The sequence below is a fragment of the Phragmites australis genome, chromosome 1 (genome assembly GCF_958298935.1).
Source record: "Phragmites australis chromosome 1, lpPhrAust1.1, whole genome shotgun sequence".
NCBI classification, from domain to species: domain Eukaryota; kingdom Viridiplantae; phylum Streptophyta; class Magnoliopsida; order Poales; family Poaceae; genus Phragmites; species Phragmites australis.
In genome coordinates, this window is record NC_084921.1 from 713439 (window position 1) to 785147 (window position 71709).

General features: G+C 43.5%; 3 protein-coding genes, 1 long non-coding RNA gene and 3 pseudogenes across 4 annotated transcripts; 5 read left to right on the forward strand and 2 right to left on the reverse strand.

The window, feature by feature from the left end:
• Positions 1 to 4334: 4334 nt before the first annotated feature.
• LOC133927088 (uncharacterized) lies at positions 4335 to 10268 on the reverse strand (annotated as a pseudogene).
• Positions 10269 to 18594: 8326 nt separating this feature from the next.
• LOC133883689 (transcription factor NIGTH1-like) lies at positions 18595 to 21255 on the forward strand. Its single transcript, XM_062323386.1, has 4 exons — positions 18595 to 19275; positions 19379 to 20002; positions 20144 to 20220; positions 20357 to 21255. The coding sequence occupies exons 1-4, from the start codon at positions 19032 to 19034 to the stop codon at positions 20852 to 20854; spliced, it is 1443 nt and encodes a 480-aa protein (XP_062179370.1). The 5' UTR covers positions 18595 to 19031; the 3' UTR covers positions 20855 to 21255.
• Positions 21256 to 26442: 5187 nt separating this feature from the next.
• LOC133927437 (uncharacterized) lies at positions 26443 to 36548 on the forward strand (annotated as a pseudogene).
• A 287-nt stretch (positions 36549 to 36835) lies between these two features.
• LOC133928017 (protein BZR1 homolog 4-like) lies at positions 36836 to 39714 on the reverse strand. Its single transcript, XM_062374315.1, has 2 exons — positions 39370 to 39714; positions 36836 to 37006 (listed from the first exon to the last, which is right to left on the reverse strand). Exons 1-2 carry the CDS (start codon positions 39712 to 39714, stop codon positions 36836 to 36838), a joined length of 516 nt encoding a protein of 171 aa, XP_062230299.1.
• Positions 39715 to 51501: 11787 nt separating this feature from the next.
• LOC133884545 (ubiquitin carboxyl-terminal hydrolase 14-like) lies at positions 51502 to 60707 on the forward strand. The gene is made up of 19 exons (XM_062324371.1): positions 51502 to 51827; positions 51927 to 52104; positions 52736 to 52848; positions 52924 to 53260; positions 54026 to 54120; positions 54695 to 54828; positions 54917 to 54973; positions 55072 to 55149; positions 55993 to 56047; positions 56854 to 56934; positions 57017 to 57215; positions 57293 to 57350; positions 57428 to 57550; positions 58285 to 58373; positions 58651 to 58740; positions 58818 to 58991; positions 59124 to 59248; positions 59449 to 59575; positions 60122 to 60707. The coding sequence occupies exons 1-19, from the start codon at positions 51732 to 51734 to the stop codon at positions 60298 to 60300; spliced, it is 2388 nt and encodes a 795-aa protein (XP_062180355.1). The 5' UTR covers positions 51502 to 51731; the 3' UTR covers positions 60301 to 60707.
• Positions 60708 to 65622: 4915 nt separating this feature from the next.
• Positions 65623 to 66789, forward strand: LOC133928426 (AAA-ATPase At3g28540-like; annotated as a pseudogene).
• Positions 66790 to 68246: 1457 nt separating this feature from the next.
• On the forward strand, positions 68247 to 69957 carry LOC133886698 (uncharacterized). Its single transcript, XR_009903413.1, has 2 exons — positions 68247 to 68622; positions 69748 to 69957. It is a non-coding gene; the product is annotated as an uncharacterized LOC133886698 (long non-coding RNA).
• Positions 69958 to 71709: the final 1752 nt, after the last annotated feature.

Consider the following 71709-nt stretch of genomic DNA (forward strand, 5'->3'; position numbering starts at 1 on the left):
GGATCAAGGCCCGGGGACGCTTTCCCCGGTCTCCCGGTGCCAACTCCTCAACAACTTCAGTGGCGCCCTCCTCTCTGGCACGGCGGCTGCCACCTGTGGCGACCCCTTCGCCAGCCTGCGCCGAACTGCCAGCAACCTCATCGCCAAGTAGTTCCTCCAGCCCGGGGAGTTCGGAGGCCTCAGGACTCCGGCTTCTTGGCCGGTCCACGGGCCCCTGGGCATCGAACTCCGGCAGCCCCGCCATAATGGCCACCCGGCAGGGGTTGGCGCAGAGCGCCATCTCCGTCCACGGGAGCTCCGTCCGGCTCATGTCCTCCGTTCCGATGATCACTCGGGTCATCCCCCGCAGCTCCGCCTGCCCCAGATCCCAGCTCGCGCCAATCTGGGTCCTGGTGATGTCCTCCGGCCCGGTGTAGAACCAGCTTGGCCGGGCCCGCTCTCGCAGGGGCGCCAACCGACGGCGCAGAAAGTCCACAACCACCATGACCGAGGTCAGCCCGCCCTCGCGCAGTTCCAGGATGCGCTCCAGCACCGGCTTCAGTCTCGCATCTTCTGGTGGCGGCGCCTCCCACGTCGATCGCCGAGGTTCCACCGCCTTCTCTGGCAATTCGAGGCGCTCGTGGGGGTCGATGTCGACGAAGAACCAGTCCCGTCGCCATTCCTCCCACTTGCTGCGCAGCACCTGGGGAATGTAATGGTCCCCCAGGCCTTCCCGGAGCCGAAGGTTGCAGCACCCCGCGACGTCCGCCGTGGAGTGCCCCCTCTTCTTCCCCACCGGCCGAAGGACGAAGAAATGGCGAAGCAGCATCGCCGACGGCATCACCCCCACGAACATTTCGCAGAGATGCGCGAAGATCGCCAACGCCACGACGGAATTGGGGCTTAGGTGCACCATTTGAATGCCGTACGTCTCCAGCACTTGCAGGAAGAAGGCGGAGAACGGCGGCACTAACCCCGCCGCCACAAAGGAAGTGAATAAGACGGTCCGCCCAGGGACGATCGTCGCCGGTGTCAGAGTCGCCGGCCTCACCACCACGGCACCTTCCTGACCCTCCGGTACCAGCAGCTTCCTAATCTTATCCGCCGCCTCCTCGTTCCTCAGACAAGACTCCGGCAAGATGCTGTCCGAAGTCTTGTCCCGGCGACCTCCTCCAACCCTCGTCATCTCGTCAGGATGGAGGGTGTTTTTGGTGGTGAAGGGAGAGAGAAGGGAGAACGCTCTGGTCGCCTGGGAGTTTCCTGAGGGCTTCGGAGCAAAAAGAAGGCAGGAGCGCCAGTGCGAGAGAGCATAAAAAGGGGAACGGACCGATCCATTCCCCCTTTTATATCTCAAAGTTCAAAAACTGCCGCCCAAACGGTTCGCTCGGCGAAGCGTCGCCTCGATCGGCGCAACTGCCAGGCAAATCTCCCACCGATCACGCAATATTAGCGGCTGCCAGGCGTATTTTCCTCGATCTGCGCGGCGACCGCGCGTGCCGCCCGTATGGTCATCATACCCTTCGGAAGTTGTGTGGACACGCGTCCACTCATTTTCCCGTTGGAGCGTACTTGAGGTCTAGGTCCGCAAGGGCCACCTCTCGAAAGCTTGCCACATGGCGTCCGCGCCAGCCTTGGCCTCGGTCGCGACGAATGGCCCATTCGCAGTCTCCGTCCCGTCGGCTACCAATGGGCCCGGGGGCTACTGTCGGTGTATTCAGAACCAGGGGTCCCTAGGTCCCGAGACCAGGCCGGCCATCCGCCACATGTCACCACCCTGCAAGGTAAGAAGAAGCTAAGTCCCGGGAGAAGGTGCTCGGGGCCGCCGCCTCTGGTTCCCGAGCACCCCAGTTCCCCGATGATCCGCAGAGCCCAAATATCGGGAAGGAACTGCTCGGGAGAGAGTGCTCGGGGCTGCACGTGGCAGCCCCCGAGGACTCGGTTCCCCGAAGGTCTCACCCAAGTGCTCGGGAGAGAGTGCTCGGGGCTGCACGTGGCAGCCCCCGAGGACTCGGTGCCCCGAAGGTCCCTCCGAAGTGCTCGGGAGAGAGTGCTCGGGGCTGCACGTGGCAGCCCCCGAGGACTCGGTGCCCCGAAGGTCCCACCGAAGTGCTCGGGAGAGAGTGCTCGGGGCTGCACGTGGCAGCCCCCGAGGACTCGGTGCCCCGAAGGTCCCACCGAAGTGCTCGGGAGAGAGTGCTCGGGGCTGCACGTGGCAGCCCCCGAGGACTCGGTGCCCCGAAGGTCCCACCAAAGTGCTCGGGAGAGAGTGCTCGGGGCTGCACGTGGCAGCCCCCGAGGACTCGGTGCCCCGAAGGTCTCACTCAAGTGCTCGGGGGAGAGTGCTCGGGGCTGCACGTGGCAGCCCCCGAGGACTCGGTTCCCCGAAGGTTCGCGCATGATCATTCGACGACCCGAAGGGTCCCGTCGTCAGGGTGTCATCCAGTCAAAGGCCCAATGCCGCATTTAATAGGTACGCGCGGCCTGACATCCCGACATCCTGACATTCTCAGCTACCCACGCCCCAGTGTCAGACCCTGCCATGCACTGGCAGGGGGGGCGTGGGTCCATTAAATGCACGGGTCCCGTCCCGTTTCATCCGGGTGCCTCGGGATAACGTTGCCAGAATCGAAGCGCTCCGCCTGCCACCCTGCCCTGGCGGAAGAACAAGACAGGGTGGGCGCACCGGGCACCTCTGAGGCTGCCCGGTGGGCCCCCTTTATGGCGCCCGAGGGCTTCCACAGTGGCGGGTGGTCGGATGCGCGCCGCATTTCTCCACCGCCCCTGTCACTTCGCCAAGACGAAATGATTACGCCTTTCTCCGTGGCACCTTGGCATTCGCATCCCCTCTTTCCCATTCAGGATATGTTGAGGTCGGCGCGCCTATAAAAGGAAAGGATAGGGAACCAAAAAAAAGGATAAGACCAGAAGTGTGTGAAGAAGAGGACGCAGACGCTCGAACCAGCTCAAGCCAAGCTAGAACACGAGAGCCTCAAGCTCTTTGTAAACGGCTCTCCCCTTGGAACCAGATACATCCTTGAAGAATCCCTTCAAGGATAAATATAGCGCTCACACAGGAGTAGGGTGTTACGCCTCCGTGCGGCCCGAACCTGTCTAAACCCTGGTGCACCCATTTTTCTCGCATTAGGGCGATCATCTCCCACCAGCTATCGCATTTGTTTCCGTTCCCGCTTATTTCCCAAACAAGCTTTTCCAGGATCATCCCCCCGGCCGAATCTCTAAAAAGGGGTCTCTCGGGATCCCTGCGACAGGAGTTCACCCTCCGACAGCGTTCAAGGAGGAGATGAAGAGCAGGTTCCAGATGAGTGACTTGGGCTTGCTGTCGTACTTTCTCGGCATCGAAGTCAGCAAAGGGCCCGGCGGCATCTTCCTGTGCCAGTCCGCCTACGCCAACAAGCTGCTGGAGCGCTGCGGCATGGGCTCGTGCAATCCGAGCCTGGTGCCAATGGAGAGCCGCCTCAAGCTGAGAAAGCACAGCATCGCAGAGGCAGTGAACGCCACGGAGTACAGGAGCGTCATTGGCGCGCTCCGTTATCTGCTGCACACCCGGCCGGAACTCGCCTTCTCGGTCGGGTACCTGAGCCGGTTCATGGAGGAACCACGTGAAGATCACCTCGCGGCAGTAAAGCGCGTGCTAAGGTACGTGGCTGGAACGCGAGGACATGGGCTACACTACACCAGGCGCGAGGAAGGACAGCCAAAGCTGGTTGGCTACAGCGATGCTGATATGGCCGATGACATCGATACTCGGAAGAGCACCAGTGGCGTCGTCTTCTTCCTCGGCGGCAACCCCATCACCTGGCAGTCATCCAAGCAGAAGGTGGTGGCTCTGTCGTCGTGCGAGGCGGAGTACATCACGGCTACCACGGCGGCGTGTCAAGGCATCTGGCTAGCTCGGCTCTTAACCGACATGACCAGGATTGAGTCTGGAGCGCCAGAGATCAAGGTGGACAATCAGTCTGCTATCGCACTGAGTAAGAACCTTGTCTTCCATGACCGGAGCAAGCACATTGAAGTTCGTTATCATTTCATCCGGGAGTGTGTTGAAGGGAACAGAGTCGTCCTCACCTGTGTTGCCACTGAGCATCAGCTAGCGGATGTCCTCACAAAGGCGCTTGGGCGCGCGCGCCTCCAGGAGCTGCGTGCTAAGATCGGCGTCAAGGTTGCAGGTGATCGCGCTCAGGATTAGGGGGAGAAATGTTGAATATTCCATCGCGCTTTCATCTGTTCATTTGCTATGTATAGTTTCTTTCCTAAATTAGCTGCAATTTCCATTGTTAGTTGGAGCATGGCCACGTTCTAAGGCTGTGCGCAGTTGTAGTGAGCTTGACGCACGCTCAGTTCGTGCGGAGCGCGTCGCGTGGCATGACCCGTTCGTGGCGCATGCCGCGCATGGCGGCCGATCCGGCCGGCCACGATTTCCTTTCGATTGTCCATATATACCAAGGAATAAAACAGAAAACGCTGCCAAGTTTTAGGAGCACAAATCCACCTCTCCACCTTCGTGTTCGCGTGTGTCTTTCGAGAGCTCACCGGCGGCGAGATCGCGGTGAACTCCAACATGGACGCTGAATCCTCATAGCCATATCTGCTGCAGTCATCGTCGCCAGCCACCTTAGGCTTCCTGCCGATGCACTCCACACCTCTTCTCATTCCCAGGATCTTGGAAGGTGTGAGGCAGAGACCGGAAACCCCTAGCGCTGTCGGTCCTCGGTAACCAAATCTTCTCCCCCCCCCCCCCCCCCTCTCCTTAATGTCAAAGCTGTTTCTGCATCTTGCCGTGGCCTGGTCAGTAGCAATCTCGTCCGCGACCTCAACAATCTCATCTGAACATTCAGTTATTTCATTCCTGCAGCTCTCTTCGTCGATTCTGCTTTGCATTTGCTGCTCATCTGAAGCATTGTCCTGGTCATTGTTGTGTTCTTCTGGCGAATGGTATACAGCAGGACCTTCTTTTCGGTCATCCATGAGCATATGAAGCCACTTATCCACATTTCCTTTGCCAACATGGTTCATGTTTTCATCATCTTCAGATCTGCCGACACCACGGGAATGAAGTACTTCATTCTTTTGCAACGGCATTGACTGGTCTGTAGGATATCTATCAGTCCCATACACACCAATTGCTCTATAGGGTGGACTTGGGGGAAGTGACGAAGTCCTCGGCAGTGATACTCTCTCGCTGGCATGGTCGCTTTGCCCTTGTCACCTCTTGACCTCCAAGGTGTACCAATTCCCCTAGATGATATGGTCTCCTTTCTTTCTCTTCTCCTGCTACAATGTCATTCTTTGATCGCCAACTGTTCTAGCTTATCCCGCACTGATATCCTGCATCTTTCAGTATCAACTGTGTTTTCTTCAGTACAGAGAGACCTCCTTGGGAAACTTTTCACTTTGAATGGTTCGTTCCTAGCATTGCCCAATGTTGAGGTCCCTTCTCTAATTTCTTCCTCCCCTAGGGAAATGTATGCATCTGAGGTCCTCTGATCTTCCTCCAGGAAGACTTCACTGCGCCTCAATCTTCTTGCTGAAAGATACTTTGCACTCTCACTGCGCTTTCCTCAAGCAGCCCATCATCAACACGATACCTCTTCCGTGCTTGATCAGTGGAAGGCTTTATCTGTGTCTCCAAATCATCTCTGTTGGTACTTCTTCCGAAGCTCGGTTTCAGACGAGTCACACACAGCTCTCTGCGCCTCTAATCTGGCCATGAGAGTACTGGTTGCAGCTTGGTTCAGTCTAAGTTGTTCCTTGTATAAAACGCACCTGCATTTCATATCACAACATATGGTTAGCATCCTTATGATGAAAGACAAGTTCATGGTCCTTAATTTAAACAATCATGCTTAGTTGCTTACTGGTGCATGGCATCTCTTACCATCTTCTCCAGCACTGCCTTGTAGTTGGATTGAGCCTCCGCCAAGCGATGGCACTTATCAACTCGTCTCCTCCTCTTGATCAGGAGGACCTCCAAGCCCTGGATTGCTACCCGCTTCTCTCCATTCTTCTGCTTCAGCTCATTGGCCTCGTTCTCCAATTCGGTGAGCTCAACCTGCTTCTTCTTGGCCTCTTCTCGCTGTCTCAGCGAGTCCCTGGCCATAGCTATTATTCTCCTTCGTCGAATTAGGCCCGTGGCATGAGATTGCCAAATTGGCATTCTCATCCTTTTCACCCGTGAATTTCTTTGCAGCTATACAGATAACACTCAATTAGCATTCCACAGTTCGTATGAATACAGGCATAACAATAACAAACAAATGAAAGAATTTACCAATCAAGGGGTAATTAGGCCTCAGTGGTCGGTTTGCATCAAGAGACTTGAGGACCGAACCCCTAGCGAAAACAATTGCGGCAGGCGCGAATCCTACTTTCATCTTCATCTCGGAGAAATGCTGCGGCAATGCGTGCGCCTCCACCACCTGCAGAGAGCTAAGCTCCTCGCTGGCGCCATCGGCGAACAAGAACGCGAATGCTCTGTTCCTGCACATCTCAGAAGAAACCACCGGTACAATAAGGAGTCCATCTCCAACACCGGCCTTGATCTTTTCGACAGCAGCAGCCAGCAACAGCAAAGGTTCACCGTACCTGAAGTCGGCGTACTTGGATGCCAAGGTGGAGAGGAACTGTGTTATACCCGGTTTTCATGAAAATAAATCAGATATATTTCAGGTGTATATTAAAATTAAGATTTTATATATACAGTGACTTCATAAGTGATAACATAATAGTATTGTTAATTAACAATAATATTCATTATAAAAGGACCTACAGGTCTTAAAAAAACACTAAAATAGCTTTCAACGGTAGCAGGTCTTCTATCCATCTATGGACATTGTCCAGGGGAGCGCCAACCTATGTCCTGGTCTTCAGGTCGACGTCTTCCTTCGCTTAGAACTCAGCTCCATCATTCGGAAAGTCTTCGAAAATTTCATCTTCTGAGCAACATCAAGAAGTTAGGAGAAGGCAAGAGTGAGTATATAGAGTACGCAGCAAGTGTGAAAAAACATGACATGCAGCCTTTAAGACAAGGAAAAGCTTAACTCGAGCTGACTGCAACTATACTAAACTAATCTAGAACCCAAAAGACATACAACCTATTTTTACTAGGTAATGACTCCAACATTAAAGGAGACAACTCATCGGATTCCATCCGACTACCAGACTCATCAGATATCCCATATTCGGCTACCGACTCATCGGGGTTCCACCACCCGACTACCCAAAACCAATCATTCAAGATCCACACTAATTATAAAGAACTCCAAACTCGCTCTTAACTGTGAGTGTGACTGATCGATCAGTTTTACACTCTACAGAGTTTGCAAACTTTACCCATGATTCGTGATTCCCGTTTTGCTTTACACTTTCGGGGTGTAGAGCCAGGGTCTCACTACAAGGCCTTTACAAAACGCCTCCAAATCCGTATGCACCTACTAAGGTTTCACCGCTAACAGGGATTTCATCCACTTAATCGTCCACATGTGTGTACAGAATATGAACGCCATCTAATTATTTGGCCAGATCGTACCCATATAAGTCTCGTGGTTGCGCTGTTATGCCGGGTAACATGCTTCACAAACTGGTTCTTAGGATCCCCCACAGGAACAACTACAGACCTGCTATGCAGCACCACCTCAAACTAACCATCCAGTTGGGATTCCTATACCATGTTACTACAAGATTATCATATCCAAATTCTTGTTGTATAAACATTAGTGTAGATTAATCCTTACCCCTATCATAACAGCACTAGCATATCTACCCTTTATTTCCCATAACTCGTTAACGGCGATAAGGATACTCAAACAAAAGTTAGTAAAACTCTAACCATGGGATTCCATATTAGAAAAGCATACATCTAGAAAAATAAAAGCTACATTTTTCTATAATAGGGTCAAAGTGATCAAGGACACTTGCCTTCGAATGTGGGTTGATCAAATTACTCGAACGTCTAGTCCTGGAAGCTCACACACTGCTCGTCTCCTAAAGCAATCACGCACACCAGAAATAAACAAATACAGCATCTAAGAACAGTAAGCAAAACAGTAGCAATGCACTATAAAAATGTTACTAATGGGTGGAGCGCAAGAATCGCCTAAATCGGAGCTCGTATGAAAAAGTTATGATGGTTTTAATCTACAGGGACTTTTCTGAAAAAGTACAAGGGTAAATTGTAAAAAATAGAAAGTTCTAGGGACCTATTTGTAATTATACAAAAGTTTAGGGGCTAAAAGTAAAATACAGTACTACCAAGGGTATATTTGTGAAAAAAAAATTGGGGACCTAAATGTAAAATTACCTAATTTCAAAGGATAAGAGAATTATTTTTTAATTAAAAATCCTAATTATTGAGTCACGCTGACCTCATCCTGCTAACCGGGCTCGAGTGGCTGACGTGGCATTTTATGCGGCTGCTGATTTGGCTCAGGAGCTGACGTGGCGCCTACGGGACTGCTGACTGGGACGATGGACCGGCACCGTGGATTGGGTAAACTGGTCTATGGTAGACCGAAGGGGTATGGGTTTGGCCGATCTAGTCTGGGTCGTCGGTGGACGATCTAACGGCTCACGGCGGTTGGAGAGGGATTAACGGCCGGTGGCGACAGAGAAGCGGCGGCGCCGCCTTGGGTCTCACCGAAGCTTCACCGGAAGAACGCGACATCAAGCTACGGCCTACCAAATACTACGGGAGACGGCGCAATCAAACGAGAAGGAGGCGGGGAGTCTCACCGAGGGCTTCACTACAGCCGAAGAGGTCTCTGCGATGGTCGGCGACGGAGAGATGCGGCGGCGAAGGTCGGAGCTCGACGGGATCTCGGCTACAGCGGTGGAGGAATGAAATTGGCGGGCGAGGAAGCTTTCATAGGGTCCTGCGGTGCCGAAACGATGATCAATTGGCCATAGGATGCAGCGGTTAGGGCTATCGACGGTGAGGTGGCGACGGAGCTTACCGGCACTAGGCAGGAAGGCTCGTGAGGCGGCGGGATGGCGACGATAAGCGGCGAAATGGGGTCCCCGTTCTTCGATGAAGCTGATGGCGGTCTCGGGTGCATCGGGAGGGTTCGGACGCGACAAAATAGCGCTCGGCGACGGCAATGGCGGCTCGGTGACTGGTGAGGGAGTGCGAGAAGAGGGAGGTGCGGGGCTGCAAGCGCATCTAAGTAGGCAAGATGATGCGCGTGCCATTGCGGGGGAATGTGGGCGCGAGGGCCTGAACATGCGTCGATGAAATCGGGCGAGCGGCGTTGCGGTTGCGGATGCGAGCGCGGGCGCGATGTGGAAGAAGGTGCTGACAGGCGGGGCCTGGCTGTCAGAGAGAGATGGATTGGGCTGCGCTGGCTGGGAGCTAGGCCATGATGAGGTAGACTAGGCTTCGCGAGCTGAAGAAACGGACCGAACCAGCGCAAAAAAAATGGGACGTCACAAACTGGTTGACGACGCCTATCTGCAGATCCCACCATGGCATGAGGAACTCCAGCTTGATATGCTTTTCCCTGCACACCTGCCACTGCACGATCTGCAGATTGCTGGGCATCGTCTTCCCTCCCCCTACAAAAACCCGCATGCATCAAACAGATCGCAACGATTAGACCCGCATGTCAGAACCTTAAGAGTTAGAACTAACAAAAAGAAGTCGAAAATCTCATTAGATTGCAACGATCTCTTCTTACTCATGCATGGGAACCAGTGATTGATGTCCCACGCGAGGGGCGATGCCAAATCGACGTGCAGGTAGAGCACGTTCCCGTATGCATCCACCCAGAAAAGCGCAGGATCGAACCCCGCGTTCTTGCAATCAAGCACGGTGGGAAGGAAAATTCAGCCCAAGGCACGTGAAATTGCAGGTCCAAATCAACCATGACGACGGAACCAGCGTTGGAACCATTGGATTAGTTACGCAGCTGAGGTGGTCGAGCTGCTTCCAGAGGAGGTTGGCGAAGCCGTGGGGATTTGCGGTCGGTGGCGCCTCCGCATCGGTCACGGGAAACATCTCGTTCAGGTCCTCGGCTCGCAGCGCATGCACCGATCGACCAATCCCCCAAACGTGGACCACCAAAACCAAAACAATCAGTCGATCACACATGCCACAATAGGATCATGCGAGCATGCACACGTACCTCGTGCGGCTGGAGGATGTAGGGGAGGAAGGTGTGCGGCGGGCCGTGGCTGTAGGGCAGGCCAGCCGCGCCGCCGCAGCAAAGCCTGGCATAGGCCTTGGGGCATCCCAGCGCATCATCCACCGCCTTCTCCTCCTCCGTGAACTCCGCCATGGTCCGTTGCTGCCGGTACGTACGGTGGGCTGTGTATCGGGATTCGGGATCAGGAGCGAGAGTGAGGCGTGGGAGTGCGGGGTGATCAGCAGCTGGTTTCGCAGGGTGGGGGAGGAGAAGCGTTTCGTCTGATCGTCTCGTGCAACGAACGGTCGGAGGAGAGGAGGGATGGGGACGGGGAGAGGAGCCGTTGGGGGTTCAACTCGGCCGGTGAGGGCCACGTGGCCTTGCCTTGGGGCGTTTGGGAGGATGGCCTGTGGGGCCATAGTTCTTGAAGCATGTGAGATTTGGAATACCGTTGGAGTGAGTGATCAGTGGTGCATTTGGAAAAACCTCTTAACCGTTTTTATTTTTATAAAGTAAATTTAATAAAATTAGAGATATTTTGAAATCATAAAGCTACATATTTAAATAATAGTTTTACAAAACTACAAATTTAAAAATAATTTTACTCTAGCAAAAGTAGGAACACCTATCCGTAGAAACATGACTTCAAACATCGATCAGACATATAATTATTTTACTCTAGCAAAAATAATTCATACCATACGCAGATAGATCATGTAATAGTATAAGTCTCAACTGAAAAACAATCATTATATCGTAACTCGAGTATTCGACACAACATATAATCACACAAAATTTAGGGTTGGAGGCAACGCATGCGTATGAGCTTGAACGACATCGGTAGGTCAACAGTCAACTGGGATTGAGCCACTGGGGTCTAGGTGAAGTTTGGGATATGAGTGATGTTTGGGCTGATCGGATGGGCTTATCTTATGTGCTACATTATGGTTTGTGAAGTTTTGTCTCAATTAAAAAAAGGAAATTCCTGACTAAAAATATGATACTGACAATATAGTTGGGAAAACAGCAAAACCGTTTTTGTCTTGTTTTCGTATAAGTCCTAAAAATTCAAAAATAGCAAGAATATATATATATATAACGGATCGGAACGGGACAAAATTTACTCGTTTGTTTTCATCCCTAATTGTACCGCGCGTAGTGGATTGGATCAGGGATTAAAAATTCACTGAAATTTTAGTAAAATTTTATGATTTTTGGAAATTTCGGAGGAGAAAGAAATATTTAATTCCTGAATTTTCTTTCAATAAAATGTGGGATAAAATGGTAAAAAAAATCGATGAAAATTTTCGATCTTTTCGTGAGAAAAAAATTGTAAAACGAAATTGATCTGATAGGACAGTTTGGACGGACGGAGATCCTTTGTTTTAACTTGCCGGATCTGATATAGCTTTTGCCTTTTACGGATGGGCGATTGATTATGTCTCTCGGCAGGTGTAGGACGGCGGCCGTCGTCGAGCTACGCATGTCGTCTCGAGAGGGAACTCTGCACTTCACCGTGGCATCTTTCTTCTGCGCTTACACGCGATGCACGTAAGATCGCCCGAGACTAGGTGAAGATGGGCAGAAAGAAGAATCACCGGGGACACTGTTGTCTCTGTACCTCTGGTTTGCTCTGGCTCTACACTTTTTGAAAGTTTTCTTCTTCTTCCTTTTGAAATTGGCTTTTTTTTGGAGATTCTTTTTGGAATTCTTTTGAAATTGGTTGTAGCTGCACACTTCAAACCTGAATCCGCAGCTTGTTGAATTTGGGCTGGAATCCGGTTTGGGCGGACGCTGGACAGCCCCACCCACGGACATGGATTGAAATGTTAGGCGGCCCATGTGATTCGCATTCCAACTGGACAGCAATGTGGCTGGGCCGTGTAAAAGGCAACCTGGACAACAATGTGGCCGATGCGCTATTCATTTTCCCTCTCAAAATGATATGTTTTTTCGACAGCGATTTGGTTAAAATTCATTGATTAGAGTCGTCGATATATCACTGGTTAGTGGGCATTTACCCTGGTATACATTTACTTCTGCAGATTATGGATTTTTTTCTTGAGATCATAATTCTTTGCATTTTTGCAAAGTTCATTCTACCTCTTTGCAGGACTTGGTTCAGATAAGTTGTGGCTATTCTGCACAACATCGTTCAGTAAAGGGGATATGACAATGAGACACATTTTTTTCTCCATTTTCCTTGGCAATTTGCCATTGTCATTTGTCTGCAACACCACCAAGTACTCCCTGCCACCCACGGCCGACCGCACCTTAGCCTGACCTGATTGAAGCAGTGCTAGTAGTACTAGCTCCCAATGGCAGTATCACTTTCCAAGATTTGGATCAAAACCTCGCTCTCCCGCTACTAGCCCGAGAAAAGCCTTTTGCAGGGTACTTTACTTGACCACCTAAAGCCCCTTTGAAAGCAGATTTTGTATGCATGGATGGATTCCCTCCTTCCTTGCTCCTCCAAGATGCTCCTTTTCCTTTCTGTCTCTTTTCTCTTCTTTTCCCTGTCTTTGATTCCTGTAAGCACCTTCCCTTGGCCCTTAAACCCCTTTAAAGCCCAAGAGCATAGATCCCTCTCAAAATCACTCACACTCCCTAACCTTATCCCCCAATGTGTTATGCTTATCATCACCATTTTTCTTGAGCTTCCCTTTGGTCCCTTGTTCTTGTTTGCAACTGTGCAAGTATCTTCGCACGATTGTCTTTGGGAAACCCAACCCCCAAGAGGCAATGCAAGAGGTGACTGGTGGCTTCAGGTAAAGGTGGTCAGTAAGAATGTGAACTGAATTCACAAACCATAGGACTGTGCTGCTGGTGCCAGATGTTTCCCACCTCTATAAGACAAGAATTTGCAGCAAACGTGGGGGGTAAAGTGCCGAGCTACTGAATTCGATGCAGTGCACTCAGCTCTCAAGAAAAACCGCAGAGCACAGGAGTGTTCAGGTAAAAAGGATTTCGGTCAGAGTTCAGGAATGGCCCTGACTCGCCTACGAGCAGACTAGTCCTGTGAAATGTAAAACGAGCTAAAAAAAAAGGGATCTTCCATGCTAGGCCACTAGTCCTATACATGTCATGCTAAAACGGACACCTCGTTTAGCTTATGCCTGCACAAGAATTTTCCAGCAAACAAGAACTGAGGATAAAAGTTAAAAGCAAAAAAATATATTTTTTCAGGAAAAAAAAAATCTGAAGTGACCTGACCTATCACTGTTCTTGAAGATTATGGTTCTATGCTCTTTGCATCTTGTGTTACCTTACACGGAGATGGCAAGATGTGCAATGGCTGGATTGTTCACGGCTCCTTGTGGTACGGAGGAATCGATCCATTTCAAGTCAGACTTGGCATCACATCTGGCACAGGAGAAACAATGCAGCGACCAGCAGCAGCCCATCTAATCTAGAACGACGAATAACTTTTTCAGTTCAGAAGCAAACACTCGCAACAAACACCTCGCACAAGGGAAGAGAGAATCATGTCACTGCGGTAGCGTTTCGGGGCTTCGATTAATTAATGAATAGAGAATCACCCTGTCATCCTGACGCCGGTGAGAAAGATGAACTAATCAGTGGATTAAGTAGAAAAAAAAAAGAACTGTCAGGAGGAGGCTCTTGATCTTTAGTTTGCCACAGGTGGCCTACTTCTCGAAGGTGACCGTGAGGTTAGAGAGGCTTAAAGGTTTATGTCTGCAGCGGAAGAAAAGGGAAAGCCGTCTCCGACCACTTGAGGAATGTTTCACTGTTGATGAATCATTATCTTCTTTTTTTTCTGAAAAGGGCTGGTTGGCTCTGAAACTCCTGCATGTACGATGGATATCATTCCATTGAGCTCTACTGCGAGTAGAATGCACAAGTTCCTGCACCACAAAAAAGTTGCACAAGCTGCAAATAAATAATGAGCAAAATTTCAAGCTTATATTCTGTCCGCATGGGTCAAAAAAATTGAAATATTCCAAAGCGAAGGTCTTTCTTTTTTATTTATTTTTCTGAAGTGGTTCAACAGATTATTATTCAACAAACCAAGAACATTTGACGGCACATGAATCGACAAATTTTTATCAACAAAAAGACAGGTGGTCTGATAGTCTGATATTGGACGGAACAAACAAACAGATAATCTGTTGAAGGTATTGGTCTTGCAAACTCTTGATCCATCTCAAACTTAGCTTTTCAAACGATTGACCCACCATTTGTATCAAATGTTCTTCTCAAGAATTTCATCCTTCAAACAGGAAACTCAGGGAAAATATGATTCCATACATAACAATCTGATTGAAACAGATTCTGATGAGGCCCAACACCTGGGAAAAATATAGTTTTAAGCAGCGTAGTCAAGTACAAATGGAGTAGAACACTAGCGTTCCATCTAGCTGCGTAATAATTTTACAAATTGAGTAGTTTAATGCAACCTTTTCATGGCAATTTTTACAACATATCTCTCGTAATAGGGGTTCACCAGAGCTCGATCGAATCTCTGTACCTAATTTCATGACCATCGAGCTGAGGCTGAGCTCCAATAATTTAAGCCATCCATCAATCCATCCAATTGGCGGGCAAAGTAAAGGAATGCCAATCGAGCTGGAGGATATGAGGAACATTCAGAGCGCAAATCCGGATCGGCCGAAGAAGATAGATATGATTTTCTCTAGGAATTCTTTCCAGGATCTCTCCACTTGATGAAAGCTGGATGCAAGGATGGTCCTTTACTCCAAGAACCTTAACACGCGACAATTAGCATCCCATTAGATTCCTGATGAGCAATGGCCGTTCTTTTTTCCTCTCCCAATATCCGCCTTTTTCTTGGCTGCCGCAGCGAATCATCCTCACCGTTCTGCAGCATGCACATCATGGCGAGCTAGCCAATAGCACATTGATTATTCTCACACTCGTAAGATCGAATAACTAAATCGGGCCACACATTGCATGGCAACTAACAGTTACTCTCAATAATACTGCCAGCTTCGAGTTCCCTATTAAATGTTTTTTTTATTTATGGTGTTATACTTACCTTTTAGGCTGCGTGTATTTTGATAGCACAGAGATCGAAAACGAACTCTTATACAATAGTATCTCCTTATTATAAGGATAAGAGATAATAAATTTTTCTTTATGAAAAACTAATAATTCCTCTTCTCATTATTTGTGCTGGTAAAATATGCTCACTTGTACCACGATCTTAAAGATATCAGAAAGTAGCCCAAGTGCTAATTACTAGAGCTTCATGTACTTCAGTAGAGGATGCGATAAAACAAACCGCATTTGTTTGCTTCCAAACTGCAGATGCATCTGAAGATGAAAAGAAAGGAGGAGATTATCATGTTGGCTCGAAACTGGAACCAGATGACAAAGCAAGGTGAGAAGAAAATTAGCGAGAGAGGAAGAGGCCCCCACCCCCCAGCCAGTGCAGTACTGCAGTAGCAGAGGTAGTGTTGGAGAGAGAGAGAAAAAGAATATTCGCGCGCCACGTCGCACCAGACAAAAGGGATATTCACAGGACGATTTGGGCAGGCCACCAGCGACGCGAGTCACGAGGAGAAAGTGCCCAAAGCCCTCTGCGGCTCTGCCCAATCCACCAACGGTCACAAGGCCCTGCTGTATCTTGACTCGCGCATCACCCGTCCAATATGCAGATACTAGCAAATCGATTGAATTTCCACACTAGTGGCATGCATGCGATCATCAATCCAAGCATGAATTTGAAAAAAAAAAATCTCTATATTAAGTTTTTTAGACAATGGAAAAACTTGTCCTCTTTTGCATCGTGTCATACATACAATACTCGTTTATTATTACATCATCTTAGCTCGTAGCTGAATATTGAAAGGGAATAAAAGCTTCGAAGATCAAATGAATATAAATCATCGATTACATAGTCTATTAGTAAACTGTCACTCATTCTTGGTGAAGAATTTCATGACTATCGTCTCTAAAGCTTGGCACACCATGTTTATATTTTCTCTTTTATTTTCCTTCTGCATCAATCTCCAGAATCTTAACTAATAAGTACATCTAAAAAATACATGTATAGAAGAAATTATTGCTTTCTTATCAAATGCAACATCATCATAGCATAGCCAAAATTGTCAAAAAAACCACAGCCATCCCAATTAAGATTAATTTTTTTTACTTGCTCCTAAATCACTAGCCAACTACCCATAATGTGGTGCATATCTCTAGGTTTGTTAATGTCATAGACCTATTCTGACATCAAACATAGTGAGTTAGCAAAGTGACACTAGTTTGAATATGAATTACAGTACACTAGTTTGAATTTGAACTACAGTACACTAGTTTGAATTCGAACTTTGGAACCCTGTCTTATTCAGTTAGACTCTTACTTACCAGGTATGTAGTTCATTGTTGCCTAAATTTAGGCAGGCTCATCCGCCATTACTCAACACAACTCCCTTATCGATACTGTCATAATACATAGAAGTTCAGAAAGAGGACTGTCTCAATTAATTAAGGCGGATGCTATTTGTCAGATGTCATTTTTTTTTCAGACAATGAATCAAAGTCATTCAATCTCAATCCGACGATCCACATACTTTCTTCTGTCTATCGTATCCAACACGCTGTTATTCTTCTTCATGTTTTGCCCCAACCAATCTGCCCCCATGCTGCCCACCTCCTCCCATCTTTGGTAGCGGTATCATCCGCCTTCACGCTAACCAATATATATATATATATATATATATATATATTCAAGCTCCTCCGCCACCAACTTCGTCCACTATTCACCTACCACCCGTGGCTCTGGCAGTGTCACCACCGCCTTGCCACACCGCACTACCATGCCACAGTCCACCGTCGGTGCGACCACCACCTCAGCCTCCCTCTCACCTGTGCATCTCGAACCCTAACCCGTGCCCTAAACTCGCTGGTATTCACATGGTCGCGAAAAATTAAGCGTACGATTTTAGACGTATGAAGATTAGGAAGCGTGATTAATTAAAAACTCTGCTCAACATGATACCGTGATCAAAGACATTCTGAACTCCTACTAGTGCACAGAGAAACGATCATGGCGTGTTCAGCAAGCTTCTGGGACATGGCACTTAGCTTTTGCAGAGTTATTCTTGTGTATTCCTTCTTGTAAATAAGGGAGAAGGCAGTTCACGTAGAGAGAGAGAGAGGGTATCAGATATACGTACGTAGCATCGTACTATTTGTTCACGTAGAGGGGAGGAGAAAGAAAGAGAATCCAGGGAGAAAGCAAGTATTGGAGTCGTCTACCTGAAGACTGCCCCAAGAAAGCGACCAACCCTAATTATTGCACAGGGAATTCGATGCATGCACCAATACACGTACACCTTTCTCCGTCCTTCTCTCTCTACCCCTAGTATAGCAACACCATGCATACACATACACAGAGAGAGAAAGTCTTCTTAGCTTCCTGCTCACATCCTAAAAAGCCAAGAGTAGTAGCAGCAGGGGAGATTCTCATACTCTCTCTCTCTCTCTCTCTCCAAAGCACACCATGTTTTCTTCTGTGTCCTTCTTTGTGTGTGCCTGCTGATATCCCCAAAGCCTAAGATATTCCTTGCTTGAGCCATGCCAATATATTCCTTGTGAATGCAGAGTGAGGCGGCACTTGTTGCGCACACATACACAGAAGCACACAGGGCCACAGGGGAGACACAGGGATACGTGTGTACTCCTGTCGAAGAGCTTGTGCTCCTTTTCAAAGCAAAGAGAGAGGAATCTTTTCGTATCTTTGGAGGCTTGAATTATGTGTGGTATATGCTGCTTTACTGCTTTGCCATTTCCTCCTTTGATTAATCGTGCAGGAATCATGCATATTAGTTATTTAACTATTGCAAGTTATATAGTATTCATTTTTTTTTTACATTTCTTTTGATTTTTGTAATGCAAAGTAGGGAGTTGGAGTGTGATTCTTAGGTAGGTATATCTGGTGATTATCCCTGTGTTCTGAAACCAAACTTAAGCAAAAGGTAAATATTCTTCAAGGCACCTCCGCACCTAGTTGGTTCTCGCTTAGACACTTGCAAGGTTCTCTTTGGACTACTTTGAGCTCATCTTTAATTCCTTTGAATCAAACGCACCCAGATAAGATTTCCCATGGGTGGACAATGCATGCATGGGTAGATTCTTCATTGTAAAAACCATTGTAAAGTTTTCTTACTACAAAATGAGCATATCCTTGGCAGATTGACAAGCAAAACATACACATCCATGCCTGTGAATATGTGATGCCGGTGTGTGTGACCAAACACTCGATTGGACAAGAAGACTTGGGAATGTAAAAGTTCCAATTTTTCATGCATGCATGCTGAGCAGAGATTCAGAGAATGCATAAGGGAGCTTTGAATGGCAGAGGTCGATTTGATTTGAATGGAGTTGCCACAGGTACACAGTTGATCAGGGGAGATACTAACAAGACTAGACTAGTGATTCGAGAGAGAGAGAGACAGAGACAGAGACAGAGATCTCCGTGCCATGTAAACCACATGACCCCATCAGCTGCGTGGTCGTTGTGTTGGGAGATAAGTTTTTCGATTCCCTGGCTGGTATGTACATGGATGAAACCTCCAGCATATGCAGAAGCTTTTGCATGCAGATGCCTTTGATCTTTGCAAGAAGTTACCATGCCTTTGCTTTATCCCTCCTACTCCCCTGCTGCTACCTAGCTAGGTGGTACCTTGCAAGATCATCCATAGCTTTTCCTTTTCTCCCCCTCTAAACCCAACTTTATTCTCTCTTCCCTCCCAAAACTCACCCTTAAAAAGAAGCCGATTCCTCCTCCGATCCCCCATCAAAACTAATAGTGCAAACACTTGGTCATATCTAAGAAGCTTGTAGCTACAGCCAATAGCGCAAGCTACAACACAAACACATATACTTGCACTAGTGATTCTAGTGCAACGTACGGCTGAGCTTGGCAATATGGCTTCTTCGCCGCCCGACCTAACCCTAGACTACCAGCCCAACGGTGGTAGTGGCACGGCCGGCGGCATGTACGCGGTGATCGGGAAGCCTCAGGAGCCGCTCGTCGACGGCCACCACCGTCTGACGACGGAGCAGGCGACGCACAGGTTCCGGGAGTTCCTTTCACGCCTGGAGGAGGAGCGGCTCAAGATCGACGCCTTCAAGCGCGAGCTCCCCCTGTGCATGCAGCTCCTCAACCAAGGTGCGTAACGTAACGCTGTATGCGTCGATGCATGCATTCTCTGTAGTGCGCATGCATGCATGGCGGCCGTGACAATGTGTTGATGCGTGCATGGTGCATGAAGCCATGGAGGCGTACAGGCAGCAGCTGGAGGCGTACCAGATGGGAAGCCAGCAGGGCGCGGCGAGGGCGCTGGTGCTGGAGGAGTTCATGCCTCTCAAGAACATCGGGATTGACACTGCCGACAAGCCGGGGAACCCGCCGTCGGAGAAGGCGAGCTGGATGGAGTCGGCGCAGCTGTGGAACGGCCAGGCGTCGGCGGCGGACACGGCAGCGAAGGGACCGCAGACAGCCAAGGAGTGCTCGGAGCACCCGCTGCCGATTGACTCGCTCGGCGCCGCGGGCCAGCACAACGGCAGTGCCTTCCTCCCGTTCGCCAAGGACAAGGCCGTGGCGGAGGGCGCCGTCGCCAAGGCTTTGCCGGAGCTCGCCCTCGCGCCCGCGGAGAAAGACGCGGTCGCCTCCGCCGCCGAGGTTGGCAGGAAGCCGTACCTTGACGCCGGAAGCAACAACGATGTGCTAGGCTCGCGGAGAGACATCCAGAACGGGGTGAAGCCGGCCTCGACCGCGCCGGAAGGGCATGTTGCGACGGCCCCGCCGCAGACCCACCGGAAGGCGCGGCGGTGCTGGTCGCCGGAGCTGCACCGCCGCTTCGTCAATGCCCTCCAAATCCTCGGCGGCGCCCAAGGTACGCATGCATCTACTACTCACACACATGTATGTACTAATATTTGATCGATGAAATCAAGCCTTAATTACCTAGAAAAATACCAGATGCATGCATGTGTGAGCTAAAGACAAATAAAAACTTGTTTGTTCTTTGAAAAAGTGGCGACCCCGAAGCAAATCCGCGAGCTGATGAAGGTCGATGGATTGACCAATGATGAGGTGAAAAGCCATCTCCAGGTAATTAGTATAATCGATCTCATCATCCATGCATGATGCTGTAATAGTACATCGAGCACTTAATCATGGGTTTAGCATGATACAGAGTACAGGCACGAGTGTATCTAACCTGGTTTCTCTGCTATGTGTCGTGCAGAAGTACAGGTTGCACACGCGGCGGCCGATGCAGGCGCCGCCGACTCCGGTGACCGCGGCTCCTCAGCTTGTTGTCCTAGGGGGCATCTGGGTCCCTCCGGAGTACACGACGCAGTACGGCGCGCACCCGGCGACGCAGCCACACTACACAGCCGCGGTGGCGGCGCAGGAGTACTACCCGTCCCCCGCTGCGGTGCACCACCTGCAGCACCATCCGGCCGCCGCCATGATGCACCGCGCGGCTCCAGCACCGCTGCCGCCTGGGTACAAGGCGGCGATGGCGGTCTCGCCGCCGGGGTCAGAAGGGCGGGGCAGCGCGGGAGGTGGCAGCGTTGGCGGCGGTGGCGGCGGCGGAGGCAGGGAGAGGTCGGAGAGCATCGAGGAGGAGGGCGAGGGTGAGGAGCGGGATGAGGAGGAGGAGGACGACGACGACGACGAGATGGCGGCCGCCAAGGCCAACGGCGAGGAGGCCGCCAGTGCAGGAGTCATCAAATACTAATCAACAAATTAAGTAGCGCGTACAACTATTAGCTAGCTAGCTTAATCACGATTAATTAAGCTTGTGCTGTTGCATCATCGATCGGGAAAGTGATTTTTTGTTCGCGCCCGCGCGGAGAACGGAAGCCGATCGATCTGAGAATCTGAGATTGCTCCACTCAACAAGTGGAGTGGAGCGGAGCGAGTGTCCGAGATTGTCTCATTCGTGATGTGATACATGCATTTGCGAGGGGCTTTTCTTTTCTTTTCTTTTCTTTTACTTTCTTCTGGGCTTGGCGTATTGGTCTAGTAAATATGTGGTAGAAATATGATCAGTTATGTAAACTTGGTTGGAGCTAGAGATAATTCGGAAATGTTGGCTGAACTTTAGTGTGTGTTTATGTCTTGGTTATGATTGTATCATCTTAAGATCGGCATTTTGACTGCATGAATAATTCAGGCCAGCTAAGATTGCAAATAGTAGTAATGTGCTTATTAGCCATACTATTTCGCTCGATTTGCTTAGGCTTCTGGGACTCTCCTTTTCCTGCTCTGCGCCACCTTCTCTCCCTCGTCTTCCTTCTTTCTTCTTCTCCATCTCTTTCTTTCAATGACGTTCCAGTCGTATGGGGCTTAAAAGTGTGGTGGCAAAACATCATAAGTGGTTGCAAGTCAATCAAGATTCAATTCCTGGCAGCCATAATTTGACGTCCAAAGAACGTCAGGGTCTCCCCCAAATTTTTGCACATGAGTGTGTAGTGTGGTGGCAAGGCACCATTGGTGATTGCAAGCCAGTCAAGGTTCAATTCCTGGCAGCCACAATTTAGCGTCCAAAGAACACCGTGGTCTCCCCTAAATTGTTTGCACATGAGTGCGTAGTGTGGTAGCAAGGTACCATGGGTGGTTGCAAGCCAGCTAGGGTTCAATTCCTGGTAGCCACAATTTGGCATCCAAAGAACACCGGGTCTCTCCTAATTTTTTTCACATAAGTGCGTAGTATGGTGGTAAGACAACATGGGTGGTTACAAACTAGCCAGGGTTCAATTCCTGGCAGCCATAATTTAAAGTGCAAAGAACACCGAGATCTCTCTCAAATTTTTTACACATGAGTATGTAGTGGCATGAATGATTGCAAGCCAGCCAAGATTCAATTCGTGGCGGCCACAATTTAACATCCAAAGAAAGCTGAGTCTCTCCCAATTTTTTTTTAAGCCGTATGGGGCTTGAGCCTCCCAACCCCCAAATCGCATTTGATGCTTAAGCCCGGGCTATGGGGCCCTTAGAGCTAGAGAGGCCTCTTTAGTTCGTCAGTAAATTAGGCCCATACAAGATGCAATTCAGTCTTTATCTTATAGAGCCGTCAAATCCTCATAGGCTGGGAAAATATGGGCCTCTTTCAACTAAAAAAAGTTTGGGCCGAAAAGGAACAGGTGCGCCCTCCGATTTTTAGAGGAAGCGGAGCTTTAAAATGGCCGCCGTGTGTGTGTATCAGCACCTGACATTTGCTTTGTTGAAATAAATAAATATGAAATAAAAGTCCATTCCTTCTGCTAAATCAATAAAGTGTGCAAGGTCCTCTAAAGATATATGCAAGGCGCGAATGGATGCAAAGGGTGACACCTTATTTTTACAATACACTTATAGCATTATTATCTGTGATATAGATCCGCATACGTATATCATATCTCTTATATTTTTATTCTTATTTTGTATAAAAGTGTGAACCTAGATATGCTATATTTGAAGTGTGAATGCTTATAAGGTGATTTTAATCTACTTAAACTATTAATCTGCTACTAAACCTACCATATCATAATAGTTAAGTCACACGGACCGAAAGCAGAAATACTAATAAGATGGATATTACACAAAGTTTATCACAACCACCCAAACCAGTGGCAATGTTTCATATCCATTGCCTCCTTGCAGCCCAAACGCCGCGATTCTTGAGCAAGAGATGAAAATAGAACGAACGGCGGCTGGCCAGCGATAAGAGATAGGGTAAATATCTCCTCTTCCGTCACGGGCGGTCACGTGCCATGGACTGCTGCGCAATGGTCGCGATGCCCGCTACAGCGGTTGTGTGCACCACCTGCGTCGCATCGTCAACTCCCTCCATCTCTGACATGCCCCGGACTATTGTTGCACACTAATTCCCAAAATGCCCCTTCGCTCTGGCCTTAGCTGCACATGGCACATCTAATGGCCGTCGTGTAATTTTTCCAACACAATAGGGGTATTCTTTGTTGCCTACAGGCCATCCTCTGTTTCTGGGTCACTTCGTCCGTAAGTCGCCGAAAGGAGATCCTTGAGTAACGGTACTGTAATGTGGCTTCTGATATGTGAGCTAAGTTTTAATGGGTCTCATGTGTCAATAATGAAATCACACGTGCAATTACGTTAGAGGAATCACTTCTGAAGTCGAAGGCAGTAGTAGATGAAAAAAAAGAGGAGATTTGCTATTTATCTGTCGACAGATTTTCTGCTCCAAAATCTATCTAATTTTTTACTCTTTAATTTGCTTTGAAAATTGTGCTAAGCCTGATTGAAACATAATGGATTTTTAGCTTATCGTATTTAGTTCTGTACCTGCAACCTTGTGGAGAAGTCTAGAAACTGGTATTTGTTTTGATTCCTCGATTTGTGTGCCTTCTCATTTCCATGTCTTTTAATTGGAGCAGCAACTGCTCTCTTTTTCTCTCCACTTCCCCCTCATCGTGATCTGCCCTTTTTTGTTGAGCCTTTAGCATCCCTGCGGTTGAAGGTTCGATTTGGTCGATTTGAGCCTTTTTGTTTCATGATCTGGTCGGTTTGATGGATAATTTATTCATTCTTCAGTATATTTTTGGTGTTCTTATTGGTTAGAGTTGGATTGCGAGCAAGAAATCGAGGAGAAGAAGAATCTAGGCTATGTTTCTGTAGTTTGTTGAGTTCATATGATTCACGTGCATGTTCAATTCTAATTATTAGGTCCATTGATTATTTGTTGAATTTATTGTTCAACAAGCGGATCATTTTGTTGTTTTAGTGTTGGGCCGTGTTGGAGACAGGGGAGCTTGGTGGAGGAATCGACTAGTTTGGATCCGGTTCAAGTGAGTAGCGCTTCCCAGTTTCATGAATATTTGTGTTGAATTCCTTTTTATCTCATTTTGATGTTGCTCTTGTTTTTCATGGAGGATTTTGGTGGTTTCATGAGCTATTACTACAGTTTGACTGCTTTTGATTGAGCATTAATCAGTGAGTGATGATCTGTTCTTTGCATGTTCGTTAGGATTCTCATGCCATATGTATGTTTTTTATTGCATGTAGCCTCAACATGTAAACAAGCTAAGCAATGGATATGACCCATCCACTCAATATGCTCTGATAAAAAGTGAGCAACTATATCTTGGATTTTGTCTAAATAAAACCAGAAAGCACAGGACCACATGCCAAGCCAAGAGCACTAGCACCAACGAATCCTCTTATGAATCTTTCTGTTATTTGATTTGTTAATTCTACGTATGGACTTTTTTTTAATGCTCTGAAATTCTTGATACACTATTTTTTATGTTTAAATTTATGAATTATGTACTTTTGTCAATATCTCGATGATTTTTTTGAATTCCTATATGAACATGTATGTGCTCACCAAACTGAACTTTAATTATTCCGAACCGAAATTGCCTAAATCCAGCCATACGGCTGAAAATGGTTATGCTAGCATGAATGTTTAGCCTCTTGGATGAAATTGATTATAGCTAAATTACAAAAACCATATGAGACCAATGAGCTCCACACAGGCCACAGCATTTTGGTGAAATTAGCTCTACTAGGTGATAATTATCTTATACCTACACGTATACCTCTCTTCAACTTTCTATCTCTGTCTGTCCTGTCTCTCTCTCTCTCTCTCTAAGTATATCTATCTCTATCTTTGCTTATCTCTCTATTTATCTATCTCTTTCTCTTTCTTTTTCTAAGTATCTCTTTATTTCTCTCTCTCCGTGTTTATGTCTCTTATCTCTCTATTTTTCTCTCTTTCAGTTTCTCTCCATCTCTCTCTCTCTCTCTCTCTCTCTCTCTCTCTCTCTCTCTCTCTCTCTATTTGTGTTCTTATTATTTCAATTCTATTGTTCTATGCTTGTATATCTTTTGATTATTATATATCTTTATTTATTTTTTGAATATGTGTTTGTCTTTCTCTGTTATACCCCTCTCTCTTTGATTTTCTTATCTCTTTCTGTCTTTCTATTCTACTTAAGTATCTCATTTTATCCTTATGCATATCTCTTTTTTTCTCTCATAAATCTCAGCATATGTTTCTACTTCTCTCTGTATTTGTCTCTCTCTCTCTCTATATGTGTTCACTCTCTCTGCACGCCAATTTATCTATCTTTGTCTCTCTCTGTTTGTATCTCTCTCTCTGTTAATTTATATTTCTCTCTTTATCTATTTCTCAATTTCTCTCTCTCTCTCTCTCAATTTATATCTTTATCTCTCTATGTCTCATTCTCTACATCTTTCTTTCTCTGTCTCTTTATTTATTTACCTCTCTATCTCTCAGTTTATCTAATTTTTTCCCTCCATATAGATGTGTATATCTTTTTGTGTCTCCTCTCTTTGTATCTATCTCACTCTCTCTTTGTCTCTCTGTCTATCTGCACCCGTGTCTCTTTCTTTAAAAAGAAAATGAGTATTGAGGGGGAGTACGTCTCCCTAGGATTTTATTAAGAGAATGCCGCGTCTCAAACCCAGGCTCGCTTGGTGAAACCATGCTCAACTGACTGTTAGCACCGTGAGAGGCTTGACCTGTATCTCTCTCTGTATATCTAACTTTCTCTATAGGCTTTCTATGCATGTGTGTCTTTCTCTTTCTATTTATCTAACTTTCCCTCCAGGCTTACACATGTTCCATTATGGTAGCCTACCATCTAAGTACTTTGCAGGGAAGACTTTCATAATTGGATAACCTAACTTGTACAAACATGTATCATTTTCATTAAGTTGCAATTTATTTTAGAGTAAATTTCAAAAACCTATAACTATTTAAACACTATTGCAAAAAACTACAACTTCCAATGTTCATTTAAAAACAACTACAACTATTTTGACATACGTTAAAAAAACACTTTCTCACTATAGGTCCACCTATCATCCTATGGCAACAGATGGACTCACGATCAATCATCCTATTACATGTCATAGAGGATGGCAGGTGAGCATACAGTTGTAGTTTTTTTATAATATGTGTCAAAATAGTTTTAGTTTTTTGAAATGGGCACAAAAAATTATAGTTTTCTACAACATATGTCAAAATAATTGTAGATTTTTGAAATTTACTCATTATTTTAATCTGCACATAATATGGATCATACTACACATTACTTTTTTATCTGCTCCCTGCATATTCCTGCATGCCAATGTTGTTATGTGTTGTATGATCCAGTTTTATGATGGAGGGTTATGCGGTTTGTGCTCCAAACTTTGTTTGCACATTAAAAATTGAACAAATCGTTTGTTTGAAAGGGATCAAACGAGGAAGCGACTGTAAAGAATGGCAGCAAGAACGCACCGATAAACTGGAATTTTTTTGACGCCATTACTGCAAGAGAGCAAACTGTTGTCACAATGGCGAATTGCTCAGTACAGCGCAGTGTTACTTCTGACGGAGATATAACTCCTTAAACTTCTTATAAAAAAACTCCTTAAACTATCTACTTAAGAGATCTGGTGTGCCTGCATTTGAAAACCAAGAACAACAATACTGGTTCTTATGCAGATTGACATTGCAAAATGAAGAACCAGAGCTATTGTGTGATTGTGTCACTCTACAGATTGCGAACGGATCGTACCTATCTCCAAACTTTGACCCGAATGCATGTTTCCAGGCTACTCAGATGAGAGGAAATGTGTAACAAAGCTTCAAAAAATTGTAAACACGCAGCAAAATTTCACCGACGGCGATCTGATACTACTACGCTACAGACAAGATGACAGAGTGATCTGGTTGCTGACCTCAGGCTCAACATAGAGATTTCTTCTGTCCCCTTCTGCGTCCAAGAACTGGCGCTGAAGAGCCCAAGATGGCACTGGCTCCCCTGCTCTAGTACACTGCATGGATTTCTGACCAGAATGTGTCAGATCTTCTACTATGGACCAGATTGGATCACTTGGAATCTAATCTAATAATAATCTGCCCATGGAACCTTATGTTGTATTATTTTTTGGTCTGTCTATCTGTCTGTCCACAGATTTTTGATATCAAAATCTGTCAGATTTTTAGCCAATCAAAACCTGTCACGTTACTTTGACTGATATTTAACAAAAAGGCAATACAAAACAGATCTGTTGACAGATTTTCACAAATCAGGTCCATTAAAAAAAGATCCAAACCTATAATACAAAAAGGCCCAATCACTGCAACCCGGATGGAATAGAAACATATAAAAAAGAAATGGTGCCTAGCCAACAAATGAAACCCAAACAATGTGAACTATTTGGGTTAAAGGCCAATAAACAGAATAAAAAATAAATCAAAATATATTAGCTGACAAATGAAGCCTACCATGGATCAGCTTGGGCAAAAGAATGGAGATCTAAATTCAAGAATGATTAAGCAATATGCTGGAAGCAGGACGCCGACGGCGCGCCGATGATGCCGTTCGACGGCACCGACGTGCCGGGCGACGGAGCTCCAGACCCGCTGCCGCTCGCCAATATTTGGACTATAGCTCTATATTTGGCTATTGCTAATCCCGGGCCTCCCTTCCTTTCTCTCCGAATGCTTGTTTCCATAAGCCGGTATTAGAGATATGGAAGACCTGTGCTGGCCTTTGGCTATTTATGTAATTCCGTGATTATCAATTGAGTATTGCATGATTTCTCTCCGCTCTCATGGTATCACATCTCCGCTCTCACTGACGTACATCGACGTGGAGCGCCGCGGGAAGACAGCCCTCAATGTCAGCGGCGTCCTCAGCATCGCCGTCTCCTACAATGGCACAGGCCCGGAGATGGGGCCGTACATGTCGCCGGAGTTGAAGTTGTGGCCTGGGAGCACCGAGCTCAAGATCCTCTTCGAGGGCGTGTACACCGAGACGGTGACGGCAAGAGCGTTCTGTGCATGGTCGGCAGCGCCCTGGTCCCGAGGCGCGGCAGCGACGCCGCCAATCCGTGGGACTGGGCCAAGAACTCCAACCACGGCAACTTCCAGCCACCGAACACCAAGGACAAAAACATCCTTCTCGTGCTCCGGTACCCCAGGACGCTGACGCTGACGAAGCGCGCCGTGCGAGGCGAGCCGACGAGCACGAACGGCAAGTCGGACGCCGCGTACTTCGACGCCGTGCAGCTGCTGTCGCAGCTGGGCGCCTACTCCAATTACAATTTCGGGACATAGCGTGCAGCCCGTACCCTTACTGCGACGACATCCTCGGCGGCAGCAGAGGCTTGTACAAGGGCAAATCCTTCTGCGGCATCCTCGACCGCTTCACATCGGAGGACGTGCTCGCCGTAGTGCCGAACTGGTGGTGCAACTCGACAGACGTGCTCTGCCGAAGGCTCGGGTCGTTTGAAACGGACAAGGCGATCAACACGATGGACGGTGCGTTCACGGACGTCAGCATCGTGATGCAGGATGCCCGGTGCGATCCGGGGAGCGCCCTGAACGGCGAGAGCACGGTGAGGGTGTCGGCCGTGTTCCACGCCGTGCCCCCCTGGGAGCACAAGTACACGACGGGCAAGCGCAGCGGGCTCAGCGGCATGACGATCTCGGCCGAGGGCGTGTGGCGCGCGTCCTCAGGGCAACTCTGCATGGTGGGATGCCTCGGCGTCGGCGGGAAGGCGTGCCACTCGCGCGTGTGCCTGCATGTGCAGACCACCTTCACCGCCACCCGCCGCAGCATCGCGGTGGGGCAGATCACCCGCATCGACGGCGGCGGCGGGGTCGCCCACTTCCCGCTGACGATGAAACGCACGGTGCACCCGACAGAGCTCTGGAACTGGTTCGGCGTCTCGGGCGGCGTGCCGCTGAGCATGAGTACAACTACACCAAGGCCAGGCAGGTCGGCGAGTTCCCCAGGCGGAGCAAGCCGTTCGATTTTGGCACCGTCATCGCCAAGTCGCTCCTTAGCTACCCGAGGAAAGCGGCTAACCTCGACGACGACGCGATGAGCCTGTCCAACCTCGCCGAGGACCTCACGCTGCACGTCGCCGCCGTGCCCGACCCGTTCCCTCGCGAACGGTTCGAGCAGCCGTTCCTTCAGCTGGAGGTGCTATCGCTCGGATCGCTCGTCGGCCGGACCTCGCCAGCCAGATCGTTCGAGGAGGCGGCGAAGAATCCTCGCCGTTGTCGCAGCCAGAGTCCTCGTCGACGTTGTCGCAGCGCACAGAGTCGTCTCTCCTCAACGTATCGGCGGAGTTCACGCTCTCCGGGAAGCCTTATGTGAACCTGTCGAGCCTGTTCTTGGACGGCGTGTACAACCCGGTGAATGGTCGGATGTACCTGATCGGCTGCCGGAACATTCAGGCGCCGCGGCGAGCCTTCTCGACGATTAAAGAAGTCGAGGACGGCATGGACTGTTCGATCGAGATGAGGGTGGAGTACCCGCCAACGACGGCTTGGTGGCTGATCAACCCCACCACGAAGGTGCACATCGCCAGCACGCGCGACCCCAGCGACCCGCTATACTTCAACGCGATAGCACTCCAGACGCTGCCGATCCTGTACTGGGAGCAGCGGCAGGACATCCTGTCCTGGCGGAGCTTCGAAGGGATCCTCCGCATCGCGACGCTGACCGCGGCCACCAACATGATGCCGTACGTGTCGCTGGTGATGCTGGGCGTTCAGGCGATCGGGTACGGTGTGCCGCTGATCACCGGTGCGGAGGCCCTGTTCGCCCGCATCTCTGTGGACTACGACGACCGCCTCCGTCGTACGAGGTGGACAAGAGAAGCCTCTACTGGACCATCGACTGCATAGTCAAGATCCTGTTGTAATATAAGATACTTTTAAATTTAATTTAATTCATAAATAATTTATGAGCAGAAACAGATAAATTGATATGATCATATCACCAGAATATAATCTAGACATGTGTACGAAAGCATACATATGACTAGATCTACTATACTTGAAATTAGAAATCGCAGGAAATAAAGTACGAGTAACATGATTTACATATGGTACTGCGCTGTGAAAGTTGCTGAAGATACTGATTGCACCGTGTAGATGACATGATCAATCCTACTGACGATGCGTTGAAATTGTTGACGATGACAACGTGCAGCGCCCAAACGACTAGGAAGACGAGCCGTTGTGAAGAACTTAAGCTGTCGTACAGAGCGCTTCTCAAAAACCTTATTCGCTCTCTTCCAATGCAAGATCTCAAGAGCGAGGGTTTCGAAGATCTAATCTTCCGGTTGCCGGTGCACGCCGACACCGGGATGGAGTAGACTACAGCGGTAACACAACAGAAAGAGAAAGAGACAAAAACCTTAACTCTTATATAGACTTACATAATGAGAGCGTTCTCAATTTTAGAACTCCTCTGAATTAGCAGTCTATATTTTTCATATACCTAAAAAGGTGGGAGTTCTTGCATATATATAGGGGAAAACCCCATTTCCACCTCCATTAGTAATATGCTACTAATAGAGGGTGGGGCTCAACATAGGCCACCTCTCCACAATATGGGTCTTTGAGATTTATTATGAATTATTACATGGACCGACCCCAATAATTCTATCAATCCCCCACCAGATCTCAAAAGTCCCATAGATAATTACCAGTTTCCCAATGTTATTTGATATACCAGTGTTTCAATGGAGACTGTTAAGTTGAACATCCACCTAGAACATCAAGCTACACTTATTCACAACTTGAACAATGAACTATGCCTTAAATTGCAAGTTTTGTGCAAACAAGTTTTACTTAAAGCCATAACTGATACTTGGCTGCCAAGAGACTACCCCACAGGTGGAGCATATAAGTCATACTCCATAGTCTCTTCATGAGTTTACTAGAGATCACCCAAAACTTATAGACTGCGACCAACAATCAGACTCATATATGTCTGTTTTTTCAAGAATACCCTATAGGTCAGCATCTTTGCTACTTAAAGCTAACAGAACACATTAAGGTATTAGCTAACCTACCTTACAGATCTCTGAGAGTATTGCATCTTCACTCGAGTGGGTCAAACAACAAAGGTACTCTCCTCCAGTTAGACCAATAGCTTATTTTTCCCAGGTCCTAATTCACGAGATCTCCGATCATATAGGTTGGGTTACCCCTATGGTATAACTCACATGGGTCTCATATCCATCTCCTTCGATGCATTATCTATCACACTCCGTGATAATCCCTTTGTAAAGGGATCTGCCAGGTTCTTAGTTGTTTGGACACAATCCAAGGTTATCACTCTGGAGTTTCTTAATTTCCTGACAGACTTCAATCGTATCTTTACGTGCCTTGAGGACTTGTCATTATCTTTAGAACTATTTATTTTGATAATAATCGTCTGATTATCACAGTTCATAAGGATAGCCGGTACCGGTTTCTCAACCACATGTAAGTCCATCAACAACTCACGCAGCCATTTTGCCTCAACAGTGGCTGTGTCTAATGCAGTGAGTTATGCTTCCATAGTTGATCTCGTTAAAATGATCTGTTTGCAAGACCTACATGACACAGCAGCACCACCTAGAGTGAATACATATCCACTTGTGGCGTAAATCTCATCAGCATCAAATATCCAATTTAACTCACTATAACCCTCTACTACCGATGGGTACCCAGAATAGTAAAGATCATAACTCGTAGTACCAAGCAAATAGTGCATGACTCGTTCAAGCGTACACCAATGTTCATCACTCGGGTTAGAAGTAAAGTGACTCAATTTGCTCACAGCAAATGAGATGTCAGACCTTGTAGCATTAGCTAGGTACATGAGTGATCCAATAATCTAAGAGTATCTCAGTTGGTCCCTGCCACTTTTCTTATTCTTTCGAAGTGTCACACTAGGATCGTACGGTGTTGTAGAAGGCTTGTTGTACTGGTAACCAAAGCGGCTCAAGACCTTCTCAACATAATGAGATTGTGTAAGAGTAATCATATTCTCTCCTTTGATTAACTTAATGTTTAAGGTTACATCAGCCTTACCCAGATCTTTCATATCAAAGCTATGAGATAAGAAAGACTTGACCTCATTAACCACGTCAAGGTTTGTTCCAAATATCAGTATGTCATCAACATACAAGAACAATATAACTCCCTCATTCCCACCATGGCGATAGTACACACATTTATCTGCCTCATTGACCCAAAAACTTACAGATATTAAAGTTCTATCGAACTTCTCATGCCATTGTTTAGGAGCTTGTTTAAGGCCATATAAGAACTTCAACAACTTACACACCATACTTTCTTGACCTTTTACTACAAACTCATTATACTGTTCCATATAAATTTTCTCGTCCAACTCTCCATTAAGGAAAGCTGTCTTAACATCTATCTGATGAACGATGAGACCATGTGAGGCATGCAAGGAAAGTAGCACTCGAATAGTAGTCAAATCTCGCAACATGTGAATAAGTGTCAAAGAAGTCTCCACCTTCCTTTTGGGTATAACCCTTGGCCACGAGCCGAGCCTTGTACTTTTCAATAGTACCGCCTGGCCTAAGCTTCTTCTTGAGTACCCACTTGCAACCCATAGGTTTGCATCGGTATGGTCGTTCTGTGACCTCCCAAGTTCCGTTTGCGAGGATGGAATCCATTTCGCTCCGTATAGCCTCCTTCCAGTAGTCTGCATCTGAAGATGCAAACGTTTCTGAGATAGACTTGAGAGTGTCATACACAAGGTACACAGTGAAAATCATCACCAAAAGACTTTGCAACCCTTTATCTCTTACTCCTCCTAGGAGCTTCACTGTCATCCTCCTCAGGATCTTGCTCATGTATTTGTTCAATAATCTCAAGAGGTGGATGAGGTTCAAAGATTATCTCAGAAGATAGTCTAGACATGCTATGTAAATCTTTCATAGGAAATATGAGCTTAAAAAAAGTTGCATCACGAGACTCCATCATTGTATCGACATGCACATCAGGTACCTCAAATTTAACTACTAAAAACCTATAAGCAATGCTCCGATGAGCATATCCCAGAAAAACACAATCCACTATTTTAGGTCTGATCTTGCGCTTTTTAGTTATTGGTACATTAACTTTCGCCAATCATCCCTAAGTGTGGAAATAAGAAAGTAATGGTTTTCTCCCTTCCCATTCTTTATATGGGGTTTTCTCCTTATCCTTAAGAGAAACTCTATTCAGAACATGACATGAAGTCAACAGGGCCTCCCCCACCATGCTTTAGATAATCTCGCAGTGTCTAACATGGCATTAACCAAGTTAGTCAATATGCGGTTCTTCCTTTTGGCAATTCCGTTTGATTGGGGTGAATAGGGAGGTGTCCTCTCATGAATAATCTCATATTTCTTATAGAATAAATCGAAATCACTAGAGAAATACTCTCCACCACTATCTGACCTAATTCTTTTGATCTTTTTCTCTAGTTCATTCTCAACTTTTGTCTTATAGATTTTAAAGTGATCTAGAGCCTCATCTTTCGTTTTCAACAAATAAACATAGCAATATCTAATCGCATCATCAATCAAAGTCATAAAATATCTTTTTTCCACCCTTCGTCAATACACCATTCATTTCACACAGATCTGAATGTATGAGTTCTAGAGGTGCCAAATTTCTCTTCTCGGCTGCCCTGTGGGGCTTACGAGGTTGTTTTGATTGCACACAACTATGACACTTATAACCTTTAACCATAGAAAAAATTGGAATTAAACTCATGCTGGAAAGTCGAGTCATAGAACCAAAATTCAAATGACATAACCCCGAATGCCAAACACTAGCATCATCATTAGCATTGCCACAAATATGGTTCACATACTTATTGCTGAAATCAGAAAGGGAAAAATGGAACAGGCCTCTGCACTCATGGCCTTTACTAATAAATTATCCATGCTTTGACACTACTACTTTATTGGACTCTAACACCACCTTAAACCCGTCTCTGCAAAGAAGGGAGCCGCTAACTAGATTCTTGTTCATTGTATGGACATGCTGCATATTCCTTAGCTGCACGATCTTTTCCGAAGTAAACTTCAGATCTATCGTGCCAATACCATGAACAGGAGCATGTGACCCATTTCCCATTAGGATGGAAGAATCATAGACGACTTGATAAGATGAGAACATTGAGATATCAGCACACACATGAACATTGGTCCATGTATCAATCCACTAATTAGTAGACTGAAATACTGAAAACACTGAGGATAAATTTTCATACCCTACAGTTCCGTTTCCAACTTCGCCAATGATCACCGCATTAGCAGTCTTTGAGTTCTGCTTTTGTGGAGTCTTTCTTCCCTTGCGGTCTGGACAATCCTTGGCGAAATATCCAATCTCACCGCACACAAAGCAAGATAGTTTTGTTGTGTTCATCTTCTTCTTATTGAAGGTGGTAGTTTTGTTTGGCTTATTATCTTTCCCTCTGTTCTTGTTGCGGAAGGGCTTTTGCACCATATTGGCGCTAGTCTGTCCCTCGCTTCCTTTTAGACTCACATCCTTAACTCGAGCTTTCTCCTCAACATTAAGCGACGCGATCAAACTCTCAATAGTAATATCTTATCTCTTGTGCTTTAGAACAGTGGCAAAATTTCTCCACGAAGGAGGTAACTTGGCAACGATACCTCCAGTCACAAACTTAACAGGTACATTGATCTTGAGGAGTTCGAGTTCCTTCACGATGCACTGAACCTCATGAGCCTGCTCCACTACAGAGCGATTTTCAATCATCTTATAGTCATGATACTGCTCCATAATATACAGTTCACTTCCTGTATCTGATGCACTGAATTTAGCATTCAGTGTATCCCACAGCTCCTTCGCACTTTGTATGTGCATATATACATTACAAAGATGGTCACCAAGAACACTAAGAATGCATCCTACAAAGAGTGTATTGGCATCTATGAATGTCTTCTCCTGCTCAGCAGTAAGGGTTCCTTCCGGCTTGCCCTTAGCCACCCAGTAGACATTCATAGCTGTCAGCCACAGAGTGACATTGACTTACAATTTCTTAAATTACACACCAGAAAACTTAGCTGGCCTCAGTGCATCGAAAAAAATAGCTATTGATAAACCTAAGTGCCTAAAATAAGGTTTTTGTATTGTTGGAATATAAGGCACTTTTATGTTTAATTTAATCTATAAATAATTCATGAGTATAAACTAATAAATTGATATGATCATATCACCAGAGTATAATCTAGACATGTGTACGAAAGCACAATATATGACTAGATCTACTATACTCGAAATTAGAAATCACAAGAAATAAAGTACGAGTAATATGATTTTTACGTACTGATCATGCACTGTGGAAGTTGCTGAAGATGCTGGTTGCACCGTGTAGATGGCACAATCGATCATGTTGCCGATGCGCCGAAATTGTTGACGATGACAGCGGGTAGCGTCCAACCGACCAGGAAGACGAGCTGTGGTGAAGAACTTGAGCAGTCGCGCGGAGCGCTTCCTAAAAATCTTATTCGCTCTCTCTCAGTGCAAGATCTCAAGAGCGAGAGTTTCAGAGACCTGCTTTCCCGGTTGCCAGTGCACACCGATGCCGGGATATGGTAGACTACAGCGACAGCATAATAGAAAGAGAAAGAAGCAAAAATACTAACTCTTTTATAGACTCATATAACAAGAGTGTTCCTAATTTTAGAGCTACTATCAATTAACAGTCTATATTTTTTGTGTAACTAAAAAGGTAGGAGTCCTTACATATATAGGGAAAAAACCCACATCCACTCCATTAATAATATGATATTAATAGAGGATAGACCTCAACATAGATCACTTCTTCACGATATACGTTTTTAAGATTTAATAAAAATTATTACATAGACCGGTCCCGATAATTCTACGAGATCCTAATCCTCTCCGCGTTCCTCCTGACGCTCCGGCTCGCTCAGAAGGTGCGGCGGTCTCGCATCCGGCTGCTGACGCGGTCGCCCCTCGAGCCTGGCCGCGTCCCGAGCGACCGGAAGGTGCTGCTCTACAGCTTCGGCGTGCACCTGCTAGGCTTCACGGTTATCCTCATGGCGCACTACGTGAGCGTCGACAGCCGGCCGGTGCGGGACGAGGGCTCGTACATGGACGCGCGCGGGAAGACGAACGCGCTGCGGGAGTGGGCGGTGACGCTGGAGGAGTACATCGGTCTGGCGCAGGACCTGTTCCTCCTCCCGCAGGTGATCGGCAACGTGTTGTGGCGGATCAACTGCAGGCCGCTGAAGATGAGCTACTACGCCGGCGTGAGCCGCACCTGTACGACTACGTCAAGGCGCCGGCCATCAACCCCTACTTCGCGGAGGAGTACGAGTTCGTGAACACCAGCCTGGACTTCTACTCCCGGTTCGGCGACGTCGCGATCCCGCTCGCCGCCGTGGCGCTCGCTGCCGCCGTGTACGTGCAGCAGCGGTGGAACTACAAGGTCATCAGCAAGACCGCCAAGACGCAGCAGAAGAAGCTGCAGCACCTCGGGTCCAGGGTGTACGAGCGGCTGCCGTCCATGTCGTCGGGGAACTTCGAGGCCGAGCTCGTCTCCGGCGTCAACGAGGGTGTCGGCAAGCGCCGGGACACCAGCTTGAGCTGAGCCATAGTTCGATCAGCTCGCTAGTTCGTTTACGGTTTTTTTATGTGTGTGGGTGTGATGCTTTTTTATCCTTCGTCTTCACATCACTGCCAAATGTTGGTGTTCTACTAGCTCAATAAAGTTTCTTTCTTTTTCTTGACAGCTTTGGCTCAGAGTCATGCAGTAGGAATTCAATTACAAATTATCATGGCATCTCTTATAGATTTTAAAGGATGCTGAGGTGATTTGCCTTTCACAGTACTATAGCTAGTTTGCTCCTAGTAGACTTCTGGCATTCTAGCTACATCCTACATGTAGGCGAACGAGAGGGTGAGCTCCAGTGACAGCTTCGCTTCCTCCTCCCGCTGCTGCTGCTCCTGCTCCTGCTGCTGCAGAGTCACCGCATCCGTTGTTCCGGTGTGGGAGGAAGGCTTCCGATGATCGGAGCTGCAGCTGGGGCCAGCGGCGCCGTCCAGACCCTGCAAATGGCAATAACAGATCAGTGGTGCTGGCAAATACTTCCGTCTCTCGTCAGATCAAGCTCGAAACTTGTGAGAAGGTTTTCTGTAATCAACGTCACTAGCCGGTTGCAGCAACTTACCAAGTTTCAGGGAAATTCGTCTGGCGATTTTAATAAATAAAAAAAATCCTTTACCACTTACAAAAACCTGAGTCTATACCTATACTAATCATAGACTTTGAGAAAATCCCCATATTAATTAGAGAAAAAGAAAAAACATCTAGCCATCTATCCACAGTAGGTCCAAGTTATAACAGTTAAGATTAAAAGATCTACCAAGAAAATTCTCACAGTTTGGATTTAAGAAGGAAGATGTTAATTCAGGCCCGATCCATTACATGAGTACACAAGGCATCAGACGACTCTACATATGGAACATAAAGGCATAAAAGGACTCCACGTATGGAATTATAAAGATAAGCATAAAATCTTGATTCAAATCCATTGATACTAGAAGTTATATATGAACGGGAGATCAAAGAAATTTAAGAAAAAAGTCTTCAAAGAAAATTTAACTCGGTATTGGAAATAACTTCCCAGAGAGTTTTTAAAATAGATTAGATGTGCAATTCTATAAAAATCCAGGAAAAAAATACACTACATCAAGTGCAGCTCTAACAGTTGACTTATACCTGATATCTATTTAAATTATGAAAAATTAATTAAAATTAGAGAAAAAGGCTCAATGTTAAGCACAAATGTAAATGATATATATTCCTATTAACTAGCAAGGTAGCCCATGCTAATAGCATGGCTTGCCTCACTGTAATATATTTCCACGATAACAATTGACAAAAATTATGTTAGTGGAAGAGAAAATTATTTATGCTTCAAAATTTTACCCAAATCGTATATATGTATTGATTTAATTTATATAAGTTTTGTTCATCTACTAAAATGGCACATCATGTGTCAGTAGCTCAACCAAAATCAGAATAGATTTATCTTGCCTGCGTATTGTGCCTTGTCTACTGACTGCTTGATACGACAATCTTAAGCTACACGTTGCTTCTTAACCTATTATCTTAGTAAAAAAAAATTAAAAATACATTATTATTTTTTATCATGCACTCTTTATTTAGTTATTTGACTTTTATTATAATTTGATTTTTTTTCTAAGACTATATTTGATATAGATCCTTCTTTTTTCTATTCCAACCCCAATTTCAATTATTAGTAATTTTATTTTATTCAGACTCTTTATTTAGATATTTTGCTTCTCAGACTGTATAGAAATTGAACTGCTGATTTTTCATAATTTTTAATTCCTAATTTAGCTATTTATTAATCATATTTGGTATGGGTTCTTTGGTTTAATCTAGACCGTTAGATATTCATAACAATGAGTGTTCTATATTCTTTTATTTTTTTATATTAATGTGGTAATTTTATGGTTTTGAGAGTGAACATGGTGGCTCCTTTTTCTCTTAAAAATATAGAAAATATAATGATTCCTTACTAATACTCCATGACTAATACTACCGTTAATAAATGTTCAATTTTAAAGTTCCAAAAAAATATAATTATTTCTTTCCATGTAACTATATTAATACTCCTCGTGTAAAAAAACTATAGAAAATTAATTTGTATATGAAACCTAATTTCATATATATATATATATATATATATATATATATATATATATATATTGTGAATAAAAATTCCTGGACGGTAATAGATATGGATGCACTCCAACAATTAATATTACATAAAAAATCTAAATATCACTCATTAATTGTAGAAATGAAATAGGTTGAAGATATTTATTCGGTGGAAAGGAACCCTCCATGTCAAGTACACGAAACTTTTGTAATTCTATGAATCGTAGACATGGAAGGAATACTTTAGTGTATCTGTTAAAACTGGATATTTGAATAATTCAATTATCAGGACCATAAAATCAATAAAGTATATGTCTATGCACGGGTTGACGACTAGTTATGTCTAATTCTTAATCAGCCAAATACCAGAATTGATTTCAGTTAGTTCAAAAGAAGAAGAAAAAGTTGGCATGCTAACGAACCAGTACACATGCACATTGCCTGAAACTCTGAAAGCATGCAAGCAGGACATTCTCTTGTTGTTGGCACTATTATCTTGCTGACTTAATTGATGCATTCACAGTGAATTGGTTGCGAGATCAAAATCGTCAAAATACCCTGATTAGGGGCCTAGTTGACCTTGACATATTTAATCAAAGACAAAGATGAGAGCCGAGCCAATAATGTTTTCATGCACAAACGAATTGAGGATGGCGCGCAAGAAGCGAACGCGCTCTACAAAAAGCGAGAACGATGCATGGACGGGAGGAACGGTGCTGACCTGGAGGCGCGTGACGGTGCCCTCGTCGTTGACGTGGTAGCCGGCCTCCGCGCAGAGCGCCCGGAGCACATCGTTCTGGTCGGCGTGCTTGGGCAGCGTGTACCCGGCGTGGGCGCGCAGGCCGGCGTAGATCCTGGCTGCCACCTGGCGCCGCCGCCGCTCGCGCTGCCGGTTGTTCTCCCGCTCCCGAGGCGTCGGGTGCCTCAGCGACGTCGTCACCCCGCCGCCCCGGCCCCGCCGGCGCACCGTCCACGGCCCCTGAGTCGAGCGGATGCAACCCCTCCGCCCCGCCACCGCCACCATCGCCGCGGCCTCGCCCTCCTCTCTCCCGGATCCAACCTCCATTGTCTTTGATCACACCTACACCTTCACTTGCAGCACGTACAGCTCGCTCGCTCGCTTAACTGGTGACTGATCAATCTCCTTCTCTCTCAACCTCCTTGTCACACACAGGAGTATTTATAGGGAATGGATATATACTGTGTGAAAAGGCTGCAGCTTCTTTCACATTGTAAAAAGCCAAGTGCTCCTAGTTCATGAAGGCTTGTTGCATGTGAGTTTCTTGGCATCTCTCACTCTGAAAGAGAGAGAGAGAGAGAGTGTGTGTGTGTGAGTGAGAAAAGCGATAGTGTAGTTGGGAGCATGTAACATCTGTGTTGTGTTGAACACTTGGGGTTGTACTAGAGGAAGCTGGAGATGCTGCAGGTTATTGCCACATAAAGAGGAATATTTTCACTTCAGTACATCCAATGGTTTCATGACCCATTCTGGACCCTACCTACCTTTTCAGCTGTGCCCTGTGCCTTTCTTACTGAAAATCTGTATGCATGCAGATGCAGGTGTACACTAGTGTACTGCCTAGATTGCTGGTGAGTAGTGCCTAGAGAGAAGCGAAGCCTAGCAGCTAGAGAAACTTACAATGTTACATGCATGGTAACGCATGTAGCTGTGCATGCATGCATGACCCATATACAAGCAGCTCTAGCTTTCGGCGCTGGTGTACCCAAGCAGATCAACACCGAAAATTTTCTGACGTGAGATCAAAACTGAATTTGTTGCTGGTTTTCCGATTTCTTTTCGTCACTGTTCTCTGTTTTCCGGCCATTCATGGTGACAATGGTAGATATTTTAGTAATGGCTTCGATCGAGCGTAGCCTGATGGTCAAAGAGGACAAGAATCATAAGTTTTTTTATGAGTCATGAGATATCTGCATTAGAATCTCAAAATTCTCATGCAGGCATATATGCATCAGGGGCATGGTTCGTGTTACCGACCGGAGGTCGGTTACCGACCTCCGGCGGTAACCGAAAAACCGCGGTAACCGCGATTACCGGTCAAAAATTCAAAAAAATTCGGAGAAAATTCATTCGGCAAATTTTAAATTTTTGCGAAAAAATCATGTTTTTGCCCTCTCGGTAACCGAGCGGTTTGGGTCGGTTACCGAGCGATTTTCTCGTATTTTTGATTCGGTCGGTTACCGAGCGGTTTGGCTCGGTAACCGCTCGGTTTTCTCGATTTATCGAGCGGTTTTATCGAATTTCAGCGCAGTTCAACAAAAAACCTAAAAAATGGTTCAATCTTGTAAAATCAATAACTAATTCATCCGAGCTTCAAATCAAGTGAAACAAATTTTTTTGGCTTCCTTGTAACATGATCTACATTATAAAAGTATTTATACTCATAAAAAAGTTCAAAATTTTCTGTGAGAAATTTTATTTGTTAAACCAAGGTAAATGCATAGTTTACTCTTTGCTAATCCAAAAATCATGAAACTAATTTTGTTAGTCTTCTTACATGATCCTATATCTTTTAAAAATATATGAACTCATGAATTAGTTATTGTAACATGCATGATTGTGTAAATGTGTTGCGACTAGATTAATTCATAACTGACCCATCACACCTTAAAAATTAGTGAAACCACTTTCATTAGCTTATTTATATTATGATTTACGTAGAAAAAATAATAGTAGACATGAAAAAATTAATTACAGTGATGTTTCTTAACATATTCACTTTATGCTTGTGAACTTTGTAAAAATCATAGAGAATTTAATAAAACTCAAAATAAAGTGAAATCAATTTTAAAGGTTCTCTTAAAATACGTTTTATACAAGAAAAATATGTGTTTGCATGTTACACTTTTCCTTAACGTGAGTTAATAATTGAGCCGCACGCTTCAATTTTTTTCATTTTTTCAAACTTTCTCCCTATAGAATATGATGCAAACGACATTATTTTTGAAAAAAAAATTCACAGAAGTTCTTAGAATTGTGTCTAGTTTTTTTTAAGATTTTTTTTGAATTTTGTTTAATTTTTTTTATTTTTTCGAATTTTTTGAATTCAAATTTCGGTTACCGAGCGGTTTTTGAAATCGGACCGGACCGGGAAGGTCGGTAACCGCGATTTTTGAGCGGTTACCGACGGTTTTTTTAACCCTGATCAGGGGTCAAGGTTCAGGTGTGCCACGCTGCCTCCAGCCACTGGTTTACTTTGACTATGGTGTTCATGCACATCTGTATGTATACGAATGCTAGATTGATTGCCAGGTAGAAGGTGAGGAAGTTTCCAGACACTGGAGCGATGGAGGTTACCATTCAGATTACTTTGTTGCAGCAAGATTAATTCCCAGTACACAGAGAAGGAAAACTTCGTAAGGAATCTGAAACCACATGTGTACATGTAAGTACAGACAGAGGAGTAGAAAGAAAAGTAGAAAAAAGGAGGTAAAAGGACATTACCATGCATGCTTCAGAGCTCAGAGATGCAGCTGAATTCTTACTGACTGATCCAAAATTCAGTTTTTTCTCATTTAACTTCTAGTGTTGGATCAGGATTTACTGTTTGAAGAGCCAGTAAAAATTGTTACATTGCTGTACTTGCAAAGTTCACCAGACAGAAATTTTCTTCATGCTCATGACATGCAATATATCTTGCCAGGCCCAGAGCCAAACCCTGCTGAGTGCTGAATATCATGGGCATCTTTACCCTGTTGCCATTGAGCAGAAAATATCCCTCGAGTGCGCCAAAGTAACCTGAGTTGGTCTACAGTCTACTAATGCAACAAATTGCAAACAATGGGCCAAACGAAACCATTGTTTGCTCACTCCCAAGATCACATAATTTCATTTCAGAATTTCAAATCTTTCTAGGTATGAAAGAATCAAGGCACTTTCCTGGCAAAAAAGAAGAAGAAGAAAGAATCAAGGCACTTGCGAGTAGTAACTAACGAGCAGGCGCCAGGCGGAGACAAAAACGCCCAGAATTCAACGAGTAACATGACTTGATGGCTTCCATCTGGGACAAAGAAAGATGGTGAAAAGTGAAGGGAAAAAGAAAAGAAGAGAACTTGAGGCTGCACCATCACTCACGTTCATGTCACGTGTCACACCGAGAAACCAAGTTAAAATGGAAGTTGATTTTTTTTAGTGATTAATATTATCATTTATTTGTTTGATGATCTTCGGTTTTGTATGAGCTTTAATGTGATTTGAATTGATTTGAGATTTCATTTGAGAATAATGATTATGGATTAATTAGAATTGGAGTTGGAGATTTGTGTTTGTTTGTCTCATGATGTGCAGGTGATAGATGCAACTTGGCGGTCGACGGCGGGATGATTGGGGCCAAACGGAGTGTTTGGTGCCAGACGATCAAGGAGATCGGGTGGAGTCAAAGATGATCTTAGCTAAACACGTGGAAGTCAAGCAAAGTATTGAAGGCGGATGGAGATGGCGTATTGACAAAATCAAGCGAAGAGGATACTTGCAAGTGACAAGGCGGTCCGAGGGATCGCGAGCGGGAGAGACTTGCCGGTAGTCAGGATCGTATGACGGAGTACACGCGTTGACATCGAAGCGCTTGCTTAAGGTGTAAGTAAGGCGGTGAGTCACGCTTTGAGAAGCGTGCATGCGGTATCGCGGTTTGGCCTCAAAACTGTGGGAGGACTGGAGGAGTATGTGGCATCATCGCGAAGCTTGTGTCGAGATGAAGCTAAGTCGTGGAGGCGCCGCGACTGTCCGATGAATGGAGAAGAAAAATAGATCAAAATGCTCTCGGTGGTAGGTAGGAGTGCACTACAAGAGAGAGGTATTTTAGAGAAAATTAGAAAACTTAAGGGACAAACTTCCTAGACCTATAAATAGAGGAATAGGACTAGAGATAGCTTTTAACCAATCATTTGAGCCCCTTGTGCCATCCATTTGAGAGCCTTAGAGCTAAGATTTTAGAGAAGAGAAGGATGAGTGCTTAGCCTATATAATAGGTGAGAGTTTTGAGAGATAAATCTTTGTAATCCGTCTAAAGTAGAGCTGACCTCTTTGAGTAATTAAGTTTATATTTTTGCATATGCTTAAATTTCCCTCCTTCTAGTTTCTCTCTATTGGCTCCCTTGCAAATTTGCAAGTTTTATTTTCGGTTTTAATTTTTGGCTAAAATTTCAGCACCTTGTGAGATCATTCTTCTTATTGCTAGAGGCATAAAATTTTACATACGAGTGTATACTCATGGGTCTTGAGTACCCTTGCCTCTAGATCATCAATTTGGAGTGGTTCCTTGTCCAAATATTTTTTCTTTGAGCTGCAGTTTTTCACCTTTGCAGGTTTGTTTTTCTTGATGTTAGTGGCTTAAACACTCATATACTCATGTATTTAAGCAGTCTTGAGTCTTCTTGCCACTAAACTATCATCTTGGAGAATAACTTTGTCCGGTGTCCATCTTCTCTAGTCTCTTTGTAAGTTGCGAGTTTTTGTGCATAAAAACATATGGAATGATCTTGAATAGAACCTATGATTCATATTCTATCTGTGAAGTCATATTGCAATGGAACTAGTCTTATTGCTTTGTCTCTCTAATTCTTTTGCTTACGCTTGAATGTTTTAAGATGTGTTGAGTGAGAGAAAAAATAATATCTATTTCGAAAGAAACTTGTCGAGACTTTTATTTAAATCGTCGTTCTCGTTTCTACAGACACAAGCAACCTTGATCCCTGGGATCAGACAGGAATATTTATGCTGTGCCAGGAGAAGAGAATTGTTACTGCAGGCTGCAGCACAATAGAGACAAGGAGCAGCGTCTCTGCAGTCCATCTCAGTCTATATAGTATGTACTATGTTCTATCCATACTCCATCCATCAGTCAGTGAAAAATCCTCTGCAGTCTCACGGGGGCTTGTGTCACCTTGACAGGGTTGCTAGCCAATCTTTCTGGACGGTGATGATTTTAATTCTGTGCTGAATGGTAGTACGATTTTAAGAACTGACGTACAAAAGCAAGGAGGATGTCACCAGTCTCGCCTTCCTTGGAGTGGCGCGAAAAGCACCAACCTTGGTGTCGTCTTCTACTGAAAGAAAAAGAGTCGCGAGTCATCTGCGTTGCAACGGCTCTTCCTGCTCTTGAGATTGCCGCCGCCTGTGAACATGGGCGGTGGGCCGATCAGGGAAAAAACTGAGTGGACACTTGTTAGGCTTGCGAAATACAACTTCGCATGTTTTTAGTTAAATAAACGATGATAAATCATACGTCCACATGCCTTCATGGAATTTTCCTGTTGTGCTGGCTGCTATAAGTTGGGCCAGAAGGACGGGAGGTGTTGCTCAGTTCAGGACTTCAGGTAGAGGAACATCGGCACGTCACGGACGTGCATATTTTACTCGAGTTTTTTTTAATTTTATATTTTCTAACTTAAAATATTAAATAGATAGACTTCTCATTGAAAGATTTATAAAAGTAGACATCTATCGCTCTCTTATAGGACGGTTAGATATTTACCACCACTGAGAGCGCGATAAACAGTCTGGCTCTACCACCGTGGCAGTATGGATACTTAGCGTCCTCTGAAAGAGCGGTTAGTCCCTTACCACCTTGGTTAGCCATCGGATGAACAATAGTTGTCAAAATTAATGTTTAGGACTTACATTTCCTCTCTTCTATGTTCTATTCAAAACAGTAGTCTTCTGTTACTCTAAAAATTCTAAAGTTTTTTTACGTGTTTCATAATCCATGTGCAACCCATTTTAATTTAATTCATCCAAAAACATGTGTATAATTTAAACTAAAATTCTTCAAAAAAAAAAAAGACTACTTTTAGAACTTCTAACAATTGTTAGAGTCTTAAATAAATTTTTAAAAATCTGAAAAGAATTACTAATATTCTTCTTATATAATGGAATAATTTCTAAAATGATTTCTAGTCATATGTTATAAGTGAAAAAGTGAGTTACTTTGTAATTCTCTATTTATATGTATTTTTATCATTTCATATGATGTTCATCTTTTAATTCAATTTGAATTAAAAAAATTCAAACATATACAAAATTTATCCGTTGCAAATATATCCATTGTAAATATTTTTTTATGTATAGGATGGAAATATTTTTTATTTATAGGATGAAAATAATTTTACAAAACTTCATGTGATATTTTTTCACCATATAAACTATGGCTAGAAATAATTTTAGAAACTAGTCCATCATATAAGAAAAATATTAGTGATTTTTTTCAAATTTTTTTAAAAAATTATTTGAGACCCTAACAATTGTTAGAATTTATAAAAGTATTTTTTTTAAGAATTTTATTTTAAATTTTACGCATGCTTTTGAATGAATCTAATTAAAATGGATTGCACATGGATTATGAAATACATACAAAAAATTCTATAATTTTTAGAGCAACAAAAGACTACTATTTTAAATAGAACATATAGAAGAAAATGAGAGTCATGAACAATAATTTTGACAACTAATATTTATCCGATGGCCAACCGCTCCCTTTACCTCACCGTCTTTTCAGAGGACGGTAAGTACGAATGTTGCCACGGTGGTAGAGTCGGAATGTTTGCCACCCTTTCACGAGGCGGTAAAGGCCTAGCCGCTCCATTAGAGGACGGTATGTGTCTGTTTTTTAAATCTTTATACGATGAGTCTATTTATTTAATATTTTAAGTTAGAAAATAAAAAAAATAAAAACTCCGGTTTATTCTTCATCGATCAGCTGGAAACCGCCACCGGCCCGTCGACGTGCACGGCGAGGCCAGCGACGAGACCGGACGTCCGACATTGGATGCGAGTTGCTGGGCACGCGGATTTCTACGGCTTTGCCTGACGATTCTACGGCCCGGTGCACGAGGCCGTGGCCGCCGATGACCATGCATGGCGAGCACCGGATCGTCGGCGTCGGCGTATTTCCTGGACTGGGCTAACCATCTGCTATCCTTGAAGCCCAACAACATCAGATGTTACAGTAGCAAAACAGATGGGCTGGGCTGTTGTCGGACCATGTGCCAATGCGCCCACATATGGTGGGTCCCTTTCCAGCAGCTCCGTCCGTGCTGCCGCTGAGTCGCGGCCCAGCCCAGTACAATGTCAGGCCGAAGGAATTCAGCTGAATATTTTGTATTTTTATATTTTTCAAAACTGGATTTTGCAAATATATACGACCGTTTTGAAAAATTACAAAACTATACTCATGTTGCCCGTCCAACAAATGACAGGAACTTGTCAACCATTAAACGAGTGACAGGTCTACGTGTACATGTCTCCATCAAATGAGACGACAAGTAGTTGCATTTATTTATTTTTAAAATGAAATGAGAAACAATTATGAAATCTAATTTCTATTTTTTATAATTGTTGTGAAACTGTACCATCGAATAATCAAATCCTTCAAGTCATTGTTTTTGAGATTTTTTGAAAAGTGGATTAATCGAATGAGGATTTTCTGCATTACTTTGAGAAATTTAAGTGATATGAAGAGGAGAGTAAAAACTAGCAATTTTATTCGTAAATCTAAACATCTATGATTAATACAAGTTCACGGTATACGATTTTAAATACTATAATGTCAGGTATAGAATGAATTCTACTGCATGGAACGGAGATATTTTCTCCCTCTATCACGTGTCGCTTCATGCTCCTCTTCTTCCTAGAGGAACAATGATTATGCTGGACCTACAAACGATGATCTTTTTTATCTTTCTCACCATCTTATAGATCAAATAAAACACTCATGCATCTCATGGAGAGGGGCTTCTACCCATGGCCTACCGTTGGCAACTGTAGCGACCTCCACCTTTACCTGGTCCATAACTTCTCTACAAACAAACATTACGTAGGTTAACACAAGTGCTTTCGAAGTTAAATTTAGGTATATTTATTATTGGTGTCAAATAAAAGTAGCACTAATGATCATGCATGATCCCTATGCGTCGAGCACGCGTCCCGCACACGTGCTACGTGGGTTGGTGTCGCACTAAAATCTTATAGTCATTGAGCATGCATAATCATCATGACATCCTGTTTTGCCTGAATGATTTTAAATTAAATATTTCAAAAATTATAGTTAACAATTGATGTGCGTTTCCCACCATATTTATAATTATTTTTTATAAGTGGAGATGGTTTAGAGCTAATTAGAAAGACTCCAAGACTTTGGAAAAGAAGATGAAAAGGAAAAGGAAAAGTACATGTCAGAGAATCGGACCATGATCGTTGCGACGCATGATGGCCTCATCTCAGCCTTGGCGTCGTCGAGCTCCGGCCTGGTTGCTTCCACAGGCCATGACAAGTATGTCAAGCTGTGGAGATGAGCCCGCTTCGATGTCGGCGTGTCCTAATCGTTAACTATGGATGGACCCTCTAGGTGCAGGGTTAAAGTTACCGACAGGAGCTCCGGCGATAACCGTAAATTCGCGATAACCGCGGTTACCGGTCAAAAATTCAAAGAAATTCAGAGAAAATTCATATGGCAAAATTTGAAATTTGGAAAAAAATTCGCGATTTTAGCCGTTCGGTAACCAGTCGGTTTGGACCGGTTACCGAGCGGTTTTTGCGATTTATCGAGCGGTTTTCTCGAATTTTTTGCATTGTCGGTAACCGCTTGGTTTTCTCGGTAACCGCTCGGTTTTCTCGATTATCGAACGGTTTTCTCGATTTTCAGTGAAGTTCAAAAAAAACCCTAAAATTATCTCAATCTTCTAAAATCAATAATTAATTCATCTGAGCTTCAAATCAAGTGAAACAAATTTTTTTGGTTTCCTTGTGATATGATCTATATGATAAAAGTATTTATACTCATTAAAAAAGTTCAAAATTTTATGTGAGAAATTATATTTGTTAAACCAAGTTAAATGCATAGTTTACTCTTTGCTAATCCAAAAATCATGAAACTAATTTTGTTAGTCTTCTTACATGATCCTATGTCTTTTAAAAATATATGAACTCATGAATTAGTTATTGTAACATGCATGATTGTGTAAATGTGTTACGACTAGATTAATTCATAACTAACCTATCACACCTCAAAAATTAGTGAAACCACTTTCATTAGCTTATTTATACTATGATTTATGTAGGAAAAATAATAGTAGACATGAAAAAGTTAATTACAATGCTGTTTCTTAACATATTCACTTTATGCTTGTGAACTTTGTAAAAATCATAGAGAATTTAATAAAACTTTAAATAAAGTGAAATCAATTTTAAAGATTCTCTTAAAATATGTTTTACACAAGAAAAATATGTTTTTGCATGTTACACTTTTCCTTAACATGAGTTAATAACTGAGCCGCACGTTTCAATTTTTTTCATTTTTTTTCAAACTTTCTCCCTATAGAATATGATGCAAACGATATTATTTTTGATTTTTTTTTCACAAAAGGTCTTAGAATTGTGTCTAGTTTTTTTTAAGATTTTGTTTGAATTTTTTGATTTTTTTTTGATTTTTTTGAATTTTTTGAATTTAAATTTCGGTTACCGTTCGGTTTCTGAAACCGGACCGGACCGAGAAGGTCGGTAACCGCGATTTTTGGGCGGTTACCGACGTATTTGTGAACCGTGTCTAGGTGCCGACTATTGAACTGCCTGACTGAACATATATGGCTGTGGAAGTAAACATGTTTTGGTATTTGGTAGCCCTGTGAAAGTGGTTTAGCACTAGTTTTGTATAGGACACTAGAACAGGAGGCATGTTACTAATCTACAGTGTATGTCAGGTTCATACTTGCACCCTGATCTCTGAAATGGTGCTAAGGTCTGAAAGCTTTACAGCTGCATCTCTGCACCAAGTGAAGAATGTGTTTTTAATAGTGATGTATTGCTGCATCTAGATTGTCTATACTTCTATAAAATGGACGAGTTATGATAGATCTAAATAATCTTTACCGTATATCTTATACGATCAAATGGTCCATAATCAATGTTGGTCTCTCGTTTTATTCCCTCTTAATTATTTAGAAACTTCTAATCAATTTAGAAACATGCAATTAATATATGCTATTAATATAAAAAAATGTTAATATACCAATATTTCCTTTCATGGGATGTATCCTTACTTTTTATTTTTCAATTATTTTTTCTCTTGATTTTTTGATTATAATATTATTAATTTCACGTGTATAACACCTACGTGGTTGTTAGTTATTGCTAGAAAAGATGTAGGTTGGCATCTCCAACTTATAAGAAAGGAATCAATCCTTGCTCTTGATGCCTAACGTGTGCACAGCCCAGATTACCGTATCGAATTCTAGCTAGCATGATGCGTATAAATGTAGAGTTGATCGAGTGCAGTTCTGGTTCTTCTTATTTTTGGAAGCGTTGGACATCATCGGGTTGCGTGTTTGATGGTCTCAGTTCTTGGCAAGAAAAACTTTGTATCCTAATTTCACCCTGCTGCTTGTGATCTCGAGCGTCGATTATAGATGAACATTCTGCATACCCGTAGATGCCAGAATGAACAACTATAGCTCCCATCATGCAAGTTCTATGGGCTTGTTTGCAATGTTTGCGTCAAATCATCTTCTTCATCTGGAAAATTGTACGAGGTAAGATCACTACACTTATGTCTTGTTTTGGAACAAAGGAGCTTTGAAGACGAAAACTTCTTTATGAGTGGTGCTTCGAATGTAGAATTGGTTAGTAGGAATTTGATAGGATAAGGTAAGTTCATCAATAATTTTAGAGGAATTCTATCACGAGATCTAACCTTATATTGCCGAGAGTTTTGATACATCTTGTCGCTTTCTCTCGCGCTACTGAATATACAATCAAACTTAACCTTATGAACTCGAAAGAACCATATTTTTTTAAAAATTGTTCCGATTGAGTTTTTCTTTTATTTTGCACAAATCTCTTCCAAAAAAGCTCAATTAAAAGGCTACGATTGATCTTATCTTTTTCAAGTGAAGGTTAAAACTATTTAAATAGGTTATATCTACTGAATTGGCTTGAGACTCACTATTGTAGGCACGATCCGACCCAACTGAGTCGGGTTAACATTGAGCTTGAAGATTCATTAAAAAAAATTGTATCTAGATATTGATGAAAACATGTAATTTCTAATTTTTTAGTTAAGCTGTCCTATTTTTTCTTTTGCTAGAAATGTTTTAACGAGTTAACCTATAAATAAAGCTTATTTTAGAATTAATTATGTATCCATATTATTTTTATTTTTTAATTTTTTATGATTTTTTTCCAATAGTAACCCGCCACCCACCTTTTGTCTTAGTCTACTAACAATCAACATCTCAAACTCGTAGTGATCTTATTGGTTACCCATATCTTCTTTAGTCTTATTGTTACCCACAAACCAATTCATAGTTACAATTAAGACACCGAAAACTCACGTGTATGATTATCAGTATGACAATATTTTGAAAAGTTTTTTTAAAGAAATAAATGAGAAACAAGTAAGATTTGCTAAGCGTAATATATACAGTTTCAATTAGGTGTCACATCCCTAAGTAAGCATATTGTATCTTGTAAGAAAAAAATCTGAGTATGTATTGAAATTATATAATTTTTAAAGTATAGGTTATTCTTTTTTTTCTTCTAATAGAAAGGCTTTTTAACAAAACAATCAATCAATATACTTATTTTTATCTATTATATATGTACTTTTTTTATTGTAGTTTATTTATTTATTTGTTTTGATCGGTTGTGTTGCAATCATGTCCGACTAGCTTGGCATGGTATGGTGCATGTTAGGCTGAGAGCGTGACGTTGGATCAACCTGTTACACAGATCGAGCCTATCGCGTCGTAACTAGCAGTGCCTGTACGGGCTGACTCGACATGCCTATTTAGACATCTCTGGTGGAGGGGATGATTTACAGAAAATTCCCATACGTCTAAGAAATATAGTAAAATAACACATTTGCTGGTAGATGATAGAAACAATACAACCTTTGGATGGAGATTAGACACATGCGCTGATTACATTTCCACCAAAGATTTCCCTGTTTAACTCACCCCACCAAACTTCCTACTTAACTCCCTTCCCCCGTCTAATCACCCATTCTTTACCCCATCGTCTCGTCGTCTCCACCCCCCCAAACCCTAGACGCAACCCGCCGCCCGGCGCCCGCGGCCATGGATCTCCTCCGCTCCCACCTCCACAAGGTCCGCATCCCGGAGCCCACCAACCGCATCCACAAGGACGAGTGCTGCGTCTCCTTCGACACCCCGGTAACAATCCAGCCCATCCCTTTCCGCGCCTCCACTCCCAACTCGATTTGAAATGGTTAGGGTTTGACGCGAGCTGGCTTTGTGGGCGTGTGCGTGCAGAGGTCGGAGGGCGGCTTGTACGTGGACATGAGCTCGTTCCTGGGGTTCGGGAGGGAGCACGTGGCGTGGAACTACGAGAAGACGGGGAACCCCGTATACCTCCACATTGTGCAGCGCCGGAAGCCGGAGTCCGACGAGGCCGATCGCCCGCTGAAGAAGCCCACCCTCCTCGCCATAGGTATGTGCTGTTCTTATTTTTGGACAGAAGGCATTCTGCCCAGCTTTATTGAACTCAACGGTTCAGACAGTACAGAGTTAAGGAAAACGGGGGGTATTGTATTCTGCTTATGCCGACCACACCGCACTCTGCTGCCGTTTAATTCTAGTGCACATGTTCCACGGCTTAAGTGAATTGCACGTTTATGTTTGGGTGATGTCATTATTTTCTCATATGGCTTGTTTAATGTTGTTATTGATTGAACGATGATGGCATATTATATCTGCCTCACATGATATATGTGTTGATCGTATTAATTGTGTGTTTATGTTTGTTCTGCTTGTTTGGTCACGCTCCTGTAATATAGAAAGTTTGTGGCATTGCATTGTTCTGTTTGCTGGAGACCGATGCATATAATAGAATTTATGATGGTTATGTTGGTTGATTGTTGATTTTTTTATATTATTTATGATTAGTGTATGTAGACTATAATCGAGATATATTCTTGTGGCTCATCAAAACTATACTATGTTCCCGTGTCGCCAACTTGCCATACTTAGAAATATCAGAATGTGGGGCAAATCACTTCTGTTAAGTTGATATATTTGGGACAGTTACCATGTCCATCAATTAATTTTTACACTATTGATAGGTGTGGAAGGAGGCTTTACTGATCAAGAACCTGAATATGATGAGACTTTTGAAATCGTCATCTTACCTGAATTTATCTCTCTTCCATTCCCATCGGTTGAATTGCCAGAGAAGGTATTTTTTACCCTTTATGCAATAATTTATCAGCTTTTGTATGCATTATAATTTACTATGTACTACAATCTGCAGGTTAGGCTTGCAGTTGATAAAGTTATACTTGCTGAAAGTGCTGATAGGAAACAGCAACTGGCTGCTTGGGTTGCTGACAAGAAAAAAATTAGTGCATATGCTATGGATCTGCAGCAATTAGACAACGGTGTTATTGTGCCTCCTACTGGATGGAAGTGTAGCAAATGTGATAAAACTGAGAATCTCTGGTTGAATTTAACTGATGGTATGGTCCTCTGCGGGAGGAAGCTTTGGGATGGAAGCGGTGGGAATAATCATGCCATTGAACACTACAAAGAGACTAAATACCCTCTCGCGGTAAAGCTTGGAACAATTACTTCTGATTTGGAAGCAGCAGGTAATTGTATGCCTGAACTTTGCATTTTGGACTTTCTAGGTATTAGTCAGGGAATTCAAGAAAATGGGATTCCGTCTTCATGATATCTAACATGATTGCATTGGGCTGAAGAGCTAATTACCCTATTTCCATTTATTTACAGAAGCATCCATATTACTTTTGTAGTCATCAGCTGGAAGTGCTATTTGTCCCATTAGGATTGGGATACCATTGAATTACAGCTCAGTATTTACAAGTTACCACTACCTCCAGTTACAAATCTTTATGGCTGGAAACAAACAGTCAACCTTTTGAGTGCTTACCAATTAATATACATTTGGATATCTTCTCGGATCATATGAAAAATGATATGAGTAAATTCAACACATGAAATATTTTGAAGTGTTATTAAACTAATTAAGTTGTCTTCAGAGGTGTGAAAAAGTAAATACTTTTAAATTCGTGGCCAAAAGAAAGTAGTTTTGTGAACACTATTGACATACTATTTTTTTAAAAAGATCCTAATTTCTCCCTTGCTTAAATACCTTGATGTGTTTGCGTGATACCTTGAGCTATGCAGTTCATATCACATAGCTGGTGTACCTTCATATAAAAATAATTCGCTGGTATAATTGCTTTTTTTTTAATATAAAGTTTTTCTCGCATAATTCTTTTAACAAAATGTGTTCTTGATGCAACTTTCCTACGCAAAGGCATGAGTGGCATATGTTGCTTTTATTATTTCGTAAAATACCTGTTCATATGGTATTTTCTGCGACAGCTCAGACGTTTTCTCGTACCCGGAAGATGATAGTGTTGAAGATCCACTATTAGCTCAGCACTTATCGCATTTTGGTATTGATTTTTCTTCACTTCAAAAGGTGAAATTATATTTGATTTTATGTCATTTATCTATGATAATTTAGCTCTATTTAGTAGGGCCTTTTGTTGTCTTAAAAAATTTGTAGTAGAATCAGATATCTAGAATTCTCATAGCGACAAATATATCTGTAGCACTTTCTCATTGTGAACTAGTGCCAATACAACCCCAAACCTAGATCGCATTTGTGTCCTATATTGTTGGATGCTGCAATACATCAATGTTTTAACTGCTTGATATCAAGGTTGCTTGCATGATTCAACCTTTTATGAAAGAAAAATCTTAAGAGGATGTCTGCTATTATTGTTATTATTATTATTATTATTAGTAGTAGTAGTAGTAGATGCTGTTGCTCTAGGAGTTATTGTGAATAGTCGAGTAAGAGATCATTGACTCTGATACTCCACAGGAATTAAAAACCGAAATATGTTTAAACTAGTGATGCATCAATATAAAGATTCCATTTGTTTGTTTAAATTGATTTATAGAGACAAATATATGTTTGGCTGTATGTTTATAAACTTGGATCTATGTTGATTTGAACTGGACCAACTGGTTTCTTTTTGTTCTTGCAGACTGAGATGACTACTGCCGAGAGAGAACTTGATTGCAACACAAATTATGACTGGAATAGAATACAAGAAAGTGGAAAAGATGCTGAACTTCTATTTGGACCTGGCTATACTGGCCTTGTAAACCTAGGGAACAGGTAGCGTGGTCTGATTTCATGATATTATGTTCTGTTCTTATAATTTCTCGAAATAATGACACCTCTCTTGTTTCTTCACCTTTTACAGTTGCTATATGGCTTCAATAATGCAAGTCATGTTCTCAACTCATCCTTTCATATCAAGGTTGGTTTTACATTCTCATATTCATTTTTTTATTTATGTTGCATTTGTTTTTCTTTTATCTTAAAGAAGCACCTCCCCTTCCTTTTTATTCATTTCAGATACTTCGAGAAGCAGAGTTTGAAAGCTGCATTTGCAACTTCACCCGCTGATCCAACATTGGACCTAAACATGCAAATGTAAGTTCACACCTGCTGATCTATGCATCTGGGTGTGTCTATCCGTGCATGTGTGTGTTAATATTCTGCATGTAGTTGATGTCAGATACAGTTTTGTAAACTTTTGTTGCTAAATACTCCCTCCGATTCAAAATATAAGTCGTTTTAGACTTGGGCACAAGGATTAAGGAAATGTTAAGATGACCATGTTACCCTTTAATTAATGGTATGCTGGTTCCTTAACTGCTAGTCTTGTACACTCTCCCTCCCTCATTTACTAGCACAATTAAGTAAGAGCAAAACAGGAAAGAAAGATGAAAAGTGCCTCGAAAGTGTAAAATGAGTTATATTTTGCAAAGAGTGGAGAAGTCTAAGGGAGGGAGTATACTTCTAACGAGATAATGCATTAGTCTGATGTTTGACCATTTATTGCTTATGCTGAAAGTATCATAACCTGGTTACAAATTACTTTTGAACACCATCACAAATGGCATTATCACCCCTAAAATTAGATTCCAGTGAGCCCACCCTTTTTTTCTCTGCCACCACAATGGAAACACAACCTGGTTAGTTAAGTACTTTGTACGTTGTGTAAGTGTTAAACAATGTTAAAATCAAGCACATATCATTACTTCAATGAGAATTACATCGTTCTGCTTAAGTTTTTTTGGCTGAACTGAATACTTCAATACTATGATGTTATAATTTAAGAAGTTGTCACTAGTGTGCTATCTTTTTTCGTACTGATTGGCGTTTTGTACTATGTTATACCTTCCGTTAAACTTATCAGGTAGAAGTTCAATTTTCTATTCAATGATCAATATATATATATTGTTCTTATGCTTGATAGCTTCCTTTTTATAGGACAAAATTAGGACATGGTTTGCTCTCCGGTAAATATTCTGCACCAGCTAAGGAGGTAAGAATTTCATTCTATCTTATGGCTTCCAATTGTTGGTAGTTACCCTTTGCGATTCTTGTGTTCTCAGTTTGTCACTGATGATGGTTTGATGGTTCAGTCTTGAATGAACTGCTTTCTTACTTCATTCTGAATTAGTATAATGCAATAAAAATTCACACTTTGACTCTCTGACAACTTAAGGTCACTATTTTGCTTTAACCGGTTTCATGTTTAAACTTCTTTGATCTGGTTGGAAACACTACAAAACTGCTGTATGTGGAAATTAAAATCCACCTTGTACCTAGAGGCTATGAGCTTTGGTAACTGTGCTATAGTGAGGTTCCCAGTAAGCATCCATGGCAATTGCCAATTGCACGCTTTAATACTTGAATAGTCAAGGGGGCGAGTGTCTGTGAGAAGATGTGACAACAAAGGATGTCATAACCTTGATTTCATTTTGTTTCTACCTTGAATGGAGGGGGAACAACTGCTTTAAGTGACAGGTCTCCTATTGTCCTAGATTGTACAAATGTGATTGCATTCCCCTAATTGTTCCTTTTATTTTTTGGCTTTTGTCTCCTACAGATGTCAATACAGTTAAAAACTATGTACTCTTTACTTGTTTTACCTCTAATTTAATGTGATTTGAGTTCTAAGTTTTAACTAATGTCACCTGTGCTCTAGTAAGCAAATCTGGTTCTTGGCTCTTGTTCTCTTCATTTGGAACATCCCAAGTATTATAAAACTGCTGGGTACATATACAATGAAAATCTGACATACTTTTGTTGTGATCTTTTGTTTCCTTTGTGTATTCAATTGGATAGGGGCAGGAAGGTATACGTCCTCGCATGTTCAAGACAGTTATTGCTGCGAACCATTCTGAATTTTCTAGTATGAGGCAACAGGTAGTATTTTTTTCATCCTTGATAACTACAGACCATGGTCCTGGTATGAAACAAGTGTCTTAACATATATTTATTCATCCAGGATGCCCTTGAATTCTTCCTTCATCTTATTGACCGAGTTGATCATGCGAACCCTGGAAACTATGAGTCAAATCCTTGTACAGGATTCAAGTTCATTGTTGAGGAGCGGGTTCAATGCCCTTCCGGGAAAGTTTCTTACAACACACGTTCTGACAACATTCTTTCTTTGAGCATACCATTGCATGAAGCGACGAATAAAGGTAGCTTTAAACATTTTTACTGATGTCTTATAAAACTTAAATGTATTACGGATCCTTGACATTTGTTCGACATGCAGAGCAGCTAGAAGCGTTTAGTGAGAAAAAGGCTGCAATGGACTTGGATGGGAAAGAAGTGTAAGACATTCAATCATTCATAGTTCATACAGTGCCTAAGGTTTGTTGGTTTATGCATTTACTGTGTTTCGTAACAGGTGTAACGAGGAAATTGTGAGGCCTAGAGTTCCATTGGAGGCATGCTTAGCAAGTTTTTCAGGCCCTGAGGAAATTCCTGATTTTTACAGCACTGCACTAAATTCGAAAACGACTGCAACTAAGTACGCATATTTTGAGCTCTATAATTTTTAAAGGATATGTTTAACATAAAGTTCTCATTTACAAAGTGCAATGCTTCGTTGCTAAATGCTTTTACCAACTCCCTTGTTTTGGTTTCATTTATTAATAAATATTAGTGATAAGCGCTTAGCTTGCGCTCGAGATTGCACAACTTTTAAGGGGTTCCTTCTGCTATTAGGTTTACAGACTACTCATCAGATTTCAGTAATCAAGTCTTAATTAATATATGTGACATGGATGTTCATCAGTGACTAAATTGAAGATCATTTACATGAAAAGTGACACAGCGGGAGTCCAGTTTATTTAGTGCAAAAGGCAGTGTAAATGTGTAAAGCTTCAACAGTTCAACATTGGCACCTAATACCAAACAAGCTTGCACAAATCAGTTCTATGATCCGCAAACCAATACTGAACTTCCCTTATTAGTTCTGGAATTTGCAATTATCTTATGTGAGAATTTGAGACCATAATTATCCTTCTCTTAGTTGTGGACAAACCCTTTGACATTAATTTATGCCTCTGCTCATTGAGTTTTCTTGATCATAGAATATTTTGTTTCTACACTGATGGTATGCACTGATTACAATTTTTTTTGTTTATTTGTAATGACTGGATCTGTGTTATTTGTGTCGAATGATGTTGAAGAACCATGTGATAGCTGCTTGTTACCATATTATATAAACATACAATATTAAGAAAGAAACATTCCGTCCAGGACTGCTGGCTTTAAAACCTTTCCTGATTACCTGGTGCTGCACATGCGTAAGTTTGTAATGGAAGCAGGATGGGTGCCAAAAAAACTCGGTAATACCCTCCCTCCTTGTCATCAGATATGTGCGCATGCATGTCGCAGATTGAGACATAGGTTCTGAATTCCATTAGACTGAATGACTGATTTAGTAGAGAGCTTCCAGTACAGCACATGTCCAGTGTCCACATCATGACTTGTTTCAGGCTGTTATGGGCGAGTAATCCATCTTAACCTCACCCATAGTTCAATTTTCATTCTGCCTGAGTGTTTAAACTAATTTTCCTCCATATTTTGGATGCCATGGCTCTTGATAGTTTATTTCTCTCTCAGATGTCTATATAGATGTGCCAGATACAATTGATATCTCGCACATGCGCAGCAAAGGTGTGCAGCCTGGGGAAGAGCTGCTACCTGAAGGAGGTTAGACTGTCATTGATTACTTTTTTCTAATGTTTTTTTCCTTTAGCTTTTATGAACTTTTCAATATACTTTTGCAGCTTCTGGTGACAACAGTGCTGAAACTGCTCATCCTGCTGCCAGTGAGGATATTGTATCCCAGCTTGCAAGCATGGGGTTCAATTACCTTCATTGTCAGAAAGCTGCTATTAACACATCAAACACAGGAGTTGAGGAGGCAATGAATTGGCTTCTCTCACACATGGATGATCCAGGTTGCTATGCTACTGCAGTTGTTTCATAGTTCATCGCTACTTTTCCTCATGAAATGATCAGCTTGTAACTTGTAATTCGTAACTGTGACAGAAGAAACCGGTCTCTGTCTAAGCATTTATTTTGTGATGCAGATATAGATGACCCAATATCAAAAGATCCACGAGCTTCTGAACAATCTGTTGATGAAGCAAGTGTTCAAACTCTCGTTTCCTTTGGATTTCAGGAAGATGTTGCCATAAAGGCCCTGAAAGCTTCTGTAAGATTCTCTTTTATGTTTTATCGTTCTGAATAGGCAGTAACCTTAACCTTCCTTCTGAAAGTTGTTGATCGCCTATCTGCTTCCATGCCTTCTAAATTCTAATTCCGTCTTGCATTGCATTCTTCAACTGTTGCCTGTCAACTTTGCATTGTTGTTAGCCCTGTTCTGGTGTGACACTCTTGTTATCTTTGTTTTAGGGTGGTAATATTGAGAAAGCTACCGACTGGATTTTCAATCACCCTGAAGCATCAAGCTCAGTATCTGTCGATTCATCAACTAGCAATGTAAAAGCTGATGACACGGACATACCAGATGGAAATGGCAGTAAGTTTCCTCGATCCTTTTGTTTCCTTGGCACAATAATAATCTTGGAACATGGTTATTAGCAATTCAATAATAATTATGTGTTACATTTTAATGTCATGGCTGCAAATGAATAATGTGCTGTCTGCCCCTGTTGAGAATCTCTATTGCATTATAAATCATAGGGTAATTTTACATATATGTTGAATTTTTGAAAGGTTCAACTTTGATAAGAAATATTTATTTCGATATTCCCTAATTTGTGTGCATACCTTGCAGTTATCTGATTAGTTACATATTATCACAAAAGGTAGATGCAAAATTGAGTTAGATAGTCTGCTATGTTCCCAAGAAAACATATTATTCCTAACATTCTTGAAAGACATGGTCTCCTATTTGGAGATGCATACTTAACAGATTTTTCCACGCTCTTAGCAAGTGTTCTATCTGCCAAACTGGCCCCTTTAACTGTGACTGTAAAATTATTGGTTTCTCTACTGTGTGCAGTCTAGTTGATCATCAGGCGACCGAGATTTGTTTACAATAACAATGTTCTCTGTTTTGCAGGATACAAGCTGATGGCATTTGTGAGCCATATGGGCACCTCTACCTACTGCGGGCACTATGTCGCCCATGTCCTCAAAGACGGGAGATGGGCAATCTTCAACGACAGTAAGGTTGCTGCATCTGTTGACCTGCCCAAGGATATGGGCTACCTCTATTTCTTTCAGAGGATAAGCGGCTAGACACATCACAGGCAAAATACCATCTCGACTGAAGTCATAGTTCATGCACTCGCATCATCGAAAGAATGGCGGACTGTAGAATGCTGTCATGCTGATTTTAAAGCGACTGTTTCATCTCATTCTGCCATGCTGATTACAGATTGATCAGCTGGGATATTGCGTTGTTCCTTGAGACGTTATAGAGTGGCACCTCCAAGTACATCTGTGTTGTTTACTATGTGAATGTTACTCCTTTTGCATTGGTGGTTTTCTTTGACTCGCGCCATAGTTTTTTTCTTTTCTTTCTGATAGATTGGAAATTAACTAAATGCGAACGTTATTGTGTGTTTATTTTCAGGCGGTACTAAACTATTTAATTGTAGCAAGAGCACTGGTATAACGTGTAAGCATTTGTCGCTTCCTCTGCAGAGTGAACTTTTTTTAGTATGGTGGCACGACTGCATGAGTGTGAGGCATTTGCTGCTCTTGAATAGAAAATGGTTTGCGTTAAGAAAAACGAAAATCACGGGTTTTGAGGTCTTCAGGTTACACAAAACCTCGCCTTCGAAATTAAAACCATAATTTTCTGTAACCTGCAGGTGGGTGGGACTATATATAATTCAATATTTTTGAACTGAACTTACTTACAGTTTGTCAGTGATGCTATACAGGTTGTTGAGTGTAGCACGTCAACATATTTATTTCTCTGTTGCTATAAAGATATGTTGGACATAGATCCAAAGTACGTGAGGTCGACCTATTACTCGAGAAATATAAGGGGCAGAAAAAAAACGAAAGAGTGAAAGAAAAGATCGAAAGGAATCACGTATTACCGTACGTGTGCCTCTGTCGAGACGACGTGCATATATATACAGGCAACGTGCGTGCGAGCCGAATCTTCCCGTCTCAATTCAGGGCTTTTGGAAGACCAGTTTTGCAAGTAGAATCAGCGTAAGTTTTGTTAAACAACAGCTTTATCAGTGTATTATTGGTAGTTTCTAGTCTTACGAATGATTTTTTAAAATTAATTAGACGTTAGAAGCTAAAAAAAAATCAGTTTTCTTTGTTTTACTTTTCTCATATAATCAATTTCTATATAGAATTTGTCTAGGTAAATCGTTAGAGGATTTTTTCAATCACATAGTCACGTTTTTTAGATAATAATTTTTTCTGTATGATTTAGATAAGAAGAGCACTACCAATAATATCCTTAATTTGATGTCGAAGCCAAACCAAAACCTGCCACTGCGCTCTCTGGCCAACATCCTATGGACCTTGCCTCCAACATTGCCGCAGGCGCACGAGGTCGTCGAGCCTGCCGGCCACACCCAAATCCTGGATCGGAAATCGTCCCCTAACGCCCATATCCGGGACGGGAAAGCCACCTCCTCTTGTACCTATAACCTATCCGTGTTGTTCCTTGTGTTCACTCTGCTCTTGCTGTGGCGCTGCGTTGACCAGCCGTCGTCGACTCTTGTTTCGACGGTCGCCCTCGCTTGTGCTTGTACCTGCTCTGCTGGATCGCTTCAATGTTAGACTATGCACACGCTTGCCATCATCGTGAGCATCTTGTACCTCGTGTTACTGGAGTTCTTCATCGCGCATGTTGTACACCCCTTCGCCGGGACGGTGGTCTGGTACCTCAACACGCTCTGGGCTGTCGGACTGTGCGGCTACACTCTCGCGGAGCATCTTTGGTTTATAGGATCGTTTAGTTGTATTGAGATTTTTGTTGAAGAAATATGTGTAAAAATATCGTAATTATATAAGAAAATTAATAAATAGTTGAATATAAGTTGAAAGAGGTGGATGACTGAGATAGACTATGTTTGCGTAAGGACATACAAAATTACATTTTATAGCATTTTTGAACTGGAGCAAGCAGTCCGCCAAGCCCGTCGACGGGAATAAGCAGTAGATCGCCAAAAACCTTTTCGCCCCGGTGCTACGCCTCTTCTCGCTCGTGTGCGCCGCGCGGGTGGTGTGGGTGCCGTCCGTGCAGCTACATCGACGGCGGACGCTGCGTCGCAGAGTTCTCCAGCACGGTGGGCGCGTGCCTCTTCGTTTGGACATGGTGAGTGGATGGGTGCATCTGCATGATTTGCTCTTGAGCGAGGTTGGGGTCATGCTCGTTTTCGTCAGTTTCATCGCTAGTTCGCTACCGGTGGTCCTCGCATGGAAGGGAAAATTCCACTAACTCTTACAAACGTATAGACTACAAGAATAATTTATTTATATTGAGATTCGTATCAGAGTGTTAGATAAAAATCATAATATATATAAGAGAATTTATATATAGATAAATACCAAGCGAAAAAAATGAACGGAATAGAGATAAACCATATGTGCATATCTCATACGGAGTTGACTTTCCCGTCCTCCCAATCACCATCCTCTTTGACGATAACAATGAAGTGATCGTCATCTCATTCTTGTGGCTCACCGCTATGCTCATGTCTGTGTTACTTGGCTACACCCTCGCTGTCTACCATAGCTACAAGAAGCTGGTAGCTGGCTAGCTGCTGCCAAGGTACCTACCCGAGTAACCAGCTCGATCTTTGTCGTGATCAAATTACACTTCTTGCCTAGATATTTGGAAGAGCAATCTTCGATTCCCCGAGTAACTAGCTAGCTCTCAATAGTGAATTCCTAGCATGAGATAGCTGGTGAATTGCTGATCGATGCTTCAATCTTTCTCGGATAATATATTTCTTGCCTTGATATTTGGAGGAGCTTACTGTAAAACCGGATGTTTGATATATGTGATGTGTTCGGATATGATTCACTGAGGCACTCTAACGCAAGAAATATTCAAGACAGGCGACACATCGTTTGGGTAAACTTCATGCTGGAATCTATCCAACATGCATTGGCATTTAGACTTTACATGCCTTGAACGAAGGATTCATAACATGATTTCAGTTTAGGGCGTCAAGTTCGTGCTGCCGTGTTCTGTTATGAGTTATGAATGCGATCCGCCGTTTCCTTCTGCCCACAGGAAGGAGCAAATAAACCCCGCAACACTGAGCCAAAGCCAGCGGAGCCACAGGAGAGCAGCAAGCAGCTTGAGGGGGCAGAGATGATCGGATGAGGCAGCAGGTTGAGAGCGAATAGTTTCGTGTAATATTGTAAAAAATCATCAAGGTTTTGAGTTGAATACTGCTATCTTTCTTTTTTTAGCATAATAATAACAACTTCGATTTCCTATTTTATTCCTCACCAAACATGTCCTTCCAAGGCCACATTGACCCATTTCAACTTTGAGATTTGAGCTATGAACTTATGGGCCGATGAAACATTGCTCTAATCTGATATGTCCACACAGTACCTCGCTCACGATCACGAATCTGGATGGTAGTCGAATGGACAGGGAGACATGGCGAACCAACGGGGCCGTGGGGGCGTGGCCTTTCTGCTACTCTACTGTTCAACCTGATCATTTCAAGGTACTACATCATTAATAACCTCTGTGAATCTTTTAACAACTGGGTGCTAAAAGTCAAATAAATGCAGGTTGTGGATATGCATGACATGATAAAGACATATGATCATAAATAAGTTTGAATTGAGAGTGAAGCTTGCTATGAAAATGGAGTGCGGAATAATCCTAACTATTTCTAAAACTCTGAATGCTCAAAGCAAGTCTATCAAGCACCATGAGGTTTTAAAATGTGGGAATGGCACAGCCGAAGTAACCGTGTCTACCAAATCAGCAATGCTTTGCAGGCATACATTCAACTTGGAGCTCAAGACATGCAGTTGTAGGGCTTGCAAGTGAGTGGAAAGCCCTGCAGTCATGTTTTATCCTTCATTGCAAGGCTTAGTAGGGAGGTAGAGATGGATGACTATGTCCATAAATACTTCTTATTTGAGAGTTTTTGAAAGGCATATGCAGATGTTTTCAATCCAATGAATCCAAGCATCAGTGGCCACGAGTTGATCGATGCTACACAATCAATAAGCCTAAATTAAGAAGGAAAACCTAGGATATATACCAAGGGTATCTAGTATCAATTGAGGTTGGCGCTAAGAAGAAAAGAGAATGCACTGAATGTTGTGAACTGGGCCATGCAACCAAGTATTGCTAAGGAGGTCTTACAGCTAGACAAAATAGGAGGCTCTCATCTTCTAAAAATGCATCAGATGAGGGAAGCAATGACCCTAGTATTGCGCGCACACACACCATAAACAAGGGGCAGGGGTAGAGCCAGGAGGTCATCACCGGCTGAATCATCCAGGCGGTGCATTTGTTCTCATTTGCATTTCTCCTTGTTTTTACTTGATTCTACTTAGTTTACCATCAACAGCCTGTTACAGATCATTTTTACTAATTTTGCTTATTTACCATCAACATATCATGGTCTGTTACGGTTTTGTTTTACTGATTTTTGCTTCTTTTACCATCAACTTGTTTCCTGATACATTTTTACTCCTTTGATTTGAAGTGCTAGGGTAAGTCACATGGGAGGAGGAAGACCACCAACTGCAACTGGAAGGGCAGAGGCAGAGGAAGAGGTGCAGGGAGGCTAGCTACTTGGTTTGATGCTTAAATATGATGTATGGTGGTTCTTGTTTTGTTTTTGCTAGACTGCTGTTTTAATAGCTAGCTACTATTTGATGCTTCAGTTGGATATGTTTGAGTTAGAACTATGTGATGGTTATATTGGTGTTACTATATTATTTCTAAGTACTATGTGATGGTTGCAATATATTTTTTCTCGAAAGGACAACATGAGCTCTGCCGATTTTATTATAGAAGAAGAGAGTTGATCCAATTTATAAAGAAAATTGAATCTAAAAACCTTACAACAACACAATTAATTATAGGGAAAATCAGCTAAAAAAACCCATAGACAAAAACCCTCTTGTTGTTATTGTAAATACTATATGATTTCTAAGTACTATGTGATGGTTGTAATATTTGTTGTTGGAATTGCTTTGGTTAGAACATATTATCATTTACTTGGTATATATTTTTCATGCTCTCATTGATACCAAGTACCTCTTAAAGCGCGCGCACACAACCCCCCCATATATATATATATGTGTGTGTGTCTCTTTTGGACGATGAAAACTCCTAACTTAACACCGTCAACTATACTTCACAAAGTAGGGGCAATGTCAGCGTTTAGATTCAAAAAATAAGGACAATTTATATAGTGTTGAAAAAATAAGGGTAAACAAGCAATTGGGGATCTAAGGCCTTTTTTTATCGTCACACAAAAGGATTGCTTCTTCGTATGCAGCACTACCATGAACTCGAGCCACATGTGCTGCATAAATCTCTGCACATGAGCCGACCATGTACAATAGTGCCGGAACGTACATGCAAGAAGATCAACCATGGGTGACATGGTCGAGCCCGTCACGATGGTGCGGTTGCGGCAGATGGTGTTCTTGGCCAGCGCCATCGCCGCCTCGTGATTGACAAGTTCCGGCCGCACGTCCGCCGGAGAGGCCGCGAGATCCTCTTCAGCATCTGCCGCCGCAGGCTTTACACCAACCACAGAATCTCTGAATACGAGTACGTAACGTGCTTCCTCGATCAAGAAGTCTTTTTTTCTTGCTTGATTTAACCGTGGACGCGTGTGGCGTGCCGTTCTTGATTTTTTGCGTGGTGAGCAGTAGTTACGATGACAAGGCGTGGAGTTACGTTGACTTTGGCCACCCGACGATGTTCGGGACGCTTGCCACATGGACCTGGCCAAGAAGGAGGAGATCATGGACTTCTACCGGCGCACCGGCCAGCCATGGAAGCATGGCTACCTGCTCTACGTCCCTCCAGGCAACGGCGAGTCCACCATGATCGCCCGCCATGGCCAACCATCTCAACTACGACATCTACGACGTCGAGTTGACAATAGTGAGCACCAACAACGACCTCCGCAAGCTCCTCATCCAGACGACCAAGTCTCATCATCATCGAGGTCTTCGACTGCTCCCTAGACCTGACAGGCGACCGGCGGGCCAAGAAGAAGCACTTCACAGGGAGGAACGCAGCAAGTTGACGCTCTGGGCTGTGGTCGGCGTGCGGCGGCGAACGGATAGTCGTCTTCACAAGCAACCACGTCGGCAAGCTCGATTTGGCCATCATCCGGCGGGGCAGGATGGGCATGCACATCGAGATGTCCTACTGCGGCTTTGAGGCGTTCAAGACCCTGGCCAAGAACTACCTCGACATCGGGTGCGCACCAGCTGTTCGGCTCCGTCGAGGCGAACATCACGCCGTTCGATATCGCCGAGTGCCTCATGACGGCCAAGCTTGCCGGCTCCGGGGAGGATTCCAGCCTTGAGTATTTGCTCAAGGAGCTGAAGAAGAAGAGAGCAAAAGCCAAGGCATCGGTGGAGGCAAACGAGGGCAAAACGGACATTGATCATGATCTAGAGGAACAACATGACCAAGACTCGGAAGATTCAGAAGAATCTTACATACATATGCAACACTCTGCTAAAGTTTTCTTTTTGCTTTTTTTTTTACGAGAAGTAAGGATTGCAGTTATGTCGATCTAAATGCATTCATTATACGTGTTTGAAGTTGATTAAATCTTGACTGATGCTTTACCATTGGGATAGTTTTGGCCACGAAATCAACCAGGCCTCGTTTGCAATCGTTGAGAACCGTTCCTGATTCCACACAAGTGAACGGATTTTCTAGGAAATTCCTGTAAGATCCCAATGAAACTCTTGCATTTAGACGGACTGCCGCTATTTGTTAGGACCCAGTGGGCTAAATTCCACACACGAAACCAAAAGCTCGCTAGGCCCACAAGATTGCAGGCACGCCGAAGCCCGCCCGCGACAGGCCCACGATACTGGCGACCTCTAGCCCGCATGGGCGCGGGAACGAAACCGCCTCGCCTCCGCCCCGACCGCGGGTGATTTGATATGACGGCGTCGCCGCCGGGCCAGTCGCGGGGGCCGGGGCACGCGCCGCGCTGGCCCGGTCCGGTCTCTGCTGCGCGACACGGGGAGCGCACATGCCGGCCGGGCCATGCGTCCCGCGGCTGCTCCCCCGCGCTGCGCCGGAGAGACGCCCACGAGGCGTGGTTGGGTCGGGCGGGCGGTCTCGTCCGCGCGGGGCAGCCGCCTCGCCTCTCAAGCGCATCGTGCCGCTCACACGGCGCTGCCTGTCAGGCCAGCCCGGCCGTAGGGTTGATTGAGCAATCAGGCGGCGTGTGATGTTCCAACTCTTTCTCGATCGTCTGACACGGCTCTGGGTGACCAAAAAAATCCATCCTTTCCTCGTACAAAAAAAGAAACCCACATGTTCCACTTCCACGCACTACGAGCTACAATTTTCTGTGTGTGAAGGCACAACTCGAACCGCACATGACCGTGTTTCTCCTTTGGAACATGAAAATTCTATTAAGGCATGCATATATATATGACTTATATTTATGTTAAGATTCGTATTTGAAAAATATATAAGATAATTAATAAATAAAAAAATATCAGAGAATAGAGATAAATAGTCGAGATAAACCGTACGTACGTGTACAAGAACATTCGGAGTTGCATTTCTTTCTCCTCGTGGGATATGTATCGTGTGGAGTTGGTGCAGCTACGTGGATCATGTCTCCGCCGGTCTGTTCATCCCGGATGCATATGCCGGATGGTAGCTGCTGCCTGCCGTGCGCGGTGCGATGGTCGGCGCCATTATTTTAGCTAGCAGCCCGTGTTGGAGCGGCCTAACCTATCGTGGATCGATGCCATTACGCCATCCATCGGTGCACCAGGTCGGGGGCAGGTCAGGCAGAGTAGATAGACTGCTCGTCCCCGATCAATTCAACACTTCGAATAGGCAGGATGCTAAACGCCACGGCACACGGCGTCGCTTTCTTGCTTGCTGACCCCGGAGCTATGGATCAGGCTGAAACTTGTGTGCAATGACTAGTCGCGTGGACGTATCACTGCAGTATTAATCCTGGTCGGGACAGTCGGTTTACGTCGTAGTCGTCTAGTGTTGGTGACCGGGAAGAGATGGTACCGGTGCGGTTGAGGACTGGAACCCTTTTCAAGCAAGAGAGTCCTGCGGCTGCGACGAGCCCACATTGCCCTTTCAGCTTTTGAGATGGCACGCACGCAGACATGGCGGCAGCGGCGGCGGCAGCAGCAGCAGAAGCAAACAGGCAACTTGCTCTGTTCATCCTCTCCCCTCTTTTTTTCTCCTAATCTGTGTGCTGCTGATGCGAACTAAGGCCTGGTTTGGAAAGCAGGAACATCACATGAGGCGGTTCAATTCTCGCAAGAGAGGAGCAGGAAAATTTCAACCGTTCCAAATGGGGCTAGCACTGTGGATCAACTCTTGGATCTGTAGATGGGAAAGTCAACTTCATACGGAGGGTAACAACACGGGTTATCTCATTCATCTATTTTTTTTATCTAATATTCATATATTCTTTAATTCTCTCACTGCTTCATATTTTTTTTTATCTACCTCTATAATATAAATCTCAACATAAATAAACGATTTTGATACCTAGTACGTGTGCAAGGGCCAGTGAAAATTTTCTCTCCATCTGTACATGGTGGATCAGCTAGCTACCTGTAGTGGAAATTAATATTGATATTGCTGGATAACCGAAGACTCTGTTTGGTTTGGGTTGGTTTGACCAGCATCATCATGTGCTCAATTCATCACAATCAAGCTTGCAAATAGTGGCAATTTAGCGGCGATATAACACATAACGGTAAAATAGTGGCTAGTGCTAAAAGAATGTAAGAATATCGCAATTCACGCTTTGTGCAGATTTATCGTCGATTATAGTGATATATCGCATCTTGGTGCCAAAACCGATATATCACTGATATATGTCAAGTTGTGTTTGAGTCAGGTTTTTAACCATTTTGGTCTAAGGCCAGCCCCAATAGATTCCCTTCGGGGACCAAAATCCCGTCGTGAAGGGATTTTCGTTCCCTTCAGCGCTCTAACGGTTTCCCTTCACGACGGGATTCTCAGGGTCATTCACTTCAGGACGGGATTTTCTTTTCTTTCCCTTCGCGATTCCCCTCGAAGGAAAGCTGTTGAAGATGAGAGAAAATAAAAGGAATGAAAACGGAAAAAGGAATCAGGAAGGGAACGAAATGAAGAAAATAAAGCCTAACACAATAGCCACATATACAAAAGTAAAGTGCAGTCAGTCAGCATGAAACCTTAGCCATAAAAAAAGCCAATCTACTTTTGCAAGGATGGAGATGAAGACAATGCGATGGAGTCATCAGGGAGCTCATCCACTGAATTGGAGGTGATGAATTAGATATTTGATATTTGTGGGAGATGTATTATAACTTAGATACTTAATTACCTAGTGCTTGTTATCTATCTTGCTTGTGAGATTTTAAGTTGATGTATTGTTATCTTGGTGAAATTAAGTTTAAAAGATCAATAGACTATATTTATCTACTTTTATTGATAATATTCGTTTGCTACTGTATGTCTTATACTTTATCAACGTGGTTTATTTGCAGCCTTGATCACAATAGTAGTTGGCTACGTGGACCGTGCTGGTCTCTGGTGGCATCAACAGTTGAGAGTTGAGGACGTTCCCAAATCTAGGGTGTAGTGATGAGTGCAGCAGCTGAGATCTGAAAGGCACAGACTCATAATTGTGCTGTTATCTGCTCAAAAGAAGCAGCACTTAATGGGATCCGTCCAGCAGAATTAATAGGATTCTTTTATGGTTGATGGCACTATTTATTTTTTATTTCTGAAAATTTTTCATGCATGCTTTCCATTTCGACCCATGAAATATGTTTCCTTTGGAAGAACAGAACAGAATAGAAAAGAAAAGAAAAGAAAAGGAGACAAGTGCTGCATCAAATATTTTTCCTTTGGAAGAATAGAACAGAAACGAACAATAATTCGCTCCTGTCTCCAAGTAGGATAAATATCCAGCTGCAAACTGCAGAGCTGCATGCATCTGCTCATTTCCTTAAAGCTTCCCAATGCAGTTCAGTGCAGAGTAGGCGTGACCACCAGTACCGGCGGGCTCAAGATTTTAAATTTGGATGTGCATAAGCTATTATATATAGCTATTTTTTATAACTATAAATATTAAACAACATTAATATCTAAGTTAAAAATTATTCATAATAATGACAACATCTAAGGTGATATAAAATAACTAAAAATTCCAAAATTAAATACAACTATACGATTCTTAATATTTTGAAACGCAACTACGATGATATCATTCTAAACTCGTAAAAAAAATCTTGCTCAATAAATATGACCATACAATTTTTCATATATTGTATCTCTATTTTATTTCTTAGCTTATTCTTCACATAAGTAAGCATATGAGCATGTGAGCATAAAAGTAGAGGAGTATGATCACTCAACTCTCGAGGTAGTGCTTTAACTAAATACAAAGAGAAATATACTTAGGTATATGCAAACACTTGTCAATGTAAAGAATAAGAGGTTCCTTGTCAGGAGGGTTTAGGTCGGCAGATGCCAGCTGACAGTTAAATTTTTCAAAACCATGGTTCTCCGCGCGACCATACGGGACTCGCACAACCAGTCCTCTAGTCGCAGATGAAAATCTCGTGATTAGCCCTTGTTGGTCACGGGACAGATACTCACCTAACCAATCTAATCGCATTTAATATCATCCACTCATGCGTTTTCCTTTCCTATGCACACTTTCGGTGAGCGAAGTCATGGGCCATAGATGAGACAGTGTGACCCGTCACATAGTATATTCCCCGTAGCATTTGATGCTATGGGACGACTTGCAGGCACGCATGAAGGCTTAGCAAACGGGCGTGATGAGCGCACAATGGGCATGACGGTGGTTGGTGGATGGGACAGGATATGCAGGATGACCAGGTCGGGCTGGGCATGCCCACCCTCCGTAATGATAAATTAGGAGTAGTTGTCTTTATCAAATATAGGACAACCACCATATTTTAGCATAGCCTACTTGTATGTACACTTTGTCTCCTAATATATAAAGGGGAGGACCAGACTTGTAAGAGGGACTCTGAAGAAGTTCAACATCCAACTCATAAGAAAATACACATGACGTATGACTATTATCTTGAGGGAGACCTGAATCTGGATAAATCCTGGTGTTCTTGAGTTCCTTCGACACACACATACTCACTAACAACTACTGAAAATGCTGACAACACACCCATCGTCCAACATACTTCCAATATAGGACTAACCCACGATAATACTCTATGCAACTTTGTGAGAATCATATTTTCTCGATTATTACCCCAATTGAATGCTCTATTAGAAGCATTAATTTCTATCCAACTTATTCTCTAAACATATGCTCTCATACTATACACAGACTAATCATACAATCATATTAATTTTTAGCAAACTTATTCAAATTGATGCATGCAGGCTAATTAGAAAAGCTAACATAACTCTACAGCTATACACAATCACACAGATCCATAAACATATGCTCTACC

What these genes read in the sequence shown, in the direction of transcription:
- LOC133883689 (XM_062323386.1), top strand. Translation starts at nt 19,032, where the DNA reads ATGGCTTCTTCGCCGCCCGACCTAACCCTAGACTACCAGCCCAACGGT. An exon ending in AATCCTCGGCGGCGCCCAAG is followed by an intron (nt 20,003 to 20,143) that starts GTACGCATGCAT and finishes TCTTTGAAAAAG; the next exon opens with TGGCGACCCCGAAGCAAATC. An exon ending in AGGTGAAAAGCCATCTCCAG is followed by an intron (nt 20,221 to 20,356) that starts GTAATTAGTATA and finishes TGTGTCGTGCAG; the next exon opens with AAGTACAGGTTGCACACGCG.
- LOC133928017 (XM_062374315.1), bottom strand. Translation starts at nt 39,714, where the DNA reads ATGGAGGTTGGATCCGGGAGAGAGGAGGGCGAGGCCGCGGCGATGGTG. An exon ending in GCACCGTCACGCGCCTCCAG is followed by an intron (nt 37,007 to 39,369) that starts GTCAGCACCGTT and finishes TGCCATTTGCAG; the next exon opens with GGTCTGGACGGCGCCGCTGG.
- LOC133884545 (XM_062324371.1), top strand. Translation starts at nt 51,732, where the DNA reads ATGGATCTCCTCCGCTCCCACCTCCACAAGGTCCGCATCCCGGAGCCC. An exon ending in TTCTGATTTGGAAGCAGCAG is followed by an intron (nt 53,261 to 54,025) that starts GTAATTGTATGC and finishes GCGACAGCTCAG; the next exon opens with ACGTTTTCTCGTACCCGGAA. An exon ending in TTTCTAGTATGAGGCAACAG is followed by an intron (nt 56,935 to 57,016) that starts GTAGTATTTTTT and finishes TTATTCATCCAG; the next exon opens with GATGCCCTTGAATTCTTCCT.